The following is a 72,089-nucleotide window of genomic DNA, read 5'->3' on the forward strand; positions in this document are numbered from 1 at the left end:
AAGTTTGCCAAACTAATGCAGTCAAGATATCAGATGAGTATGATGGGGGAACTTAGCTATTTTCTGGGCCTTCAAGTCAAGCAGAATGAGGAAGGCACTTTTATTTATCAAACCAAGTACACCAGAAACTTGCTAAAGAAATTTGGAATACAAGATTATTCAAGTGCATCCACTCCAATGGCCACTGCAACAAAACTGGATAAGGATACCGGTAAATCAGTAGATATTACTGACTACAGAGGTATGATTGGCTCTCTACTCTATCTAACTGCTAGTAGACCTGATAGCATGTATGCTACCTGTCTTTGTGCAAGATTTCAAGCAGAACCAAGAGAACCTCACTTAACAGCTGTAAAAAGAATCTTTAAGTATCTTAAAGGAACAGCTGCTCTGGGATTATGGTATCCTAGAGAATCAGATTTTAAACTAATAGGTTACTCAGATGCAGATTTTGCAGGTTGTAAAATTGACAGGAAAAGCACAAGTGGAAGCTGCCAATTTCTTGGAGGCAGATTGGTTTCTTGGTACAGCAAGAAACAAAAGTCAATTTCCACATCAACTGCAGAAGCAGAGTATATTACTGCAGGAAGTTGTTGTGCACAGATTCTTTGGATGAAGAATCAGTTACTGGATTATGGGTTAACATATTTCAAAATCCCTATTTACTGTGATAATCAAAGTGCTATTGCTATGACAGGTAATCCAGTTCAACACTCAATGACAAAGCACATCAGCATCAGGTACCACTTCATCAGGGAACATGTGGATGAAGGTACAGTGGAATTGCATTTTGTTCCCACAGATCAACAATTAGCAGATATCTTCACAAAACCATTATGTGAAGCTACTTTTACAAGATTGGTAAATGAACTTGGAATGGTTTCAGGTTCTTTCTCTAAATCTGCTTAGACTTGTTCTATGTTATCAGACTTTATGCTCAGTATTTACAGAATTAATCTCATTGTATATTCTGTGCTTAATTGATAAATGTCTTTAAGTACTGACTGTTGTCTGATATATGTTTCTAAACTCTGATAAGTGAAATGTTTGTTCTAGTACCTATTCAATCCTATGAGGATAACTGTGCTAGATAACTGACCTAGTAGTCTTCAATATACAAATGCTTCCATGTAAGAAGTAATTATTTCCGTGGAAATCTTATGACACTAGCAAATTCTGATAATTGAGCTTAGTTAAGTTTACTTTGTATATCTTATTACTAAGTCACAAATTAGAATAATGCTACTCATCTGTTCAGTTCTGATACTAGTAAAACTGCTGAATGTACTAAGTGCTGATGAATCTCTCTTATCAAAAGAAAAAGCAAAAAGATCAAAGAATAAAATCAGGTACTCCTTTGAGATCTAGAGTAAAAATGTGGAAGGGACGACCCAAGTGCATTGCTGGTATTAAGTAAATATGCATTAGAAAAGCAAAATATTTTCTTGGTGACTTTTCACACTCTATGATTACTGGAGAAATACTCTGAAAATAGCATAAATTCTGATAAACAGTCGTGACTCTCTTACACTGAGAAGCCACTGTAAAATAGAATTGCAAAAGATGCATAAAATTAGCACAAAATAGTTGAGATGGACTCAAGCATGAACTCATTCATCAGTAGGTTTCCGGACAATGACAGATCTTTAGCAAAATTTTAGTTATGCCTTATTTCTAAGATGTACTGAAGTGAATCAGACTTTACTCTTTGTCTGTTTTTAGCTTAATGCACACACTAATCACTCCATCTGAATGATGAAAATTTCTGTGGTGGTCTATGTTATTTTAGATAAACAGTTATAGTGTCATTATTGCACAAATTCTGAGGATATGTTCTAAGTTACACGTTTGGATGATTAAGTTCTGACGTCCATAACTCAGAACTTGTATGAGTATTTACTAAGATGGGCATTCCTTTTTCGAGTTAAGAAATTATGTTCTGATGACTGTTAAGTTCTGGTATAGGTCTAAGTTCTGATTTCTCAGTCTAATCCTTTACTTGGCTTATCTGTGAATAAAACTTGGTAACAGTCTCAGTTCGAACTAGAATATGTTGAAGTGGAAGATTAATAGTCACTATGATTAGGATTAATGGTATTTGTACTTGAACAGTCCGCTATTTTTTGTGTCTTATGCGGTCTAGACCATGATTCCTCCTTCCAATGACTGTTATTCTTTTTCAAAGTCTAGGGAGACGAGGTAGAATTAATTCTACCTGTCAGCATTAAATATCTTTGCGTCTCTTAGCATTCTCTTGCCTATATAAGCAACCACTTCACATCAGTCTTTCCATCACATTCTTCTCACACACTTATCCTCCTTCTTCTGTCAAAAACACAATGGTTCGATATAACATGTTTTTGAACAACCAAACCTTCACTATGGAGCTAAGTTGTGCCGAGTGGCAGCAGGAGTGGCATGTAACAGCCATTCCTGAGGAGATCTGGGATTCTGTCCCACAGGAGGTGCTGACTCACCTTCTATTCTTCTATATGGATTACCATCGCCATCTGGAGCGATTGGAGGAGGAAAGGCGGGAAGCTATCCGTCAGCAAGAGCGAATCATACGACTCGCCATCTTGTTCGTCGAAGATAGGAAGAGGAAGATGACTTAATCTTGTCTTCTTCCTGTTCTTCTTCATCCTCAGCTTTGTCAGGCTTCTTACCTAGGACTAAAGCTGTTGATGTTAGGATTAGGAGCTTCGGGAAAATCTTGTATAAGTATTGATGTAATTTCCATTTCATAAATGTATTGTCTTGATATATTAATGAAAATTGTTTTTACTTCAAGATTTTGTCTCTGAGTTATTTTATCTTGTGTTGATAAATCCTGATTGATATATAGATGACCATATAACTTTTGTTTTATATTAAGTTCTGATTCATTTTCAGCACTTATATATCTAATTTATCTTGGTCATTTTCATGTGATGTATTTTTAGAATCTCAATGATGCAGTGAAAAATAATTCAATCAGTGCTGACGGTTTAAATTTTGAATTAAAATTGTTTCTCTTGATAAATGGAACGGTTTTTCCTTGAAACTAGGCAACTGGGTAAGTAATGATTCCTGTTTTCTCGAGCCCAGTAACCGTCTGTTATTACTGCATGTCTGACAGGTGTCCAACGGTAACATTTTTGTTCAGAGTATAAGTACAACAGAGAGAAGATTTCTTTAATCTTTTATTTTCTTTATACTTTATCTATCTCCTTACTTTTACTCTCCTTCTTTTCTTTCTCACGTTGGTTTTTAATACAGACATTATCTCAAACACCTAACAGGCATACTTGAATTTCAATATTTTTTTTCACATGGCACCAAAGGATTTAATCATTGATGGAGCAAAGTTTGTTCCAAACAACTATGCTTGAATTCTTGATCATGCTGAAGCTCCATCTGAATTGCACTTTATGCAAGATCTTCTTGCACATAGTGAAGTTGGGTACGCCTTAACTCAGCCTGAATTATTTTCAAGTCAACAAGTTCTGAGGTTCTGGAGGACTGGAGTTTTTGATGATGGTGGTAACCGTGGAACTCCCAGTATTATCTTCCAAGTGGGTGATTCATCCTTTGTAGTCACTCCTGGTACAGTTCACAGGGCTTTACATCTTCCAGAAGATTGTACTTTCTCAATTCCAGAGGACTCAGCCCTTCGGGAGTTAATGGCTGAATTGGGATATGAAAAGAGTCTGACGAAACTTGGACAGTTGAAACGGGCTAATATCAGAAGAGAATGGAGTTTCTTCTTTGATTGCATCACCAAAGCTTTTGGGAAAAAATGTTCAAATTTTGATGCTATCCCAATTCTGAGTCAGCACATAGGGTATGCTATTATCCATCAAACTCATTTTGATTTTGCAACTGGAATAATTGGTTTTATTGGGGATAGGATGACAGAGGATCGAGATGTTGTTTATTTTGCTAGATTCTGTCAACTTATTTACACTTACTGTACTGATGAACCTCATTTAGTCAGCACTCAAACCCCACCTTTTAAGGTTGCAAAACGATACTTTAATGACCTGGTAAATGCTGATACTAAGAAGAAAGTGGTTAGACCATTACAGATTCCTAAGTCTATAAAACAGATCCTGGTAAATGCTGATCCTGATACTTATAGATCTGTTTACTCTGATGTCCAACCACCTCCAACCACCCAAAATCCATCAACCTCAGTACCTACCTCTCATTCTACTCAACCTACCCTCAGAACTTATCTCAAATCCTATCTCTCCACTTCACAGACTGCTCAACCTTCTTCTTCAGCACCTACTGTGAAGCCTGCATCCTCTAAGCCAAAGAGAACAAAGATTGTTCCTCAAACACCTCAAAAGAGGAGGAGAATTACTTTGAGAGATGAATCAGATTCTGAGGAACAGATTCCTTCTTCAGAACCTGTGGTGAATGAAGCTGAGAAAGCAACTTCTCAGAAGGATTCTGAAATTGGGGGTTCTAGGCTTCTCAAGAGGCTTAGACGTATGATAGTTCCTGAAACTCCCAAGGAATCCAAATCAACAAGGAAGTACAAGAAACAGAGGGCACAAAGGCCAGTTTCAGATGATGAGGAGGAAGCAGCTAAGGAAGGGGATCAGGAATCTCTGATCTCACAAGACAGGGAATTTGCTCCAGTCACTTCTTCTCCATCAACTCCATCTATGGAAGCTGTATCTGACAAGGCTAACTCACCATCTGTGTCTCTTGTTGCTCCAGGCACAAGTGCTGAAATTGATATTCAGAACCTGGTTATGCCTGAAATACTTTTCTTAGAAGCTCCAACAGCGAATAATCCTTCCACAACACCTGTTACTGATGCTGTTCAAACTCCAGAGTTATCAACAACACCTTCTCTGCATCAAGATGCTGATGATCAGATTTTAGGTGAGCATCAGGATATGGCTGTTGATCAGAACTTAGTATCAGATCAGCAATTAGAGGATGTTGAAGCCTCCATTGCTACTCACACTGTTGTCTTATCAGAAGATACTGATTCTTTAAGTTCTGATGCTACAAATGTTGGAGATACTGGTGAAGCTGCTACAACTGTAGATGCTGATGAAGCAGGTCCTTCAGGACATACTCCTCCACTGACTCTTCCTAAGTCTGAACTGGTAAAGGAGTTTGTTATCAGGGATGCACCAGTGCCTTGGAGTGAAACTCCTGCAGGTCAGGAGTGGACTAAGGAATGGAACTCAGTTTCATGTGTTCCAAATGCTTTACATCTTGCTGAGCACTTGACTAAAGCTGATGAAATGTTAAATTCTGATGATTTTAAAACCCAGCTTAGAGTCACTGCATTGAGTACTAAACATCTATAAGGTCTTCATTCCAATACTCATGCAGAGCTACACAAGATTCAGGAGAACTTTATCAAACAGGAACAAGTTTGGAAAATTGATAAGAAAAAGTTCTTTCAACCTACCATTGACAGGATTGCTTATATTGAGAAAACTCAAGAGAAACAACAAGCTCAGATTGATCAAATTCTGACAAATCAAGCTTCTCAGCAATCGCAACTTACTGAAATCCAGACCTCAGTGGAACTACTTATCTCTCTTTTATTACCTGCTGATGCCAAAAAGGGGGAGAATGTAATTAAGTCCAAATGCAAAACAAACAAGACACTGCAAGGAAAGGATGATGGAAAAGATGACCAAGGAAACTCTGGAATGGGTAGTGGTCATAGTCAAGGTAAAAGGTTTACATCAAGACAAGCTAGTCACAGAACAAGTTCTGATACTGGGAAAAGAATAAGTTCTGCTGCTGGTAAAAGGATAAGTTCTGATGAACTTCTAGATCTTGATGAGGAAATGTCAAGACAGTTATTTCTTCAAGAAAATCCAGGGATGGACTTGGAAAGTTTAAAGGAAGAAGAAGCCAGACTTAAATCAGAGAAAGTCACATCTAAATCTGAAGCTTCTGGTAAAAAGTTACTTCCAAAACTTAAAGGCATTGTGATCAAAGAAAGGACACATACTGAAACAACATTGGCTAGATCACAACCACAGATAGATCCAAGATCCAAGGGTAAAGAAAAGGTTGGTGAACCTATCAAGGCTTATGTACCTCCTGAGGAAGAAGAAATTACTGATGGAAAAGATGATCTTGCTCTGACTTCAAGAAAAGTTCTTAAAACAACCTCTGACATGGCTCAAGTTGTTCAGAGTCAAGAAATTGTAAGTTCTGATATTCAGAAGAAGCAAGTAACCTCTGACAGAGCTCAAGTTAACTTGATATCAGAAAATAGATCAAAGACACTCCTACCAGGATTCACTAAAGCAAAACAGACTCAATCTTTGAAGACTACTGCAAGTGGTTTTGAAGCAAGAGTAGTTACTGGAAAGGAAGCTAGAGATAAAACTGGATTGGGAAGTGCTGATGAAAGAAGAGTATACAACACTACCAATGATCCAACTTTCTTGAGTGAACCAGGTATTGGAGCAACTCCTGAGAGATTGAATCAACTGGAATCTGTACAGATGGTTTACCATACCTACTTGAAAGAATACATCATGTTATATTTCATGACAGATGGTAGGGTTTATCATATAAGACAAAATGCCATTCCTTTGAAGTATTTTGAAGAATTGGAGCATGTACTTTTCTTACTTCAAGTGGATGACAGAATAACAGAGACTGTTGCAAACTACTTAAAAGAACAGATTCAGAGACAGAAAAGGCTTTATTCTGTTAAGTCTGACAGCATATATGTTCCAAAGTACAGAGATCACAATGGTGATATTGTTGATATGAAGCCTAATACTGCACAGATCAGAACGTATCTTGGTATTAAGGGACTTGAATTCAATCTTGAGTCTGACAAAGCTTATGTCATAAGACTAGATCAGGAGTTGAGAAAAGCAAAGATTAATGATCTCAGAGCTGCAATCTTTCAAACTGGTGAAGATACTGCAGAGCTTAAAGGTGTTAAAAGGAGAATGATTGATGAACTAAGATATGCTGAGAAATTTTTGTTGAAGAACTATCTCAAAACAACTCCTGACATCAGAGAGATCAGAAAATGAAAAAGCCAAGTCGAAGATCTACAACTGCTTAAATTCTGATATTTATACAGATTGAAGTTATTATCAGAAGTTGAAATTGGTAAAAACTTTAAGGACTGTAAGTTGTAGTTATCTAGTCTATTTCTCATGCATTTGTACTTAATGTTTTTGACATCATCAAATATCTGTTAAACTTGTATATTTTGTTAATTTACAAGTTGGGGGAGATTGTTAGATATATTTGATAATGTCATGGCTAATATGTTTTATGTTTAGCTTTCAGATCTTACGTGAACAGGATAAATCAGTACTTAACTATTGATCAGTACTTATACTGAAAGTCAGGACTTAAGGATATCAGTGCTTATATTATCAGGAGATAATCATCAGAAGATAGATATCAGAACTTAAGTGTTGAAGGACAATCAGATAAGGACAGTAGCTGATTAAAGGAAAGAAGAACGAGATAAACATAAGAAGAGATATGCATGAAGAAGGAATTCCGTGAAGAATGGAATACTTGGAAGAAAAGATATCTGATTGATATATTTTAGGAAGCAGAATTATATTCCATATCAATTAGCGATTATCTTGTAACTGTGTAGTATATAAACACAGACATAGGGTTTACACTATAAGTGTTATCATTATTAGAAAAGATTATTCATTGTAACCCTAGCAGCTCTCGTGATATTTGTTCATCACTGAGAGGTAACAGTTCCATACTGTAACAGAGTTTATTATTTCAATAAAGTTTGTTTTCTGTTACTTAAGTTCTTAAAGTTCGATTTAAGTGTACTATACACTGTATTCACCCCCTCTACAGTGTGTGTGTGACCTAACAATCCTTCTTGAAACCTTTGAACTAGTTTTTCTTCAGTGTCAACCTATTCTGGAATAAACCTAGCCAACTCAGTAAATTTGGCTTCATATTCTGCCACGGACATATTTCCCTGCTTCAGTTCTAGAAACTTAATTTGCATATGATTCTTCACATAGCGAGGAAAATGCTTTTCTAAAAACAACTCTTTAAACCTATCCCATGCAATAATTTCTTTACCCTCTAAGGCCTTTTTAGATTCCCACCAATAATTCGCCTCTCCTTTCAACAAGTAACTAGCAAAATCAGTCTTCTGGTCCTCACCTACCTTCACTAGTGCGAACGTTTTCTCTACTTCTTTTAACCAGGTGGTAGCTTTAATAGGATCAGTAGTCCCTTCAAACTCTGGAGGTTTAACTGACTGAAACTGCTTAAAAGTAACAACAGGTAATACTGGTGGTAATTAAAGCTCAGGACGAGGTGGCTGTTGTAACATTTGTTGCTGCATCTGCTGTTGCTGCATCTGCTGCTGCATCATTACCATCTATTGTTGCATCATATGGAACATTTGGTTCATGGTCTCATTAGTCTGATTTTCAGAATTGCTGTTAGAGGTCTCAGCCCTAGTCTTTCTTTTTGGTGCCATCTTCTTCTGATAATAAAACAGGTGATATTTATTTAATAGTTTAATAAACAATCGACAATATGTATGGAAAATAATTTATCCTGTATTCATAACATGGTTTATTTAAAGAAAACAGTTGCTGAGTGTACAGACTGGAAATGTAAACAGTTAAATAAACTAATTGTTTTTTTTTCAACAGGAATTATAATATGAAAAACTGTAAAGTGAAAGTAAATGCTATAAAACTGTAAAGACTGAAATTTAAATAAAAGAATTTGAAAAAGTTCATCTTATATATATGTGACACCAGCTTCAGGTGTAAATGCTTGATACAAAAAGTCTCGGGCTACTGGTCATCACTACGGCTACAAGTCACACTATCGCTACAAGTTAAACTATTACTACAAGTTAAACTACTGATACACACATACACACTACTCACTAGGTTATACTATGCTGCCTCTATATACACATGCACTCTGGAATCACCGTCTCAAACCCTCTCAGAACCCAGGCGGAATACGCCTAAGCTCCTCTCTAAGTGCCTGGACCAAAGTCTGTGCCAAGCGAAAAACCCTGTAGAACTCTGCAAAAGAAGGAGGTCCATCATGAGTCAAATCATCCAGCTCCCAAGTAGCACTCATCAATACTGACTGTAATCGCTGTCTCATATAATAATCCGGCTGTAGGGCCGCTAACGGTCCTCTGTCCCACTGATCAAACAGATGCATAATCTCCCGACACTGTGCCCGCCAATACTCCACATCATCCCTCATAACTCTATACTCATGGTATGGTACCATATGCGGCTGAGCAACCTGACCTACTGACTCCTGAGAAGGAACCCTCGGAATACCTGCACCCTTCTGGGGTAAACCTAACTGTAGATCCACATCATGCTCTCCCATCCCCTCTACTGGAATCATCTGAACTATGTCCGGCTCTGGGGCATGCACTGGTATAGGAGGTAACAATGGTGGTGGTGGTAACTCCTGCTCAATACCTAGTATAAACTGGTGCTCAATAGGTAAAGGAACCATCGGCTCGAAGAACTCAAATGGATCAAACATCTCTATGGGGTCATGCACTATCCCCTGTACTGGTGGTACCGGCTCCTGTGGCAATGGTGGTGGAGGTGGTAGAGGAGGAAACATATGCTCAGATACTGGAGGTATGGCTGGTGCTACTGGCCCAGTGACTGTCCTCTCGGAAGATGTAGAATAACCAGAAGATGCCATCTGATAATATACCAAAGAAAAGAAAAGGTCATTAACAATCCTAAGATTATTTCCCTATTTTAATCTGACCTAAATCCTAACACTATTCATCCTAATTTGACTATCCCTATCTTATGTGATCTCCTTATCCTATCTTAATCCTAATATTCTTGTTTTCAGGGACCAAACCTACAGCTCTGATGCCAAACCTGTAACGCCCTCCAGACCCGGGGTATAAGTCTGGGGGTTACTAGCTAATCACCAAACCTGTACAATTTGATTAACAATTAATAAAGAAATGAAATTAAACCCCTTTAACACTAACCAGGATCTTTTTAGGTTGAAGTATGAAAACAAGAACCACTAACTACTTTTATTACAAACCAACATTCAAAGTCTCACAAACTCTCTTTATTACAAACCATTGTCTAATTCATTTTAAGCTAAGTTCAACTTTTATTCAAACACACACACCTACTATCTATCAACACTCCACCTGCTCGGGCAACTCAAAGCTTTCTTCCTGGATTGGGATCAACACCTTGGGTATAAGAGGATCCCGAGGCTTGACTCGCTTCTTTACCACTCGAGTCCTGATTAGTTTCATATTCCTTCTTAACTGAAAACAATAAGGTGAATAACAACAAAAGGGGTGAGCCAAAAGTTGCTCAACAAGTCCACAAACATGTAAACAGTGTTAAAGCATTTTAAATGAATCCGCCATCCCATGTATATCTTCCAAGATATAACCTCACGAGAATAGAAAGAAGGTCATTACTGGCGAGTACAAATAAACTAAACTGGACACAAGTTCGCATCTATATTCTGCTGATCAGTCAGAATATAATGCAGATCCATATCTCAGTATATAGATCCAGTCGGGTACCCAGGCACTACGGCCCACGTCGAGGCACCAGTCATCCCGGTCCTCAGGATTAAGACACACTCAATCCCAAAATATCCTTATCCAGTCCATCGCTTAGCAACCGGGACAATCGGTATGCTTTGATATATTCCAAACACTAGAATATATCAATTTCCATGTGTTACCAACAGAATATGAATCAAGAATCCAAAGAAACGGAGAAATCAAGAATTGAAATGAAATATGAACAAAGGAATAGGGATTGTATATTAGTGATCAAGAACAATAATCAAGAGAATGTAAATGTGATAAATATTTGAATCAATATCACTATTCCGAAAGTAGAATAGAGGAAAAACTTGCCTTCTGCGCGACTTACTGCAATTGAATCACTTATGTCTATCACCTTGGACTATTACCGACTCAACTGGCCTGGCTGGCTTAGCTTCTGTTGGCAAAACAGACTGGTTAAGTCACGTCGTACTTCATTTGCATCTTGAATCGACTTCAAACTGATCCTAACATCTACCCATGCGCTTATGACTGACTCATGTATTACATATAAGCAAGTAAGACTCGATTAACCACGTAATACACATAAGCACATAAGCACATAATCATTTTTATGGTTAAAATAATTTTTAAAACCAAAATTGACTCGCTGATCGCTCAACTGATCGTTATCTGACTCGTTTCCCATTTTTCCGGAATTTTTCGGACTCATCTCGGCACGTAACTTGACTGATAATCAAATAAGTCACAAAATCAACTAACTTCTAAAAAAAAATTAAGCTTTGATATTATTTTTAATGAAAAGGATTCATTTTTCTGAGTTAACAGGCTTTCGTTTCATGTAAAACGGACTAACGGTTGAATTATTATTAATTAAATACTGATAATTCCATTTATTAATCATTATAAATAATTATTACTAATTTTTAAAACCCAAAAAAAATTTAAATCATTATTCAAGAAAATCATAATTAAAAATAATTTTTCTATAAATTTTGAAATTAAAATGAATTTATTATGATTTATTGAAAATTATTTGATTAATTATCAAAATAATTAATCACTTTTAAGTAATTAATAAGTAATAAATAAATAATAAATAATTAAGAAAATAATTCAATCTGATTTTTAGAAAATAATTCAGAATTATTTATAATATAAATGAATTAATTAATTAATTAATCAATTTACAAAATAAATAAAACTGATTTTTAAAATTAATAAAAATAAAAAGTAAAAATAATTTCCAGAAACATATGTCAGAAAACAGACATCTGACAAGGTGGATCAAAACCGGGTTCTGGAAACGGGTCAACCGGGTTGGATTCCGGGTCTGTGAAGAACACCACCGGAATCTGGGTTTAAACCCAGAATCCGGCGACTTCACCGGACTCCGGCGAGTCCAATTCCTGGCCAAACGGACACCGTTTGGTTCCGTTTTTGATCCCAAAACATCCCAAACTACTTCCCCAATCTGTTTCAGGCCAAAATCGACCAGAAACATCCCTGGATATCATTCTCCGATCAAAATCATCAAGAACTCCGGCCAAAAATCCAAATCACTCATTTGTACATAACATCAAATGTTATATAGTGCAAAATGAAGCTAAGAACATATACAATCAAAGCCCTAACATTACAAGAACCAAATATTCACAGAAATCATCGAGTTGTGTTTTGAAAATTCGACCTAAACCCTAGAAATCGTGAATCATTATCCAAGCATCGTTTGTTCAATTAAACACCATGAATCGACTGTAAATCATCTAACAAAGCTATATCAATCATCAAAACATCACAATAACCCCAGAATCAAAAAGCCCTAATTTGAACATAAACCCTAGAAATCAAAAATCAAAAACGATGCAATAAAACGTGAAATTGATGCAAGAAACAGAAAGAACGGATCAAAACCTTCGATTTGAGTACTTCAATCACACGATTTGATGCTGTAATCAGTGAGAAATCACGACTTGATTCTTCGACCCGAACCTGTTCTTCCCGACCCGATTTCAGAGAATTTTTGGTAATTTTGCAGATTTTAATGATTAATTATAATTAAATAAATAAAAATTAGGCTATTTATAGTAGTAAAAATAATACTCCTAATTAAAATTAAGGGGCTAATTATACATTAAATAAAAATATTGGGCCCTAATTTTTATAATTTTTGAGTATTAAAATTTAATTTATAAATATTTTATATATGCAATATATATGCCAAAAATTCCCAAAAATTGTGAATAATGCAAAAATGCAAAGAAATAATATAAATGAAAGTCCTATAATTTTATAAAAATAAAAATGTGATTTTTGTGGGGTTTTTGACACCCAATGGGGCCCGGAAAAATCATTTTTCGCAAAACGAGAAAATTTATAAATTATCTAGATGTTCAGAACAAGGCGATTGTAAAAGCCATTTGATGAAAAATAAGGCCCATTATTTTATTTAAAATACTGGCTTTAAAATCATCGTTTGGGTCATAAAACGTTTGAAATAAAACCTATAAATGCATAATAAAATATCTGAAAAATACCTTAAAATACAGAAATGACATGGAATACACGTATCACGTAACAATTAGGGTTTATCAGATAATCACACATAAATGACACATTAATTCACATATTTTATTATAATCATGATATAATATAAACGTAAAGTTCCCAGTCGTTACATCCTTTGTCATTTGAGTTGTAACTTTGAAACCATTCACTGAAGCAGAATTGTCATACACATGTTGATTAACATGAAAAAGCATGTTATGTGCAAACATGTTATTCCAGTAAGGCATGCTAAATGACATTTGAGGCATACTAAATGCAGCATAATAAGGATTAGGTGCATATGGCATATTAGCATACTGTGTATTCAAATTGTTTGTAGGCATAACATTTACAGGCATTGTAGGCATGCTGGGAAATGAAGATGGTGCAGACATGGGAGAAGGCATAGCAAGTTTGTAATTAACAGACAAATGATTAATACTACCACACTTAACACAGATCTTTCTTGGTGCATATTTATCAGGTGTGTAGTTGTCATGTTTGTTAATCCCTACTTTCCCATTTCTATTATTTTTCCTTTTTGACTCTGCTTTCACTTCGATTTTCTCTAACATGTCATTCAATTGCTTGATAGACAGATGACCTACATTGAATTTTTTGTTCTTTTTAACTTAATTTGTTTCTCCTGGAACAAAGTTCTTATAGACTGATCCATATTTTTCATTTGACTTGGCTAACTTAGCTTTGCTAACTGGTTTACTTGCACTCAACGGATGTGGCTCATTGTCTTTCAACAGATAATCTTTTTGATTATTCGACGGATAATTTTTATGATCCGTCGAATCCACATCCGTTGAAAGTCCTTCAACCAGATTGGAATCAACCTTCTCCTTGTTCTTTTTCCAGACTACATCACATAAAGATTCTATACATTGAACTTAAGTAATATGAGCATGGATATCTCTAGATGATTTCCATGCCTTAAATACTTCTTGTTCTCGTTCAAGTTGCTTTCTTAAAATCTCCTCTTTCTTTAAGGATTCAGTTAGTTCATCCTTAGCAATCTTGCATTATATTTTCAATTTGAAAAATCAACAAATTGAGTCTCTAACACATTATTTCTTTCACTTAAAAACACATTGTTCTCTTTAATTTTATTGTTTTCTTTAGTGAGAGACTTGAGTGTAACACGCAGGTGATATAACTCAGTAGACATGTCATTTATGGTATCATTACACTCAGCTTTAGATAAATGAGCTAGGTTGGTAGTGATTACCTGATTGCTTGATGAACTTGTCTATGTTTCATCTAATTTGGCCATAAGTGCTAAATTGACATAGCTTGTATCTTCATCCTCTTCCAATCCATCTGTAGCCCAGTATTTTCTTGTGTAATGAAAGCCCTTTCCTTTTGCTTGAGAAACTCAAAGTATTTCTGCTTATAATCAACAGCCTCAAACTTCTTTTTACTAGAATCAGGCTCTCTACACTCACTAGAAAAATGACCTTCCAAGCCACACTTGAAACATTTGAATTTAGACTTATCAACCATATTTCTGTTTGACTTGGTTGCTCCAAAATTCTTCTTGAATTTGAGCTTGTAAAATCTCTTGGATAGAAAAGCAAGATGCTCATCTATGTTATCCATGTCATCTTGACTAAGCTGGTCTTTATGTTCAGCTACTAGTCCCTTTCCTTTGCCTTCACAAACGCTTAAGTTTGGTGTAGATTCAACAGCTTCATCCTTTATCTCCTTCTCCTTTTCTTGCTTAGCAACTAATGCAATGGACCTTACCTTCTTTCTTCCTTTCTACATCTTCTCATCTTGGTCTATTTCAAGCTCATAGGTTTTTAGGATACCATACAATCTATCTAAGGTGAACTCCTTGTAATCTTGAGAATTTCTCAATGAGACGGTCATAGGCTTCCATTCCTTTGGCAGAGATCTAAGAAATTTGAGGTTTGAGTCTTTTGTTTGATAGACCCTTCCATGCAGTTTTAGAGCATTCAGTAGTTTTTAGAATCTAATGAAAATGTCAATGAGTGACTCACCTTCTTCACTATATAAATGCTCATATTATTGAATCAAGAGTTGCATCTTGTTCTTCCTTACTTGCTCAGTTCCATCACATATAACTTGAATTGTATCCCAGGAATCCTTAGCAGTCTTGCAGTTTATGATGTTGTCAAACATGTCACTGTCAACACCATTAAACAGAATGTTCATGGCCTTTTTATCCTTTTGAACTTGTTCTTTATCTGGATCTGACCATTATGCTTGTGGCTTTGGGACTAGTGCTTCATTTCTTGTAGTATCTCTCATAGGGACATGTGGACCTTTCTCAATGCAGTCCACATATGCTTCATCTTGGGATAGGAGATGCAAGTGCATCTTCACCTTCCAATGGTGATAGTTGTCCAGAAATGGAATCTTTACTCCAAAATATTTTATATTCATATTGTTGATTGTGGTGATCTTTACACTCTTTGTACTTCAAGGGCTTGCTCTTCTACCAATTGTTATTCCCAAACAATGCAACAAGAATTACGGAAGGGGGGGTTGAATGTAATTCTGGTTTCTTTTTTTGATTTTAAAACTGTTCTTACTTAATAATATAACTGTGCAGATTTTTCTATGTTGCAGAATGATAATAAAAATCAAACAAAAAAAATAAAACACAAGGCTTTAAAACTTTCTGGTGGATTTAAAATTGTCCACCAGAGATATATATATTAAGATGAGAACTCTGTGATGATTGAATAGCACACAGCTGCTCACAAGTGAATCTTACAGAATTACAAAGAGATGCTTAACAGATACAGCCTTTTCTATCTCTCTGAAAATAATGCTTACTTCCTTGGTTATTTGTTCTACTTGCTACACTTGGTTTATATACTACCAAGTTACATGATAAAAAGACAAATAAGTAAAACAAAATTTATTTCTAGTCTAATTTCATGCTGCTTCATTACACTATCCAGCATCTTTGAATATCTTCATAATTGCATGGAAATGGTAATGCTTCTTTGTTCTCTAAATCCTGCAATTAAGCTGCAACATTCCATTTGCAAACACCCGACGCATGTAACTGTGTTGTCAATGTCAACTGCTCTTTTGAATATGATCACCTGTCAGGACTATGTTGGTCATCCGTCAGATTCCTTGTATATCATCTATCGGGAGCCTTTGTTGATCATCTGTCGGGAGCCTTTCTGCCACTTGACTCTATTTCATTTATACAGAATTACAAGACATCTTATATTTACAATTAGCCACCCTATTCTACATATCAATCTAGTAGTCTATATGACTTAAAGAATCATACAACATCTACTCAACTAATATATTATTGTTTGCAGACATGTGCTATAAGACTTATTATTAGATAACCTACACTCTCGATGGATGTTCAATGGTCATCCGTCGGGACTATAAAATTCATCCATCAGGACTATTGTAGAACATCTGTCGAGAGCTACAAAAATACTAAGTTAAATCTACTAAGGTATTGTGTTCAACTTATCATCAAGTTCACAACATATTCCTAACACTTAATAATATTACTTCTCAACAGGATAAGAAGGGAGGCACTCTGTATCCTAACAACCTAATCAATGGCTTTAATGATTGTCTGCATGACACAGGCCTATGTGATATGGACATTTTGGGTCACCAGTATGCTTGGGAAAGGGGAAGGAACACAGATCATTGGATTGAAATAAGGTTAGACAGAGTTCTAGCCAATGCACAATGGTTAGAGCTATTTCCAACAGCGAAAGTCTATAACCTTAAGAGGTCACCATCTGATTATAGTCCCTTGTTATTAGTTCCAGAATCACAGCATAAAGGGGTAAAAAACAAATTTCATTTCGAGAATTCGTGGCTCCTGGAACCTGCATGTTTTCAAATTGTTAAGGACTGTTGGGAAGACCAAGTTACTCATAATGTTATGCATAAGCTGAGTAATTATGCTAAAAGTCTACAGGTATGGGGTCTTGAAATTACAGGGTGTTTTCAGAAGCGCATCAAGGATTGCAAAGGCAAGCTTAAAGTGTTGAGAAATAAGAGAGATACTCAATCTTTAGAAGAGTATGAGGCTACAAAAAGCAGTTATTCTTAGTGCTAGATCAAAAAGAGGTTTTTTGGAGACAGAGATCGAAACAATTGTGGTTACAAGCAAGGGAGAAAAATACCAAGCACTTTCATACATCTTGTAACAGGAGAGGGTGAGCAAATCATATCCAGAGGCTAAAAAACGATAATGGAGAATGGATTAGCTGGGATGGAGGGTTACAAGAATTAATTAAAGATTACTATCAACAACTATTTACGGAAGGTCTGAATCAAGGAGATTAAGTGGTAAATTTTGTATCGACCAACATCACAACAGTGCATAATACTATTCTTTTAGAACCAGTGACTGATGATGAAGTCAAGCAAGCTATTTTTAGCATACACCCGAACAAAGCACCGGGGCCTGATGGCATGACCCTGGCCTTTTTTCAAAAACACTGGTCAGTGATGAGAAATGAAGTGATTCAATTAGTGCGTGATTTCTTTTCAACTGGTGAAATAATAGAGAAAATGAACGCAACTGACATTGTTCTTATTCCTAAAAAGAAGAACACAACCTTGCTGACAGAGTTGAGGCCTATTGCATTGTATAACGTGGTGATGAAAATAATCACAAAGGTTCTTGCCAATCGATTGAAGAAAGTGTTGGAGGTGGTAATCTCAGATTCCCAAAGTGCATTCTTGCCGGGCCGTCTTATCTGTGATAATATAATGGTCTTCTTTGAGATCATGAATTATTTGAAACGTAAAAAGCTTGGAAAAAATGATTTTATGTCTTTAAATTTGGATATATCCAAAGCTTATGACCGTATTTAGTGCAAATTCTTACAAAAAATCATGCTGAAAATGGGATTTAGTAGTTGGTGGACATATTTGATTATGCAATGCGTATCTTCAGTAGAATATACTATCAATCATGGTATTTACGAGATAGGTCATATTAAGCCTAGTCGGGGGTTGAGACAAGAAGATCCATTGTCTCCTTATCTCTTATTATTCGTGCTAAAGGGCTATCATCATTGATTAGGTAGTATAAAATGAAGAATTGGTTACAAGGAGTAAAAATCTGCAGGAGAGCACCTACGATTAGCCATATGTTATTCGCAAACGATAGCTACTTATTTTGCAAGGCTGAGGTTTACCAGGATTTTAAAGTTATGGAGTTACTAGCTAGTTATGAGAATGCCTCGAGTCAGAGAATCAACAAGAATAAATCCTCTGTTTTCTTCAGTGCCAACGTCATTGACTATAACAGGGACTTGATTTTGCAGGAGTTACAAGTTTAACAAGCAGATGAGTTCACCAAGTACTTGGGTCTGCCATATATTTTGGGAAGAAATAAATATGTGGTTCTGGGGTACCAAAAGGAGAAAGTGAAAGCTAACATTAAGAGTTGGAACGAGAAAAATATCTTCAAACCTTCAAAAGAGCTGCTAATCAAAACGGTGGCACAATCACTGCCAACTTTTGTAATGGTTGTTTTCTTGCTTCTTCTTGAGTTGATCAGAGAAGTAGAACGGAAATTGTCGAAGTTTTTTTGGAGATCCTCTAACAAGAACAAATCTTGTATAGGATGGATATCTTGGGATAATATGTCCAAACACAAACATGTAGGAGGCTTGGGCTTTAAAAATTTACAAGACTTTAATATGGTTATGCTGGGCAAACAATGTTGGAGATTGATCACAAACCTGAATAGTCTGGTTGCTCGTGTGTACAAATCCAAATACTATGCACATGAAGATTTTATGAATGCAAAGTTGGGGGTAGTTCAAGTTTTATTTGAAGAAGCATCCTCGAGGAAAAATATTTAATTTCTGCTGGTTCTTGTTGGCGAATAGGAACAGGGAAGGATATCAATATTATGAATCAGTCATGGCTCAGGGACTTGGATAATCCCTGCATTACTACTGAATCTCTGTCAATTGAGAACGAAAATGTGAATTCGCTATTGCAAACAGACACTAAAGAATGGGACCTGGAGGTTATAAGGGATATCTTTAATGACAGAGATCAATATTACATCATCAACACTAGAATTGAGCAAGATTTAGAAAAGGACACTCTCTACTGGAAGCTAGAGCAGTTGGGCAACTATTCAGTTAGAAGTGCATACAAGCTTCTACAGTCTCAAAAAGGAGAATGGAATAATAATGCCAATACTAAATTCTGGAAAACTATTTGGAGTATCAAAACCCCTCCAAAGGTGCTCAATTTAATCTGGAGAGCTGCAATAGCTTGCCTTCCGACTAAATCTCAACTTAGACTGAAACATGTTCAAATTGATAGTTCTTGCCCAGTTTGTGATAATGGGGTGGAATCAATTTACCAAGCTTTAGTCTAGTGTAAAGTGGCAGCTGGTTGTTGGAACATTTTCAGTCCAAACAATGACAAACAAACGAGCATGGGCTTTGCTCATTGGATGGAGAGTTATGTGGCTGGTCAGTCGATTACAAAGAAATCTAAGATTATCACATTGTGTTGGTCGATATGGCGTGCCAGGAATGATCTTGTATGTAATAGAAAGAGATGGACACCAGTGAGAATCGTTGTTAAAGTTTGGGAGTTTCTATCACAGTGGAAAGAGGCTCAGAATAGGAATTTCAAGGTACCAATCCAGCCTATGCTAACAGGGGATGGTGCTATGTACTGGGCAAGACCTCGACAAGATGTTGTGAAGATCACAATGGATGCAACATTTTTTACTGAACAGGGTGCTAATGGAATTGGTATTATTGCCCGAGATCATGCAGGTGGTATGCTGGGGGCTAGAACGCGATGTTTTGCAGAAGTGATGAACCCTTCTATGGTGGAGGCTATTGCTGTCAAGGAGTCGTTGGGTTGGATTAAGGAGACGACGTGGAACTCCATCATCATTGAATCAGACTGTCTTCTGGTAGTGTAGATGATTCGAAGCTTGACACCTATGCGATCAAGGTTTTGAAAAATAATCGAAGACTGCAGGAGTATGATTAGTGAGTTAAATAGCTTAGAGTTATATTTTATAAAGCGATCTGCGAATATGCCGGCACATGAACTTGCTCAAGTGTCCCATATGTATCCTGATCGTGATTTTGACCGGAGATCTGTTCCGGTTAAGGTCAAGAAGTTTATTTTGGATGATTCAGTCGAGGTGAATTTGCATTTCGTCAAAAAAAAGGGTCATCTCAGTTGGCTGGCGCACACAATTTTATAATATGCAAAATAATAATATTGCAAAATATTTAAGCGTTTAAATTTATTATATCGAATTTACCATGCAACCTAATATCTTAACAAACTGGATATATTGTATTCAAAGAATAATTTATTTCACCTAGTTTTGTAGTAAGTATTATAACTATTAATTAATGGCAATGTGACATGGTGATTGGTTATTGCTTGCGCGGAGTTTATTTTATTTTTAGAAAATTTCTTTTTGATATCAAAAAATGCATATAAAAATCTTTCAATATATTGGGCTACTGTTTGTATCCAATATCATGTAGGCTCAAATTATTGTAACTTTTTAATACTGGACCTTGGTTGAGTTTTGTGATCCAATCTCTTCTACTCGATCTATATTTTATAGACTTGTGTTCTGATGATTACTCATTAGTCGAGAGTATGGTTTTATTTAGGTATAAAATGACGATGCTTGGCTAATCTATAATTTAATATTTCACAATTAAGGTTTTATCTCCAGAAAAATGGAAAATAAAATTTGGGAAACAATAATTTTAATGTCTTCGTGTCGATAGCTAAGACCTAAGATTCGAAAACATGGTCTGGTTCATGTCTTGACAGGAGAATGAGCGTGAGTCAAATGTACCGCGGTAAATCACGTTGACTTGAGGTAAGTGCTAAGTGGATATCAGGAGTTTCATTCAAATTACCCAATATGTTTGAACTGTTAATTTGATTTTAATGTTGATTTTTTAACTTTAATATGACAGTCAACAAACTTTTTGATCTTATATTTACATAATGTTCCCATCAGTACTGGTCCTAGTTTATATGTGAATTGGTTTTGGTTGTTCCTTTAAATATTTACACTTTTCATGATCACGCTGTTTCTATTTGCAGTTCATTATATTAGTCTGTGTTGAATAAGGCGTATTAGCAGTACTCCAGCATTAGATTAAGTTCTTATCATATTTTTCAATAGAGACAGACACCTAGTGGATCAGCTTATTTAAGTCTGTCACCATTAGTGATGTTGCAAATTAACTTGCAAATAGTAATTTACATAAGTAGATTGTAACATTCGACAATATTTTAGTAGCTGATGTGATGAACTAGATTAAAAAGTGCTAGTTACCTGCAGGCTGCGTCGCTGTGGCTATTTTATCAAATCGTTTTCTAATTTTACTAATCGTGATAGCTAAGTTGGCAGGGATACATCACTTAAATGGTCTGAGGTAGTTATCTGGTTCCAATTCTATAGTAATTATGATTTTCAGTAATGCAAATGAAGTATGGTTATTGTCCCTACCCGCGTTTTCTTCATAGGTGATCGAATGATTTTCTAACTTTAGTCTTAACACAATGACAAAATTATAGAGTCGATGTTTTCAACAAAAAAATAGCAACCTAAGCTACTAGCCAATAGCAATATATTTGTGTTCCTGCTAACTTAGAAAGCGAAGGTCTGATGTTGAAGGTCGTTCTTGAGGCGATTATCAAGTTTGCATCTACTTGTTGTCCGCTAGGTCAGGAGTTTGAATCAACCTCTTTTAGATGAAAAGTGGGGATGCATGAGTTGTTTGCAGTCGGTGGATAGAATATACAGCCTCTTGGTCTTTAGGGACTAACTATACACTTTAAAGAAGTGAAAAAATGATGTTACCAACTAAAATTTGGTAACCTGAAGTCTGAACTATTAGCAATACATTTGTCTCCTGCTAACTTAAAAATGAACTTATGATGTTGAAGGTCGTTTTTGTAGTGTTTATCAAGTGTTTGTCTGCTTGTTGTCCGTTAGTTCACGAGTTCAAATTAACCTTTTTAACGGAATTAAGTTTAAGGTGATGCATGAATCTTTTGCAGTCTGTTGATAGAATATACAGCCTCTTGGTCTTTAAGAGTTAGTATACACTTAAAAGAAGTGAAAGAAAAGGATGGAAGAGGATCAAAGTGCAGTCTACAGAGACCCTAATCCCCATCTCACCTTTTATTATACAGATTACATTATGTACTTTTGTCATCAATTCACATTGTACTGGAGAGTGGAGACTAACAAGCAATCGAATAATTGAGAAAATATATGATATATCTATCAAATTTCAATGCAACCAAGGCAGAAGGCTAGTGTCTTCTCATTCTCTCCAACATCTACGGCCGTTGCGCTCTCTTTAAAATAAGAAGACAGTCCGTTGAGAACTAACATTTTTATTAGGTCTTTGTCATGAAATTGGAAAAAAATGCAATTTTTATAAATATGAATATATATATATATATATATATGAAACCCTTATCGAGGATGATCAAAAATGACGGAAACTTATCTAAAACAATAGACTTTTTCATTTCCATCATCATGACAGTGGACTACACCCAATATTTTCAAATTCTAATCTTTGGATGCCTGATAATCAAGGAGAAGTCTATTCAAACCCTCTGAAATTTATTAATCAAAGACGTCATTGAAAAACTGATCATAAGTGAGTGAGTTTTTACCAAATTTGTGTAGACTTTGAAGATACAATCTTTATCAAACACTAAAACAAATATATAAAACACTTGTCATTGAAGAACAAAAAGTAACATTTCATTAATCATGCAGTTCCTGTGCAAAAACCTTAAGAAACTATACAAAAGGAACCCATATTTGCCAGACCTTAACATCACAATCCAAACTGCCACTGTAGATCAAGTAAGGGGTACCGATCGGCGATATATTATTGTCAGCGTTAGAATTATCTATAGCTGCAGTTAAACACTTAACTGGTCCTCTGTGGCCTTCCAGCACTGCCAAACAAGAGTAGCTTTGATCATTTCCTCTCCTCCAAATTCTAACTGTTTTATCAGCTGATCCACTGCACACTAAATCCGAAACAACCGCCAGGCACAAAATCGCCTTGGTGTGGCCTCTAAGTGCCCCGGCCACAGCCATATGTCCACTGCCAACTGTTTTCTCCCACACAATTATAGACCGATCACATGCGCCAGAATATAAAACAGTGCCATCACTGCTAAGAGCTAAAGCATTCACTGCTGACTTATGTTCCTCCAAGGTGTCAACTAAAGTGTGTTTATTATCTCCTTCTTTCTTGCCCCACACTTTGATTTTTCTGTCAGCGGAACAAGTGTATATAAATCCATCGCTAGACGCTACAATAGCATTGATAGCATCGTCGTGAGCATTCCAAACAGACTCTAAACACTTGAAATCTGATGTTCTCCATATTTTAAATGTTCGGTCCCATGAAGCGGAGTATAAAAATGACCCATCCTTCGATAAGGCCAGAGCTGATACGGTGTCAACATGATGCACCCAAGTGCACTTCTTGTGCCTCCGCACTTCAACGTAATTCTTTGCTAAAAAGAGTCTTGTGACACGGTCATTAAGTGTAGGTAATGTAGATATGCATTTATAAGGCTGGCTTTGTGTTGTGCTTCCGATTTTCCACACTCGAATTTTGTGATCTTGGTGAGCACTAAATAGTTTATCACCCAACACAACTATGCACTTAACTGCACTCTTGCACGAGGACACTATGTTTTCATTAGAATTATAGTGATCTGATGGCGTTCGGCTCCATACCCGTAATTCGCTATCGGAAGAGCCACTATACAGGTGTTTTCCAGCAAGACTAAGAGAAAAAACATATGAAGAGTGACCCTTTAAGGTGGATATGCAGAGGTGGTGGATGTTTAATTGTTCTTGGGAAAGTTGTTTGTTTAGAGATGGGACTAAAGGTAAACTTGGTTGAGATGAAATAGATGAGTTCATTGATAAATCTGAGCTAAGATCATTAGAGTCTTGATCATAAGCATGAGATGGCAAAGGAAAAGGATGAATGCCCATTTGAAGAGTAGAGAATTTTTTCAAAAGTGTTTGATGAGGTTGCAGATTATGTGGTTTGTGCTTGTATATATATAGGAGAGTAGTATGGGAAGGAACTAGAAAGTCATCATCTTAGCTGGAAAAGAAATAAAAGTTTTAGAAAATAAAGGGTGAGCCATTTGATTTCTTTAATCAAATGATTATTAATAAAAACATGAAAACGTAGACCGTTGAATTTGAGAAATGGAATTTAGGTGGAAAAAGAGGGGGCTTGCAACTTGTATCTGTTCCCGGGATTACCCTCAAAAAAAGGAACCCAAATGAATGGTATTACAATGAAGAGTTGTCATTATGAGTTACACCGCTGTATAGTTACTAGGTTGAGTTCGGAAATAAAGTTCAAGTGGTGTAGATTTGATAATTGGATGGCGGAAAAGAAACAAAGGATAATTGGATGGCGGAAAAGAAACAAAGGATAAGATTTATTTATCACAGCCTGACATCCACTGTACTTCTGTGTACCCTTTTTTTTGAACCTTAGTTTTTGGAAGTTATTGTTTTTAACCAGATTCGGTGCATGCAACTGCAAGTAGTATACATTAGGTTGTTGCCCATCAATGGGTCTCCCCTCCGGTACAATGACAATCACCATGTGTAATCTGGTAGGTTCCGAAACTTACACTCAAATCTACTATTACTTAATAAGATTTTAGTGCGATTAAATACTTAATATGATATTAAATTTGATTTATTGAAAGACTCAGTTCAAATTCTTCCACTTTCATTATAATTTTAATGTAACTAATTACTTACATGATACTAGAACTCGTTTTAGTAAGAGATTTGGAGCTCACATCCTTTTACCCTCATTCATTTAGAAACTTATCATAAGATTGAGAAGGAATGTTAATATTATAAGATTGTAAGAAGATATTAACTTTAACGTAGTATGAATTATTTTGACTGCTATTGCATCATATTGGAAAGAGATCTTTTGATGTAACTTTAGTTCGATTAGTATTGCCGGACTTACTTGATTGTTTGACAAAAATTGTTACCCATTAATGTGAATGGTAATGTGATATTATGAAATGATATTATTACTGATATTATTTTGACATGATACTTTAGAATATATTTTTACTATCATCTACCAATTTTCTAGCATTGCCTGCCACAGATGTGGACTGCAATTGTATCAAAATGTACTAATCATATTAATGTAGTTTGTGAATCTTACTTTAACAAAAAATCTCGAAACGACTTGGAAGTTATCGAAGAGTATGAAGTTAAAAGAATTTAAGAAGCTGGAGAAATACGTAAAGGCACCCCCCACGATCAGGATATTGAGGATAAACTTGACAAAATATCATGTTAAGATATGTTTTTATATTACTTTAAAATTTTGGATTTGGTAGCCAAGTTGAAGGGTGCAACTGGGTGGGGGTGTCGATAAGATGTAAAACAGAATAAAAGATGATGCAATGGTCCCATTTATCTTCAAAACCAGCTGTGAAACAAAAAGAAAAAGCTGAAAATGATATATTATTATGTTAAATATTTGTGTTGCTCTTGAGTGAAGCTTCCATGGAGGAGGAAGGAGGCTCCCAGTTTCCAACCTCCTCACATTTCACAATGATAACCAGTTGGTGTCAAAGAATTCTTGAGCATTTAACTTTGACACCCCGGACTCCAGGAGCATGCCAGGTAGTTGACTAGCTTGTTGCTAAACGCAGTACAAGTTTAATTTAACAATTTGTTTTTTTATTAATTTCTTATAGCTGATCCAGTTCTTTTCAAAGTTCATCAATGCAATGAACATATTATCATTAACATCTATATTGGTAACAACACTCGTGACCAAACAAACTAAGCCCTAAAATCAGGGGCGGATCTAAAATTTAATTTATAGGGAACATATAAATTAGTGTAAAAAATATTCAGCTCAAAAACTTATTATAATGACAAGCAATTATAAAAAAGAAGTAGAAATTCAACAAAATAGATTCAAAATATATATAGCTTTAGCATCACAAGATTACAAATACAGAGACTATGTTAATAACCTTTAACAAAAGTTATAGAGAGTCAAAACCTGAACCATCTACAGAGAGATCCTCCTGGGTTTTATTTTTTGAAATTGTTCGACTATATCTTCTATTGGTATAGTCTCAAACAATTCCTTTTCAATATAGTTAATTAGACAATCATTCATCCATTCATCTCCCATCTGGTTGCGAAGTTTACTTTTAATTATCTTCATGGCAGAAAATACTCTTTCAACTGTGGCAGTTGCAACAGGAAGAACCAATGATAGTTTTAACAAATAATATACCAAGGGGTATACAACATCTTTCTTCGTCTCAACCATTCTTTCAAGATCACTAATACCTTTCATTTCAGAAAATTCCGAATGGCCATTCACATCCGTAATATAGTTTTCAAGTTGATTATCAAGTAGCAAAAGTTGATGCGCTGAAAAGTCAGAAGGATAAAAATCTGCCAACCGAGTTAACTTTTTCTTATCAAATGAAGCAAAAGAATTTACCGGATTAAGGCATGCCATACACAAAAGCAACTATGTGTTAACCTCATTAAATCTATTATTTAGCTCCCCCATTTGATCGTAACCATTTTGAAAATAGTGAAGGTTTGTTAATTCCTATGCTCCACACCTGGATCTTCCTGGAACTACAAACACATCTTCCATTTTTGAGATGATAATTGAATTCTTAACACAAAAATCACATGTTTGCTCAAGTAAGGACCCCAACCATTATCTCTCTATTGAAATCTTTATTTACATGAATTAACGAGATCCATAGAATTTACCAGATCTTGATCTTTTCTCCGCAATGCTTGCGATAACTCGTTAGTAATTCCTGATACATTCCTAATGAGATGCAATAAGAAGACAAATTCAAAACGCTGAATAATAACTAAAAGGTCGCTTGCTTTAGCCCTTTGATCCGATAATCTACCTTCATTTTCAATAATTTCTAGTACTTTAACCACTGAAGTAAATACGACAAGTAGATTTAATACAACTCCGTAATGCGAGCCCCAGCGTGTGTCGCCGACTCTTGGTAATGTTATTTCCTGATTCAGCCCCCGTCCAGTAGCAACTTCATTATTTTGAATATGTTCAATGACCTTTTTAAATCGTTTCTCTCTCAACATATCGTTGCGCTTGCACGAGCCTCCAACAACATTAGTCAAAGTAGCAATATTTATGAAAAGTGAAGCAATTTTCTTATGAGTTCTAGCAACACTTACAAGTGTCAACTGAAGTTGATGAGAAAAACAGTGCACAAAATGAGCTAATGTATTTTCTGCCAGATATAGCAGTTGTGTCACTGACATGAACAAGCCCAATTAATCGCTCAACTACACATCCTTGTTTATTAACATAACGCAAAACAACTGCCATTTGTTCTTTACATGACACATCACGGTCCTCGTCAACTAAAATATCAAAAGGTTCTTTCTCAAGTTCTGAAACAATGACTCTTGACTTCAAAATGCTACAAGCATTTGTGATGTCTTTCTGAATTGATGGTGCCGTGAGTATATTATTATCAACAGCATTTTTGAAAACTGATTCTATGATAGCATTATGACAAGTGAGAGAATTCAAAAGTTGCAGAAAATTTCCTCTGGTCTTTGATTCCTTTGACTCGTCATGCCCCCGGAAAGCTAATCCTTGAAGTAAAAGAAACCTTATACAATCAATTGCAACAATTAGTTGAACATGATAATCATTCTTGACTTTGTCAGATTGGTGCGAAAGAGCAATGTTAATGTGTTGCTTACAGTTCATCAACAAATCACAAGCTCTTTGACAATTTTGATGAATGCTATTATGTTCTCCAATATATCTAGCAAATCTTCCTGGTTTCTTCCAATTTTTGTACCCGTCAATAACAAATGAGTCATTATTTTATGAACCACACTTATCTTTAAATAGATAACAAGACAAACCAGAAAATAACATCCTTTTTAATACTATACTCTAACCAAGTAGGATGGTCTTCAAACCATGAAACATTAAATCTCCTATTTTTGTTACCAAACGGTGTCAAGGGAAAGTCATGATTTTTTGGTTGAAACGGCCCTTTTAGCAAAAATGCTCTTCGAATTCTATCTCGTTCTTTATTATTAAGAGCAACAATGTTAATATTTTTCCGCACACCAGGATCTGCTTCAAGTTCATCTACTTCACTTTCAGCATTTAAATTAATCTGAGAAAATTGAGGGATTGTTTCAATTGGTTCAGGCTCGTTTATTATTGGCTAAGATATTGTAGATGGAGGAGATACAATAAGTTTTTTGAAATATCGATACATACTTGTTCAACAAAAGAAATTATGGAGGATAATATGAGATGCTTTCCCCCCATTTTCTTTACCTTCTTCACTGTGTCAACAATCTAAATCATGTACCGATACAAGTATTAATGATATGGATATACAGTAAGTTAATAATATAAATCAAAACAAAGGTTAGAGAAACTCAATTACCTAATATTTAAGCACATAGTCAGAGAAGTAGATCAGAAAAATTTAACTCTTCAGACCACATATAACCTAGAAAGATGTAATTTGTATGTTTGTATCTGATAGTCAACACCTGCGCGCTGTATCTTCTTGATTTTATAAATATCTGATGACAATTTACAAATCACCATCTTATATTTGCAAAAACAAAATTATAAGATATCTAAACTTATGATTTTTATAATCACACCCCCTGTATTTTCAAAATTTGAAGGGGACAGTTACATTTTTTCAAGAAAATTGATGCGGTAATTTTTTAGTATTATTATTATGAGGGGGAGTGTCCCCGATACCCCATCCTCAATCTCCTTGCCTAGAATTAATTAACTACATTCAGGATAAAAGTCATAACCAGTGTATCTAATTCTAGGGGCATATTTTAGGTGGCGTTTGGTTTACGCGTTAAAACATCTCTGTCCATCTCCCTAAAACTTGACCATGGAGTATGGACCATGGTCCTGTTTTCTGATACAAACAAAACAATTAGATGGGAGTAGTACATTCATTAGGGTACACTTATATAAAGTTTGATTGCTGAAAGCAGTTCAAGTTGGCTAGTTGCCACCCGGCAGGTCCCCTGGACCATGACTTTAGTAATGACTAGTTTTATATTTATTTGTATCTATATTTTTGCCAACGCCGCCGCACACCTGGGCTTCCAAAGTAGTTGAAACCCTTTTTTAAAGCCCACTTTTAAGCCCATCTCTTGCTAAATTACATCACATCATCTAAACATTTCTCTAACAGGCAAAAATAAAATCCCTAAAATTCAAATTTCATGCACACCATACATAATCTCAGTTAAAATTCAAAATCCCTGAGATTCATAGATAATTTTAATATTTTTTTTAAATAAAAGATGTTTTGAAATGATATAAACCAAACCGAGAGATTGAAAAACTAAAATCAAAATAATAATGATTCGGTTACGATTGCAATTACATTTTTTAATTTTAAAATCCGAAACACACATTTTCTGTTCCATTTTTTATTCAAAAACTGAATGCTTTCTCGTGCACGCGGTGGGTTAATTTATTAGTATTATTAATTTTGACAATTTTAAATTCCAGGTTCAACATTTGCTGACTTTTGTTCATTGGGGGGGATACAGAGAAATGTTGTGTCGGCTATGCTTTGCTTTTGCGGAGGCCTTATAAAAGAAATTACTACTCTCATGCCAATTGGCCTTTAAAAACTTCTTTAAGAGCATATTTGACTTCTGCTCTCTGTTATGCACATAATTATCTGTCTTCAAATAATGCCGAATATACTTCATTTATACAAAATTAAGATAATAAAAATGTATAAAATAAAAATCAATATGGAATAGTGTGATGATAATCAATTTACAAAACAAATAATACAACTGCAAAGCCCAACCCTAACCATCTCATCAAAAATGGCCTATCGACCATGCCCTTATTAGTGTCCCTCTCCTGTAGGGTCGGATTTGGTGACCCGTTATAATCCGGACCCGATCCATATAACGCCTGAATCCCTTCTATATCATCGCCGGCGAGTTCAACTCGCCGGATCCCCGACGATATTGACGGAAACATAATCGCATTTTCAACTGAAGAATGACCTAACCCTAACAAATGTCCAATCTCATGCACAACCACAGACTCAAGATCCACAGCATCTTCTGCCGCCGACCGGAGAATCTCGCCGTTAATCACCCAATTCTCGTCGCCGTCCAAATGCAAATGCCCACTCGGCGGAGAAAACGCGTGCCCTAATGTACCTAAAATGCCGTCAAATGGCTCTCCATCACCATGATCACGGCTAAAGAAACCTATCTTAATATCAGCTTTATTAAATGACGGTGTTTCAATAAATGTTAACGGCGTTACTTCTGACCAACGATCAAATGCAGTAGCAAACACGGCCTTAACTGAATTATCGAGCTGATTTTGCGGTAAAAATGCGTAGGTTAGCTCATTATTTTTCGATGCCCAGCGAGGTGATCCGGGGAAAAACGAGTAATGCGCAACGACGCCTAAGTGAATTTTAGTTGTTACATGAGATTTTCCCGGAGAAGGTGCCGGAGAGTTGGCCTGAGGCTTACCGGAGTTCATCGTAGTAGTACCATTAACTATATCAGCTACACCGCATCTAGGTTGGAGAATTTGTTTCAATGTAAAGTCGTCGAGTTCGCCAGTGGAGTTGAGATTAAAGTTAAGTTGGTAGGTTTTCAGAGCGGATTCAAGTGCATTATCGAAATCATCAGTAATATCAGATTTATTTAAGTATCCGAAATTTTGAAAATATTGTTTGAGTTTGGCCAGACCGGGTTTTTTGTCGCCGGAATGACATCCGGCGAGCTTCTGGAAGGAATCCCATGCAGCTGTAATGTTGGAATGCGGAATGGAGGAAATGTTTGGGAAGAAATGAGGTAAAGATGGGAGATCTGGAAGTGCAAAAAATGAGGGTAATGATAGTATGAGCATGAAAAGTAATTTAGGAATGTTGTTGTTAGTCATGATACAAGTTGTAATGAAGTTGTGATGATAGTTGGAACTTGTTGTACTACATAACAGGCTAGCAAACACAGAAAGATTGATGCACGTTCCTGGTAGGAGCTGCAAGGAGTCAACTCTACGACCAAGACCAAGTTGCTTACATACACTTGATTAAAACTTTGTGTATGAAATTTTCTTGGAATCTTACTTTCGAATGAGTTATTGTAATTTTATTTGTTAAAATACCTACAAGCTATAAATTGATAGAGAACTGATGATAGAATGATAGTATTGAAAAATGATAATTTTAGATGGCCGGTTACGAGGCATTGAGATGCTACTAGTATTTACCAAATGTCAAAGCTTCTTGTTATGAACACAGCTGTTTTTGGACGAAGCCTATCTGTTTTTGGATGATTGTCATTTGTCATGTAGACGAATCGTGTACATTAAAATTTTCTATATGTTTTCCTTTTTATTAACTTTTTTCTATAAATGTATTGAAGATGTCAAGGAGGCACGGACCATTTTTTCTGTGCTGGTGGCCTATTATTTTGCTGGGTAAAATAAATCAACACTCTTCTCCGGTATCTGAGACTGAGACTTGATAATTGGTAAAAGGAATGGACTTTCTACGAACCAAATCCCCAATTACTGCCTTTATTCTTGGCATCTGTCGTTTTTCCACCATAGAATTGATCCTAGTAATTAGTTTAAGGAAATTGGTAAGTAACGCCAATTAATATCCAAAATCTCTCTCAAATTATATGTAACCTAAAATCTGAATAAATGATAATACTGCTTATAACTAAATAAGACCTCACGTGCGTGTCTATATATATATACGGGGGAATGATCAAATAGAAACTCAAATTAAAATAAAAACTAGAAACCAATCCTAGCTGTTCAATCCTTATTTCAGCTTTTAATCTGAGCCATCCAATTAATTTAATTAAAAAAAATATAAAAAGACAAAGATTACGTGAATTTAATATCATAACTATTTTTACTTTCTCTCTCATCGACAGTTATCTCTCCTCTGATCTCTCTCTCTTCAATCGTTCTCCCTCTTCAATCATTCTCGTCTCTCTCGATCGATCTCATCTGTTTTCCGATTGAATATTGAATATTGATCTCATATGTTCATATGTGTTGATACTTCTCTCTGATTGATTGTTCTATTTTAGTATTTTCAGGTTATCGTTGATTTTTGTTACTTGATTAGTGCTCGAAGATGATTATAACTGAGTTGAATAAAATTAGAGACAATCAAGGTAAATAATCTCGTTTTCAGCTTAAATTTGCTCTTGATATTATGTTTTAGTTGTTCATTTGTTGACCTTTATCCTGATGAACATTTTATATAGGATTATTGTTGTAGATTTGTTTTTTGTTTTGTTTTACATCCGGTTTATGTGTTTTAGTAGATTTTTGTATATGAATTTGTGAAATTTATATATTTTAATAGAGTGTTCAAATTTTTCGTTTGTTTGTGTTTACATTATTTGAATTATAGTTTAATTTCTGGTTTAGATTTTGTTCTAATTTTGTATTAGAGATTAGTCTTAAATTTTGTCTAATTTTGTATTTTTTGTGTTTATTTTAGTGACCGTCTTTTTAAATATTAGTGGTTTTATTTGATATTGTAATGTTACTTATCTTTTATTTGTTTATTTTAATAATATTTTTATTATTAGTTAGTGAGAATTATTAAAAATTACATTCTTTATATGTTTATCTTTTATAAATATGTTTGTTTTTAGGTTCTACTTGTGGTGATTCGTCTCGGATTAGCAGTGATATTGGTACTGAAGTTGTTAATGAAGTGACTTCAATTGAAAGTGAAAGTAGTGTAAGCATAACTTCCGGTGGTAGTTTGAATTACATATCTTGTTCTGTTGGTGATACTAGTATACCCTTTACCAATCAAATTTTTGATTCTCTGGATAAAGGTTACAAGTTTTACAAGAATTATGGTCGATTAGGTGGTTTTACTGTACGTAAGACAACTGAGAAGACAGATGATGAAGGACGTGTTCTGCTGAAGCATTTTGTTTGTAGTTTTGAAGGTTTTAATGATCTTAAGGATAATGCAAATCCAGCAATTAAGAAAAGGAGGACAATTTCTAGGAAATGTGGATGCAAAGCGAAGATGATTTTGAAGTATATGTGGATGCAAAGCGAAAAAATCTTTGTTATAATGGTGCAAAAGTTAATATTGGTTCCAGCAAGATGTACTTTAGCTTTGCTAAAGAAATGTATGGCGGATATGCAAATGTAGGTGCGAACTTGCGAGATTTTTGAAATTTCAGTAGGCATCTGAAATTATTCATTGGAGATAATGATGCGCAAATGATTATTGATAAATTCAAACGTATTCAGTAGACTTCTGAAGGCTTCTATTTTGCTTTTGATGTTAATTCTTCTGGTCACCTAAACAAGTTATTTTGGTCTGATGTTATTGGTCGGAGGAACTTTGAGTTGTATGGCGATACAGTGTCATTTGATGCAACCTTTGATACTAATAGGTAATTTTACTATTTTAATATATGTAGTATTTTATGCAATGATTGATAATGTTTACTATTCAACTTCCAAGTATTTAAGATTCTTGATGTTTCATTTAGTGCTTAATATACTGATGGTTTTGTAGATTATTTTTTTGCACGTCTGTTTTTTGTACATTCAAGTTTCTAATACTCTGATTTTTATTGTATTATTTGTTGTGATAATTTTTTTAAAAACATGTATAATATGATTTTTGCGCCTTTCACTGGTGTGGATAAGCATAATAGATGTGTGACTTTTGTGGCTTGTCTTTTATCACATGAGAGTATTGTTGATTATAGTTGGGCTTTTGATCATTTAGTGAAGGCAATGGGATGAAATCCGGTTGTCATTGTTACAGATCAATGCCCGGCTATGAAAGTAGCTGTTCGTGATGTTTTTTCTGAAGTGAATGGTTTAGTTGCTACTAAACACCGTTTATGCATGTGGCATATTATGGAAAAATTTCCAGTAAAGGTATGATTTTTTTAACAGCCTAATATTAATACATTATATTATGTACTTATTTTATTTGTTATGTAACCTTTGCAGCTTGGTAATCGATTATGCAAAGAAACAGATTTTATGGAAAAGATGAAAATGTACATATGGTCACCTGTTATAGAAATTGAGGAGTTTGAGAGAGGATGGGAAACAGTTCTCAAGGAATTTAACTTAGAAAGTAATAAGTGACTGGAAGATTTGTATGCTTTACGGGCATCATGGATTCCATCTTTTTTTAGAAATGAAGCAATGTTTGGGTTAATGAGGACTACATCAAGATCTGAAAGTGAAAATTCTTTTTTTGCTCAATTTCACAAACAAGGAGATACATTATCTGAGTTTTGGTTATGATTTGAGAGTGTTATGGATAGACAAAGAAATGAGGCTGCTAGATTGGATGAGGAATCAAAGTTAAGTGTGCTTACTATATTTTCCACATGGTTTATTGAAGATGATGTTGCTCGTTTATTCATACGTACTATTTTTTTACCAAGTTCAGGAGGAAATTTTTGCATCTTGTGTGGATATGCAGATTAAGCGTATGAGCAATGAAGTTGATGGTGTTACTTGTTTTGATATCAAGGATGTGAAAGTCAATGACAAACTTTTTAAGGTACTATTTTTAAATATTATTGCTTTTATTCCCCCTGCCTACTATTTAAAACAATTTTGCAAGCACTTTTGATATATTATTCAAATGATCAATTCCATAATTTTTTCATATTATGTAATTGCAAAGAATATAATTGTATGTCTTTATGAATTTTTACTTCAGTTGTATTGCTTTATGATTTATTAAGTAGTTATTTGTTTTTTTACACGTATTCTTTTAGTGATTGGTAGATGATTTTTTTATGATTTGTCCTACATATATTTGTGATTTTTATTCTGTATTTTTGTAATTTTTTCCCCAGGTCTCTGTGAGTATGAACCATGCTGTGTGTTCTTGCAAGAAATTTGTTATGTGTGGTATTGTATGTAGACCTTAATTTTGTGGGTTGAAACAAATTGGAGTAACAAAGTTCCCTAAAAGTCTTGTTCTTAATCGTTGGATGATAAATGCTGAGAGTGGAACTTCATCAAATTTAGATTTGGTAACCAGTGCTTGTTTTAAGTTGGAGCAGGTATCTTTGAAACTAACAATTATCTGGTTTGATTTTCGTCAAGCTGTTGACAAGGCTGGAGTTAATATGGACAAGTTGGATCATGTACACTCAACTATAAAGCAATTGAATACTGATTTTGATGATCAAGATGAATCTGCTATTACTTTTACCAAAAAGATCACATGGCTGCTACGGTTGGTCAGCAACCTTCAGAAGAAGTTACTATTCTTGCCCCTAATATTTTCAAGAATAAAGCAATTATTTAGAATTTAAATTTTTACAAGCCATGATTTTTTATTATTTTCATAGGTTTGAATCCTATTTTTATTTATATTTTAAAATAAATAAGTTTATAAATTGGCTCTAAGTAGGTTTCGAGAAATATAAAACAAGACCAAGTAAATAGGCCATGTGTTTAAATTGGAAATTTTTAATTTAGAATTTTTTTAATTTGTTGGTCGAATTTCATTTTAATAAATTGGTATGAATATTATAAAAACTGTATTTTGGTTTCACCAGTAGAAAATAATAAAATTGTTCAAACTGTAATATGATTACAATTCTATTTTCGTAGAAATCTAAATTATTTCTTGACAGGGTACTTGGTTTCATCTTAGTACGGTTACACCGTATTTTGGTTTCACCCCTATATTTCTCTTTCATGTAGAGTTCTATGTTGTTTTTTTAACAAAATATAGATTGGAATTATATTATAATTACGATTTTTCTATTTTTCATACAATTCTTTTTATTTTTTATTTAAATAATAAAATGGAACCTTTTAAACAATGTTATTATAATTAATAAGGAAACCATCTTTTAAGGGATACTTTGGTTTCACCCATTTTCGGTTTTACGAACTTTTGGTTTTACCCCTTTTTAAATCTTACTATAGTTATAAATATACCATTTTTATTCTTTTTTTATTCATATATGACTTATTATTCTATATGTAATATTTTATCCATTTTTTGATTCTTATATACCACATATCTATATTGTTTTTATATAAACAGAATCGTATATAGATTGTAATTTCTAGATTCATACAGAATTCTATTTTAGCACGCAAATTTATACATACATAATAAATATTTTATTAGAAAAAATTATGCAATAAAAACCTATATAAAAACACAAATTGAGTTGACAATAAAAAATTTAATATACAATTACTTAGTAATGTTAATTTAATTTTTTATTAAATTATCCATCAATCGTGTTGCGACTAAAGTTTCGATGTAAAATATTAGTTGTGTCTTTTTGAACAACAAATACATAATAACATTGAGTTTGTTGTTCTAATAAAATATGAGTTAATGAAAACTACATATAGTTTAAAAAGAAAAATTGTAATAATCGTATAAATTTATTATTATATATTTTAATAAAAAGTTAAAATAAATTTTATAATCATTATTTAATATTGATATTTTGATCTCGGCCCGTACTTGGCACGGGTTATCTACTAATATAATATAATAACAAGATTGGGCTATAAAATAATCAGATTTTGGGCCTGTGTGGTTCGGGTAAATATAAAAGTCGAAGATAGTGAGATACCAGCACAACCGAGGTTAGGGTTTGTTTGGAGAGGAGGTTGGGGAGGGATGGGTTGAGATGAGATGGGTTCAAATTTGTCAACCCCTGTTCGGGAAATTTTTTTGATGGAAGGGTTGGGTTATGAGAGGATCGGCAAGGTGTTGAAGAGGGTTGTAGTCTAATACAAAAGAAAGAGAATTTGAACACCCCAAATCGGGGTGTTGGGAATGCTGAGCTGAGCGCCTTCTTGTTACTTACTTTACTCGCGTACATTAATCGTAAGGTACACTGCCTGCCTTTAATTTTTTTTATATCCACCCATTGTTCAGTTTTTTAATTTACACATATTATGTAATTATTTGATTAATTAATTAATCACGTTTAAAAATTTTATGTGAGCCTAATTTGCTTAATATACTATTTTATAAAAAATAATTCTTCTTTTCTAGTTTAAATATAAATACTTGAAAATTTTATGATGTAACTTATAAATATTAGTAAATAATTTTAGAGTTTAGAGTTTTTCCGAATTTCAAATTTTAAAATTCCCTTTTAAAAAATTGTCTTTATATTTGAATGTTTTAAATTTTGATTTCTAATATTTTAAATTAAAAATCTTATTTCATTTTTAAAGTTAAACCTTTTTTTATCTTGATAGACAACCTTGAAGCCAACCATTGCACCCAATTTTGTATCCAAATGAGGTAAGGGTTGAACCCTTCTCAATCCAATCCTCACATGCAAATAGGGTAGGAGTTCATCCTAAGCCAACCCAACCCATCCCAACTTCGCCTAACCCATCCCAACCTAGCCCTTCCCCTCTCAACCTCCCATCCAAATAGGCCCTAAGTGTGTATGAGATTTGTTGTAACTATTTTCGAAACTAGCTCGCTTGTTTGCCTGGTTTGGCTTGTAATAATTGTATCATTGTTTTTTGTTGCTGATTTACTATAATTGTCTTTGCTAATTCTTGTTAGGATGATGTTTATTATTTGAAATATTGAAATTGTCAAGTATGATTGGAATTTGTGTTTGTGAATCTTGTTTGATGTTGTGTTCCAGAATTTAATTAATTGCGCCTTTGAATACTTATATTTAGTAGGAGTATGGCAGAAGATTTTTATAGGATGTAGTATAATATGCATACAAGTTCTGTTAAGAATTGATGCTGAGAAACCGATGTAGTGACAAGTTCTGGTCTCTATAGGATTATATGACAGGATCGTTAGTGAAAGATGAATGATACGATCTTTATCTGATTTGTAGTAGGTGACAAGTTTATCTAGTCTATAGTGAAAGTAGATTAATTGAACACAAGATCTATTTAGAAAGATGAGATTCTTTTTAGCAACTGGATTTGATTAATCCCGGATTTAATTGATAGTTAAGGTATAAAGTGTCATGTAACAACGCATAAGCCCCAACTATTGTTCTTCTTTTTGACAAACAGGACTGGAATGAAAAGGAATATTGACCGTGTTTGATAATTCCCAAGTCTAGAAGTTTTGGTACAATATCGTCTTTTTCAACCCGCTGTAAATAAGGGCACTTGTGTAGGTTGAGATGTAGGTTGAGATGAACAGGTGGAATCCATTCCATGATCGGTATAAGACGGTCATGTGAATTGTTCCCTGTACAGGTGTTGATTCTTCTAATTATCCTGTTATAACAGTTAATTCTGGGCATTCATGTACTTAACCACTTGTCCTCCAAATTAACCTTGAAATCCGATTTTATACTTACTGTTGTTGCGAGAGTATCACCTTCGAGCATGCCCAGTTAATTGAAATGATCTGCTGACTGAAATCAAAGCTCACAGGATCGGACTTACCTGAGCCAGCCATTGAACTCCCAATAATATAGCATTGCAACCGCATAGAGGAATGCTACAAAAATCAGATTTGAACATATTGTCCGCCATCTTCCACTGTAACCCATCAACCTTTTTTGAACATTGAGAAGTTGATCCATCAGCTAACTGTGCCTTTAATGTTTGGCAGGTCCTGGTTGCAATTTATGAGTCTTATCAATATTTTGTGAAATGAAGTTATGTGTAGGCCCGGTGTCAAATAGCATCTGAATTGTTCGTTCTTTTAGCATTCTTCGACTTTTGGTGTATAATTTCCTTGGGTTCCGTTGCAGCATGAACGGAGCCCCAAAACATTATTGTCAAAAGATGATAATAACTCGATTACTCCTTCCATCTGAGCCCCGTGCTAGTGACTTCAATTTCTTCACACTCTTCATCAAATACAATTGAGGTCGTGCACATTTATGTCCGGGTGTATAGGTCTCAACATAATTGTAGCGGAGACCTTACTGTTCCATTTCGCCATTTCAGCTGGAGAGATCCTCTATTAGAAGTTAGAACTGGTTTGTTAGCTGTGTGGAATGGCTTGGTTGGCCCTTTTTCCACATATCATGTCCCCAACTTAGAGAATCTTGCATCAATATACTGTTTGGTTGTTGAGGATGAGCTGTTAGTTGTCTTGGAGCTTCCCTTCAACATCTTTTGTCGCTCAATAATTCCAACAAAGATTTCTTGCTCCTTGGCCTATCAGTGGCATCTTGTAAAGAGTTTGGTTTATAGATATATAAATCTTGCAGAGGATAGGGCTGAAGATATACCCATCACGTTTGTTGGTTCATGAAACTGTGCCTGGAGTTGAGCTTTGTTGATGAAAGAGTTACGAACTTGGAAAATAAAACTAAAATACGTATTCACCAAGGAGCTTCTCCAGGAACAACGAGTTCCTTGCACTTGTCTCACAAGCAGAAACAACTTCTGGCCTTGTGTTTTGGACATGCGATTTCCTCATCATTATGTTATGAGGAAATTCGAAGCATAGGACCAAGGTTATGTAGCTTTGTGCTACATTTTCCCCGAACAATTTGACTAGGCTTCAAACTTTTATTTTTTATTTTTATTATAAATAACCTGCGGCCACTATCCTTTAGGTGTGCACTGAGACAACTCTTGCGGACACTAGACTCCAACTTATTCAAACGTAAAAAAAGAGAGCACTAAATTAAAATTATCATTTAATATTTACACAGACCACTAAAAAATAATTACATGTTGTATAACTATCAATTTTAAATTTCAATAGACAAATTTAAAATCTTTGTATATTCGGTGTTTAAGAGCAAAGTTTTATGCATCTTTGTTTTTGTTGGAGTTACGAGTTAATACATGTTCTGCAATAAACTATTACTAAATATATAATTTTTTGAATTGTTTTATACAAATATCCCTCTTTTAATTAGAATCTTACAAATTTAATACATTTTACAACAAGACCCGAGCAGCCAGCTTCAGGCAGAAACATACCTCCTTATCGTTTTGAAGCCCACTATTAAAAAAATTCATATTATTCATCACCTACTATTAGGCAATTTTAGCATCTTTCATTCCATTCATTTGTACTGATGTGAACCATAGACATTTATAAACCTGATATTCATATTCATGTACATCCTCAACAAACTATAAAAGATAACACGTATCTTAAATATGCAGAAAGTACAGAAACTGAAAAAAAAAGCAAAGAATAAATGGTTTTTCGTATAATTTAGTAATTTTACGGGCGCAAGTTCCGGGCGCAAGTTCCATCGCTGGCCTGTAGTGGGAGCTATATACTTGTTTACACACACTCAAATAAGATATTTTTTTGTTAATAGAAATGCGATTCAGGTGGATCATAAACTTTGATTCGTGCGCACTTCTCAGAACAGGGGCATATATTTTATTTCTAGAGAGGTTACAAAATTCGCATTGTTCCCCTTTCCCAATCCTGATTGTTATTTTTCTAGCTGTATTCAACCACAAAACTAAATTTTTAACAGATGTGGTCATGAATAATGATAGGGTACAAATACCCTGGCTAAAATTCAACCAAACTCTAATATTAGTAGGGTACAGTTGGAGAGTCAGGACTCCCTAACTCGGAACAAACTAATGAAATGAGCCGGGCTCAATTGGATAGCTGGCCCCAAACTCAACATAAAAGCATGATCACCTCTCAGATAAAGTCCAACCCTAGTCTCAGGTGAACCGGGCTCAGGGAGGTTCCAGGCCCATCCCAGCTTAGAACAAGCCTACCCCACATCCCACCAGGGAGGCACATGTGACAATGAAAACTATCAACCACCAACAAATGAGACAAACTTGACACGCGACAACACACATTTGGAGCATCCTAAAGGTGGTCCTTACCTGGACACGTGTATGAAATCCATCTGAGTTAGGTGTTTTCTGCCTCCAGCAACGAACAGTCCTGATCTAAAGGTACCAACCCCTACACCCTATCTATGGGCTAAATATATCCCAATGGGAATGAATTCAGGGGTTACGTTCTCTTACACACTCATATACACACACATCCAACTTGCTTTCCTATCTATCTTCATCTTCCCAAATTGAATTCTAACTTTCACATCGGAGGAGGCGCAGGGCTCAAACCTCCCTCCAGTGTTGTTTTGCATAAACCCCACAACAGCCACAACGCAATATTGAATGTGGTCCAGGCGCGGCGTCGGTAGGAGCAGCCCCATACACCGAAATTATCATGGCGCTAGAAGGAAGGGTACTCCGTCCTTGGGTTTCGGTACCCCTGGACTCACCTTCATCAACAAACTCTTAAAAGAGTCCATTCTTTTAATTTATAAGAACCCAAACAACCTAGCTCTGTCATAACTATAAATGCTTTTTATTTAAGCCATGTTTGTGCGTCCTCGTCATTTTAGGCCACGTTTGTGTGAGCCTTGTTTCGTTTATTTAAGCCACGTTTGTGTGTGCTATAGATAGTTTTGATTATTTTAGAACCCAGATCTGCTTCATTTTATATACTATCTTTGTTATAGTCATTCTGCAATATTGTTAACCAAACCCAGCAAGCTTGTTTGTTATTGTGCTGGGTGATTTTCGCTATCATTAAAAACCAATCTTAGATCTACATTGTTAGCTTAAAATCTTGGTCAGTTATTGTTTATACACTTTAGACAATGGTAGAGCAGGAAAGAATACCGTTGGGAGACCTTCTTCCAGTACCCAGGTTCAGGACCAAGACCATTCAAAGGCACAGGACCCGGGGGCTAACCGAGACACCCTCCAAGAGCAACCATTAACGCATACCCCGATCATAGAAAGGGTAGTACCACCCCGGGATGCTACAAATTTGATCGAGCTGAACCAACACAAGTACACCAATGTTCCAGTGATGGAGGAACATGTGACCAACCTAACTAGTGAAGAATTGGCTGAAGCAATCCGGCTCTACAGGGAACAGCAGGCCCGGGCTCAGGAAGAAGCTGAATATGATGATGATCTGGAAGAGTCCGGGGACTCTCAACCATCCAGGCCCTCCGTCTTTGACCAAATTGGGGCCAAAGAAAAGAAGAATCAAAAAGCCCAAAGTAACAAAAAAGAGACAGAAGCAACCAGGCAGCAGAGATTGGAGGAAGTGAGAAAACATATCAGACGAGAGGAGGAGAAAAAGCTTGAGCTCAAAATTTAGAAAAGAGTGCAGCTAGAAGAAGAGAAGCTACTAGCCAAGTCCAGGACCAAGTGGACCCGGAGGGACCCCACCCCCGAGGTCATTCTAATGATGACGAGGAGGAGCAAAAGAACCTCAAAGATATGATTTATGAACTTCAAAGAAAGATGGAGAAGGACTCTGAAATGGAGGTTGGGGAAACCCTAACACCCTTCAGCTATTCCTTAGAGGCCATTCCTCGGCAAAGAGGACTCAAGCATTATAACTTCGATTCATTTGACGGACTGGGAGATCCGGAAGAGCACTTGAATTATTTCAAGCAGATTGCCCAGAATTACTATTATAATAACTTGACCAAGTCCAGATTTAGGGGGCTCATAGGTGGTTTAATTTAGTGTTTTTTATTGTTCTTGATAACCTGGATAGGTTATACGTGTTCTTAACTCTGTTTCAATCATATTTTCCCCTAATTATGAAACTAAAAGCCGTTTCTAGGATTTTCTTTTTTTTTAAAAAATTCTATTTTAAATTCTAAAAATTCATTTTAATTCCCAAAATTCATTATTTATTATTCTGAAAATTATTTTCAATTCAAAAATAAATCTAAATTATTTAGTTAATTAATTTTAGTTAATAATTAATTATTTAGTTGACCAATTAATTTAAATATTAATTGATTAATTAATTTAATTAGTTATTAATTAATTTTAATTGATTACTTAATTATATTTAATTATTTATTTGGATTTAAAAATTCTGAAAAATAGTGTCGAGTTTTAAAATATTATTTTAAATTATTTCAAGACTCGATAATTATTATTAAATTGTTTCAAAGTCAGATTCGGATATTCGAACTCTGTTATTTAATTAGGAAAAGATTTAGAGACCCGTTTTAATTCCGAAAAATGTTCAAAAATTCATATTAAATACCTGGAAAATCATTTTTACCCCGAATCTTCTTTGAATAATTATTTTAATTGAATATCTTACGTGCTACGTGTTATATGTGATTCGATTTATATATAATATGTTTGTATGTGCATTGTTTGACGGTTTTTATCATAACTTTCAATCCGTACGCCAGATTTGGGTGGAAATGAAGGGTAGATGAAAGCTTATGACGTTTATGTGCCGATTAGACTGATATGGGATTGAGTATTGATAGATACTTGTGATTCAGAGCAGAGTAAGCGAGGCATAGAAAAAGAAAATCAGTGATCCGTAAATAGAACTGAATCGTAAAGAGAAGGCAAGTGATTGATGAATAGAAGTAAGGCATAGAAGGAGAAGGAAAATGAATGTCCAATTCTAATAATTGATTATCCAGAAACTTGATTCTTCTGAATCATTTCAATTGGTCATTGTTTAACCTCAGTTATTGCTATTATGACTTTTTGAGCTAGTTAGCTCACTGTTGCAAACCTTTTTATGTTTTCAACAGCTAAAAAGGAAATTGTTGGTAACGAGGATTCCTAGTCTAGTGTGCGAGCTAGGATTCAAGGTTAAGTTGGATCGAGCTAGCAGGAGCTTTATATTGTAGATGTGTTATGCAAGATTGTAAGAATGATATCATTTTTATTTGTAAGTTGAACTAGTTGGGATTTGGTACGATGTAATAAAAGTTAAGGTTATGACTTGTTTTCATACTTTAACCTGTTGCGATTCGTGGTTGTGTAAAGAAGGGTCAATGCATATAAAATTTTATATACAGGTGTATATATTGGGTGTGTGTTGTGAACCCCAAACTTCTGACCCGGGTTTGGAGGCGTCACAGCTTCATCCTTTGGATCTCATCTTCATGAGCCCTGATCCTCTCCTGTACTTCTTGGGTATTCTCCCCTCGTGTGGTTCTGTGGCGTTGATTAGCATCAGGCATTGGTTCTTTGCCAGCACGCCTCCTCCTTGGAGCCACATCATCATCCGAAGATTCGGAATCTCTTTCGGTCTAAGGTTCAGAGAATTCTTGGTCCTCCGGAATAGGAGCCAAACCACGTATGGAGTGAGTGTCTGCCCTTGAGCTTCACTCTGATTAGCATGTCCACTTCTTCCAACCACGGGGTATAAGGGCATCCCGTAAGAGGGGTTAGTGGTCACAATAGTTGAGTACTCATACCCAACGGGTTTAGAGTTCACAGGTTAATGTACCTGTTGAAATTAGGGATTCGTCCCTTGAGGAGTCGGGGAATTCGTCCCTTGTGGCTGAGGCTCAGTTTCCCCTATCAGGGTTCCTTCTTGGGTGGAGGCGTAGGATGAGTGTGGGGGTATCTCTACCATTGATGAAATTGTTTGAGTCGTTCCAGCTGGTGTTCCTTCAGGGGCACTATTTCCATTCCGTGTTCTCTCCATGGTTGTTGTTATGCATTCCCACAGACAGCGCCAAATGTTATGGATAAAAAAATTAGGTAGTATTTATTACTAGGATTCGGGAGTTCAAGGCCTTTAATGGCTGCTCTCGTGTTTTGTAGCTTAACTCTGCCTTTACAAGATGCCTACGTATCTCTGTGAATTAGAGAATCAAACCAAAAAATATAGTTCTGATAAGGGTGAGACCCCTTATATAAATGTTGGGAGTACTTGAATTGGACTAGGGTTATGAGACTTGGGGGACAAGTCTCAGAATTTAGATAGACTTTGGAGTCCTATAATAAAGGAATCAGAGTCCTTGTTGGTTTAGGTGCCCTCTAGGCTATCTTCCATAGAGTTATATTATTGATTAGACTCATTTAATGAGCTGTTAATCCTCCCTATTTATTAATTATGAAATTAATAAATATTTAGGGCTATTGGGCCTTCTTTGTTCCATCAGGCCTAATCAATATGTTAACCTTCTTGGACCTGATCAATGTGTTAACCTTCTTGGTCTGAATGTCATACATATGGCATTATTTAATGGGCCTTGCAGTATTAAACATAATTAATGCAATATTAATGACGTAATTTAGGTTTATTTTATCCCCTATCAATCTCATACTAATTTGTAACAATTTCCTCATTTATATTTTTACTTGATTATCATTTCATTGTCGACTTTGCTTGCTCATAGATTTATTATACTAATTTTTAATATCAATATAAGGAACATGACATTTAAAATTTATTATTATACATAATTTTATATAAAAAAAAATTAGAATTATATGTTCAGTGACAAATTAGTGATTGTCAAAGTTTAAATAATTTAAAAGAATAATATAAATTATAAATGATTTGATAATAATTACATCTATGCATATATGATATACATATAATTTAAAAATAAAATTTAATTCAAATAATTCAAATATTTCAGATAATCCAGAAATTTAAATAAAAAAATCTGAAATTTCAAAGTTTGAAATTTTTCTCAAAATATGGAATCATATTTTCTAAATTCAATGAACCGACACAAGATTGATCAATAATTTGGGAAAGAAAAATCGTGTTTATCACAAAAATTACAATCTGCTAGCCCCCTACAAAAGTTGATTCATCTGTGTACCGATTATTTTCATAATACCGGTTGCGCACGCACGTATATCTTTCCTGTATTTCAATCTCTCTTCTCACGGCTAACCTTCAGTTACACTGGTAATTTAATCTCAATTCTTTTGAGGATTTATCAATGCCTGCAATTCCTGATTGTTTTATAATTTGTTTCAAAGTGTTCTCAGCGAAAGGAGTAGCTTACATATTTTCCTCAAGTGGAAGCCAAGTTTTTTGTAGATGTTATGGCATTGGTGAAAGCCACTTAAAGGATCTCGTATGATTTAATACTAAGAAAAATTACAGACATCCTTAGTAATCTTAAGCTTATCAATTTGTTCTTTAAATCAACAATTTATCAATTGACAATGAGAAGCACCAGATCACGCCTTCAACTAATTGCTTCTGCCCGTTGCTCCTTTTGGACTTTTGAGGAACTATCAGAGAACACATTTGCATCCCCCCCTGCTCCTTTTGGACTTTGAGGAACTGGAGTTCCCGAGTGCTAGATCGAGAGTTGTTTGTTCTCCTAGTCACACCAGGAAATACAAGACAAATTGTTGGATCTCACATTTTACTCTACAAGATGAACAATTCAATAAACACCATTTACCAAAAACAGTTAATCTTTACTTTAGAGGCCGGTCTATAGTGATGGAATGCGCTACAGTTTTTAGACCATACCTTCGTCAAAGCGTACGGTGGCCTCAATCAGGATGTATTCGTTTATTAAAATATGGTGGCATAATGGCTTCCTGGAAAAGGATAACAGCCTGTGTAGTTTAATTTACACTTTCCTGCCTAGTGATGTTTTCACGAGCTTCTGCATTATAAGTCCTCCCTCATGGAGCACTTTCTTCAAATTTGTAATCCGTCGTTCAAGTTAGAACATGAGAACTGAAACCACTAGCAAAGATAAAGAGTTTGTTACAGGTACTAAACATTCATAGACAACTAATAACACAAAAGCATAAGACTGTTTTTATTATTATTTTCCTTTCTTACAGCATCGGATTATACTTTGTTTTCCATATATTCACCTTTTTGTCCTGTCATTCAGGTTCCCAAATGTAGATCTATACCATGGCATGGTAGGACAATTATACATGGTCCTGATTAAGAATGTAATTGTCATTGGAATATGTAGCTACTCATAGCTTACACGTATGACAATTGGTATATTTCTATGTCCATTATCTTTTAGTTAATTGTCAAGACTGAACAGCCTTATATGAATGTGACTATACCTGGTGTATGTGTGGTTTAAAACTTTACTTTGATATTTATCTTAGGGTTTCGTTGTTTCAAGTAAGGTTGACAATGGAACCAACTTGATCTTCTTGTTGCATTTGTTACACAGGAATGTGGACTAGAAGAGAAAAAAGGAGGGATCATCGTAGCTCAAGATTTAAGAAAATGTATGTTGGACCTACGAAGATGGGCCCAAGAAGACATAGAAAAATAGTAATGTAATTCTTCATTAATAGGCCCAAGAAGCCCATATTGTAAAAAAAAGTCCCATTTGGGACTATCTATAAATATAAGGGTTCAAACCCATTTGAAGGGGTTGTCTAATTGATTAAAGAAAGTTCCTCCTAAAATGATTAGTCTAATGTGTTAAACAATATTCGAGACTTATCATTTTGGCGCTAGAAGGAGGGCCCTTTTTTCTAAGAATCCAATCAAGAAATGATTGTAGAAGAGATTGATCCAGAAAATGCGGGACCAACTCAGGTGAAGGAGCAAACGGCAGGGATCGCCACCGACCTTAAAGATCGCGGTGACCAAGAGCAGCCCAAACAATCGACTTTGAAGCTGAAATGTTTGTTTCCTCCCCCAGAAGTAGCTTCACAAGATCATCCGTTAAACTTAATGAACTCAGATCGCCAGGATAAGAAGAGAAAATTCAAATCTGACCAGCGATTGAGAATTAAAACAGCCAGGGCAAAAAGGTGCTTTAAAGCGACATGCGTCTCCATCTCGACAAGGTCGAAAGATTGAAAGCCCAAAATGATGAAGGTCCAGAAGATTTATCTCCTTCTGATGAAGAGTTTGAGCTTCTCGAGCGCGAGATTGCAATGCTCCAAGCTAAACTCGTACGACAGAATGAAATCCATCGCCTTCGTCGGGAACTTCACCAAGCGTCGATTAGAAATCAAGAGCAAGATGATGAACTCTATGATGAAAATGATGATGTCGAATATGAATATGAGCCATCAGCAGAATCGACGTACTCGCAGCCGCGCGAACGTCGACAGCGCACGGTATCGACAACCGATGTTCCCCAGCGAACTGAGTCCATATAGTCTATTTCCCATGAAGAGTTCGCCAAAATGCAGGAGGAAATCGCCCAGATGCACACCATAATGAGAAATCAGTCAGGATTTGAAACTGTCTCCGAGAGCCCCCTGTCGTTGGTCCTCGAGAAAGCACGCATCTACAGGACGTTGAAAACTCCTGCCCTCGATCATTTCGACGGATCTTCGGACCCGTTAGCATTTCTCAACACCTTCGACGGGCGCATGGCCTTCTTCGGCCACTCAGAAATTGCCCGGTGTCAGTTTTTCTCCACTTGCCTCCAAGGTACAGCCCTTCGATGGTACAACAATCTGCCCCCTCAATCAATCGACTCATGGACAACCCTAAAAAGCAAGTTCCAAGCTCGATTCTCCAGTAACTACAAAAGAATAAAGGTCACATCTTCCCTAATGACAATGCACCAGCGTTCAGGAGAAAGTCTCTGAAGCTTCCTAACCCGATTCAGAGAAGAAATAACAGAGATTCCAGATCTAATTGAACAAATGGCAATTAACTTCCTGACAGCAGGTATTGATAAATCCCTCCATGGATTGCTCCTAGAAGAAATCTTTGAGAAAAGACCAAAAACCTTGCATGCAGCATTTTAAATCATAGAACATCGCATGATGCTCCAAGAGGCGGTGAGCTGCATCCAATCTCCTAAGCGCTCCTCTAGATATGAACGACACCGCAGCTACAGTCCGCGATCTCCCGCGCGTGACAAATGTCAAGAGCGTCGTCGATCGCCACCAAGTCGTATGGTCGACCGCCCCCAAAGAGATAGGAGAAAAAGAGATTGGCAACCCCGCAATCGACCAGAGAAAGAATTCATCGAGCTTAACACTGAAAAAATGACCATTTTAGGCGGTCCTGAAAACAGAGTCGGACTATCATCCACCGAGACCCATGAAACCGGGTCATCCTCCGAGCTCTAGATACTGTGATTACCACGAAGATATAGGCCACACGACTGAACAATGTTTTCAAATCAGTAACCTCATCGAAGGAAAGATTCACCGAGGGCAGCTTGTGCATTATGTACAACAAGAAGATTCTCCTAGACGTCACAGATGAGATGAAGAAGATCGGGTAATTGAAGTTATCTTTGGTGGCATAGCTGCTGGAGGGCTTTCTCACAACTCCCGAAAAATCTATGCCCGAGAAGTTTTTAATGTCAATCCATCAACAGCTAAACGCCCTTGAGCAAACCCTTCTCCTGTCATTTCCTTCTCAGACGACGATTATCGCCCCGGTCTCATCGAGGGCCTTCAGGATGCCCTTGCCATCACTACTCAAGTAGGAAACAACACAGTTAAAAAAATGATGGTCGATAACGGCAGCTCCGTTGACGTATTATATCACCATGCCTTTTCTCGAATGGACCTCGGCGATCGACGCCTTGAGAATTCTCGAACCCCATTATATGGGTTCACTGGGAACGAAGTACACGTGGTAGGAACTATCGACATGCAGTTTCTTTTCGGTTCTCCCCCGTGCCAAATTTGGAAGATGGTCAAATTTCATGTGATCTGCGCATCCTCTAGTTTCAATGCCATATTGGGTCGAACGAAGATCACCGCCTTACGGGCTATAACTTCCATCTCCCATTTGAAAATGAAGTTCCCTACAGACTTTGGTATAGGAGAAATGGCGGGTGATCAAGCAACAGCTAGAGAATGCTATTTAACCACTGTCTCTCCAAGGAAAAAGACAGACGAGGATCTATAGGTCAACCAAGTGCTTGATATCGACCCAAGGGAACTAGTCGATACACCCACGAGCAGTTCATGCTCTCCTGTCGAAGAAACTGAGGATATAGAAGTATTCAAAGGAAATCCAGATAAAATTACAAGAATTGGCAAAAATCTTCCTGAAGTACTCAAGATAGAAATCAGGAATCTCATCCGAGAGTTCTCTGACATTTTCGCTTGGAACCCAAGAGATATGCCCGGAATACCAGAGGTCGTGGCACAACATTCACTCCATATCTGTAAAAGCATCAGACCCGTATGATAAAAGCACCGAATTTTCTCTACTGAGAAAAGAGCCACCACGAACAAGAGGTCGACAGGCTCCTCGAAGCCGGTTTCATTGAACCAGTGCAATGTCCCACATGGATATCGAACGTGGTCCTGGTCAAGAAAAGCAACGAAAAGTGGAGAATGTGCATTGATTACTCTGATGTCAATAGGGCGTGCCCCAAGGACTTTTACCCTTTATCGAATATCGACCAACTCATTAATGCTACTGCGGGAAATGAACTCCTTTCTTTTATGGACGCCTTTTTAGGATATAATCAAATTAAGATGGACTCCCAAGATTGGCAACAAACTGCGTTCATCACACACCGGGGAGTCTTTGGGTACAGGGTAATGCATTTTGGCTTAATCAATGCGGGTGCCATAACAGATGATGGATAAAATATTCTCCTCACAAATAGGAAGGAAAATGTTGATATATGCCAAGTGTTCGTTCGGTCTTATGGCGGGTAAATTCCTAGGATTCCTGGTCACCCAGAAAGGCATTGAGGCAGACCCAGCTCAGACAAAAGCAATTTTGGAAATGGAAAACCCAAGATCTGTCAAGGATCTACAAAAATTTACCGGATGTATAGCTGCGCTCCGAAGGTTCATTCCTCAATCCTCAAAAAGATGCCTCCCCTTTTTCTCTGCAATGAAGAAAGCTTCCAAATCCCCGTATTTCGAGTGGAACGATGATTGTGAAAAGAATTTCGCAGAGTTAAAAACATTCTTGACGAATCCTCCAGTACTCACCCGGCCCTTAGCTGGCGAGCCATTACGAGTATATATCTCTGCCTCCGATGAAACGGTTGCGGCCGTATTGATCCGTGTCGATGAAGAAAAAGATGTCCTTGTATAATATATTAGTCATTCACTTCGGGACGCAGAAACAAGGTATCCACAAGTCGAAAAGCTTGTATATCCTCTTGTGGTTGTGAGTCAAAAGCTGCGATACTACTTTCAAGCGAGGGAAATCCATGTTCTCACTAATCAACCTCTAAAAAGAATCTTACACAAGCCCGACATAACGGGCAGACTTGCAGCTTGGACAATCGAGTTAAGCCAATTTTATATCGAATACAAACCTCGAACAACGATCAAGGCCCAGGTTCTCTCAGATTTTGTCGCCGAGTCTAGTTTAAGTCCAGGGCACAAAAGCCGGATGACGATCAGTCGCTCCCGTGGCTGTTATTCATAGATGGATCCTTGACATCCAACTCCGGAGGAGCAGAGATAATATTAAACAGTCCGGAGAGATTCAAAATCCAACAAGCACTCAAATTCGGGTTCTCCGCCACAAACAACGTAGCCGAATACGAGGCACTCATCGCAGGACTAAAGCTCGCGGTCGGACTTGAGGCGGAAGTCATCGACATATTCGGAGATTCTCAGTTGGTCTCTAAGAAAATAAGTGGAGACCTCTAGACACATAATGAAAGGATGGCCCAATACCGGACACGAACACAATAGCTACTTAAGAAATTCTCTTCATGACGAGTGTCGAATGTCGACAGAGAGGAAAACCAATGGGCTGACTCCCTGGCCAAGCTGGCGTCATCCAGTCTACCCATTAACCCCGGTCTGATATATGTCGATATCTTAGAGGCTCCCTCTATCGACGAAACATCTGTCAATCAGATCCAGATTAACCTCGACTAGCGCCAACCTCTCCTCGACTATATCATCGACAATAAACTTCCTGAGCATAAAACTGAGGCTCGCACACTCATATTCAAAGCCATAAACTATTGCGTTGTGGGCTCGTCATTATATCGATGCGCCCTATCTGATCCACTACTCCGTTGCTTATCTCCAGAGGAAGCCCTCCAAGCAATTGTCGAGGTGCACAGCGGCATATGTGGCGAGCATCTTGGGGGGAAGAACTTAGCCCTTAAAGTGATCAAACAAGGACTATACTGGCCCACAGTTCGAAATGATTGTGAGGATTATGTCAAAAATTTCCAAGCATGTCAATTCCACGGGAGTGTAAGTCGTCGGCCCACGACCGAGCTAAACTCGATAATTTGTCCGTGTCCCTTTTTCCAGTGGGGAATAGATATTGTGGGTCCCTTCCCAAAGTCCAGAAATCAATGTCAATATATTGTGGTCGCTGTTTACTATACAACTATATGGGTCGAGGCAAAGCCCCTCTCCAAGATTCGAGAAAAGGAAATGATAGAATTTTTTATGGAACATATCGTCTTTCGCTTCAGGGTTCCCAGAATCCTAGTTTCTGATAATGGCACACAATATATGGGTGCACAGTTCGAGAAGGCTCTACATGACCTAAAAATTCAACATGTCAAGGCATATGTAGCATATCCTCAAACTAATGGGCTCGCAGAGGTAAAAAAATAGAACCATTCTGCAAGGTCTGAAGAAAAAAATTGAAGAGATACCCCGTTGTTGGGTCGATGAACTCCCAAATGTGTTATGATCATATAGAACAACTCCTCGAAGCACAATATGCGAAACTCCCTTCCGCCTCGCATACGGCGTTGACGCTGTCCTACCCGTTGAGATAAGTTTAATCTCCCCACGGGTCGAGGTATTCGATCCCATTCTCTCGCTCGAGGGTTTGCGCCTTCACAACGACCTACTTGAAGAAATAAGGGAAGAAGCCCGAATTCAGATAATCGCACAGCAAGAAAAAACCGCAAGGTACTTCAATAAAAAGGTCAAGCCCAAGTGCCTTAAAGTCGATGACCTTGTCCTCAGGGACTCCGCGGTGTCACAACCCACCATTTCAGGAAAATTTAAACCAACATGGGAGGGTCCCTATCGGGTCTCGAAGGTGGTAAGTGTGGGGACCTATGAACTTTCTCATCTCGACGACCGGCCTATCAAAAATGCCTGGAATGGGATTCATCTCAAAAAGTTCTATCAGTAGTTTACTTTTGTCTGTAGTTCGATATCCTGAGGCAGTTTATGCCATACCAAAGACAAACCCTCGATGTAATGAGGGTCATTATGAGACTCCCATCGAGGGGTGATTAAATTATGATAATGAATGCTATTAACTTATATCGAAAAGCAAAGAGTACCCACATCCAGTTACTTTATCTCCTACAGAAACGGTAAAAGCAGAAGTTACTCCAAATCGATTTAAGTCAAAATAAGTAAGGAAAAACCATTTCATTTATATAATACAAAAAAAGGGGGAAGGTGGGGGAAGAAATTCTTCGCAAACACAAAAAGGATATACAACATCTCATGATATTCTAGTTTGATGTACAACATGTTTAAACACTTAACAAGTTGGATAAATCAAATCAAAGACTTTTGTTTCATACAAAAAGCAAAGACTGTAGTAGAAGATCCAATCGAAAATAGTCTTAATTCATAGCAGTCTTAGAGACTGCATTAATTAAATTTTAAGCAATCTTAAAGCATAATTCAAACCCATCATCCAGAGAAATCAACAGAATACTTAAGTTCACAGAAACTGAGAACAAAATAAAAATATTTAGTCTATTACAAAAGCCAATGGGGCATTCCCCGCCTTCATGAATCACCAACCTTTGAGGCAGCAAGGTCTCGCAGGTAGTCTTCAAAGGCGTGCCCCTCGACACTAAAACCAGCCTCCTCCATCCTACGTACGCATCTGCCATAACCGTCACCCAAAGCATCGGCAATCTCTTCCACGCCCTTCTGTACCTCAAGCTTCAAGTTCTCATTCTCCTCCACTATCAGCTTATAAGAGCTGTTCAACCCATCGACCTGTCGGTCCAGACCCTGACGCTTAGTCTTCTCCTCATCACGCTCCTTTTTAACTTCCCGAAGTCGACCCACGAGCTCCTGAACCCTGTTGCTAAGTGTCTACTAAACAAATCCCATCTCCCCAAATTTCTTCGATAGCGCAGTGTTGGCATTAGCCAGATCACTCGCTCTCTTCTCAAGCTCTGAGAAACTAACTTCGGCCTTCTTCTTTTCCCCCTTAAGAGCCGTAATCTCAGCCTCCAACTTCGCACGAACTTCTCCATCGACGTCAGCTCTATAGTCCTCCATAATGTGCATTAAATCGGAAAGAAACTGCAGAAAAATGTCAAGTGGTGCATAACATGCAGTTAACAAAAACAACGTCAATAAAAAAAGGGGGAAGAAGTAAGCAAAATACGCATACCCGTCCAACTCGACTCTTGCATCGATCAGCGAGATCCTCGCGGCTTCGACCCTCATACGCCACCGCATCCTGAGGTAGATTAAAAATCTTAAGTGCCCTCAAGGGCACAGTGGATCCTCCTGTCCATCGTTCGGTGGGCTGAATCTCGACCTTAACTGCTTCTTTCTTAGATCGGGGGTCGACTGTGTTCCCCATCAAAACCCTATTACCAACGACTGTCAATATTTTGTTTACACCCTCAACAACAGCCTCTCGATCACCAACGGGACCCTCATCTTCCTCCCATCAAAGACGCTTATGAGGGTTAGCCTCAACAGGAACAACATCTGACATAACCTTGTCATGATCCTCGACCACCTTATTTCCATGGTCATCGAGCAACTCTATAGAAACAGAATGATTGGCACCAGACGGACTAGGTCTAGCTGCATCAGTAGACTTCCATGTAGCACGTTGTAGCAAAAGCAACATATCTTTGTCCATCTCTTTTCGAACCCCGCTGTCTAAAACTTTCTTCAAAGAAGCTCCTGCTACTGAAACACAGAATAAGAAAAAGAGGATCAGATACGCTGTATATATACAGTAAAAAAACAAAAAACGATAAAAAAGGGGGGAGGGGAAGGATAACAGAAACAAAACAAATAAGATAAAGGCAACAACAAACAGACATCCCCCTTACAGTCGTGCATTTCCAAAAAGCTAGAATCTTTCAAATCTAAGTGAGTATATAACAATCTTGACCCATGAAATTCATCGAGATACGCGGTGTCGTGCTTCTCCAAGTTATTTAGGTCATCTATCGTATCCTGACTAACCTTCCCACTTGGTTTCACAAACTCCAAGTCAGGACCCCCAACATACAACCACTTGGCATGATAACCAGAGTTCGAAGACCTAACACTAACAATCTTAATCCTCTTATATCGAGAGTCGAAGTACACCTGCCCGTCGTGGAAACGAACACCATATATAGAGAAAAATAATTTTAGAGTTGGCAGTCAACCCTTATCACAACATAATGCAACGAACCCGCTAAGCTGAGCAATAGAGTTCGGCGTTAACTGTCCAAGGCCGCACCCGATGGCCTCATACATCATCAGGAAGAAAGGATGCATCGGCAACCGAAGTCCAAACTGAAACATAATCATCGTTATGCCATGCATCCCGAACTCTGGCATCATCCAGACTCTTTCATCAGCTGTCAACACCCGGTACCGATAACCATTTGAAAAGTCAGTGTAACTTTTCAACTGACTCGCAGGAGGGTCTTTGGTGATATAATAGCTAAGATAATTCAAACTGGACTTACCCTCGAACTCGACCCTACCCAATTGAAGGCTCTCCTCGAATACCCTATTCCTAAAGTCTAGGGTGCGAGGGCTTAGGGGAGGAGAGGGAAGAGGACCATCGAGGATACCTTTTAAAAAATCATCACCCGCCAGAAAACCAAAAGACCCGCACTGACCTAAATCCAGAATTTCCAAGTTACCCAAATTCAAAACAGACTCTTCATCGCCCTCTTCTAATGGCCTCTTCCCAGGGTCTCGATTAGAAGCACTACTCGCAGACGACGACGAAGAAAAATCGGCCATCTCAAATTTTTAAACTACGGATAAGACGACAGACACACACGGGTAGAAAGGAAAAAGAGAAAGAAATGATGCTACGCGAAGAGAAAGAGGATGACTTACAGGGAGGTTGTGAACGGAGAGCGTGCAACAGCGGTTAATTCCTTTTTTGATGGCCTTGGAGGAAGCCGAAGAGTCCAGTCCGCCAATCTGCAAAGAAACTCAAAAAAATAAATTTTAAAAAATATATAAGGGTTCAACCCCATTTGAAGGGGTTGGCTAATTGATTAAAGAAAGTTCCTACGAAGATGGGACCAAGAATGTCAATAATAAAAGTATATACAAGATGGACGAGATAGAGTTAAAGTTCGGATCAGATTTTTGAATGTCCTTATTGCATGATCAAAGACTGCAACCTTAAGCAGGGCAAGACAATTGGGATTGGAAAGGTACTTAAAGAGAAGCTTGGATGAAACAGATAAACTTCGTGATCAATAAATGAGCGTTATGATAATGATAGTACTCAAAAACAGAGTTCCCTCCCTTTTTTACCTATTGAACCTGCGGATAAAAATATAATAGTTACATGCAGGACAGAGCATTATGAAACTGATAATGGTCAGAAACAGATTGTTGTCCTTATTCTCCCAATTAAATATGTGGATAATTACTTTGTTGCACGCAGGGAGTCAGAAAAAAATATATGGTGGACTTCCGAAATATAATCCACTATCCCATATCCATAATGGAGGTAACATATGAAACCTGAAGCTGAAAAACCTATTGTTATCAATGGATGGTCATAATTTCCAACATACATATAGTGTTGAAAGATGCTGGTCTATATATGGAGGCAGTGGTCGTAAATCAAAAGATGAATGGACAATGCAGGGGTATCAACCCACTAAGTTTCATCCTTTGTGAAACTATAAGAGTCAAATATGTTTTGTTATAGTAGAATTTAACAAAGATTGGACTGGTTTTGGTTATGCAAAGGAAGTTTGCTAAAAGGTTTAAAATGGATTTTCATGGAATCTGAGGCCGGAAAAAGGCAAGAGATAAAGGAGACAAGCTATATGCTTGGATTGCAAGAGAATTGGAATAAGATAAAATGATAAAATGGGGAATATTTGAAGAAGAAGGCATATCTTAATAGTAATTTAAAAAATTGTAAAAAAAGAAAAAGATAAAAGAGGCAACGTTATCCGGAAACCTAATTAATTCTCTGAAATGAAGGAGAAACATTTTGAAGGATTGAGAAGACTATAACCAAAACTAAAGCTACCTTAGTGAATGTATTAAGGCAGAGGAAGATATAGTTAAAGCTTATATGAACCCTGAAGGTATGAACCTCGGTTGCAAGATACTTTGGTTCTAGGTTATGGCTATAGTTTCTTATCACTGACTATTCTTATATTTTTGTTGGCTCTGCTTAAATTCTTCATTATATAACTTTGAAGTTTCATTAATTGCATAAGGTTATGCATTTGTGGCTCTGAAGAAATACATAGCCATTGTTTACATTCAAGCTAATTAACAAATCACAAACATTATCTCTCAAGAATGCATCTATCAACCTTAGTTTAATACAGCTGAATGGTGATGATTATATAGAATCTAACTAACAGAAATGTAACTAACTCTCTATAAAAGACTATTTTATACTTGGCACTATATGTAGAATTACACTAATAACCCCTTGACTTAATCTGTTGACTTCAGTCTGTTGACTTCGGTATTACTCCCCCCCCAAGCTTGCTGTGTTGCTGAAGAAGAATCAGCCACATCAAGCTTGTTAGAACCAGAAGCTACACCAAGCTTGTTCATTAAATAAGCATGTTATTTTGCAGACAACTTCTTAGTGAACATTTCTGCAACCTGAGCATAAGAAGGAACATGCCTAGTAACAATTTCTTCAAAAGCCACCTTATATCTGATATAGTGACAGTCAACTTCCACATGCTTTGTCCGTTCATGAAGAACTGGATTAGCTGCAATTGCCAATGCAGCTTGATTATCACAGTTAAGGACAATAGGAGGTAATTCTGTCAACCCCATGTCATGCAACAAAGCTGATAACCAAGTCACCTCACAACTAGCCAATGCCATAGACATGTATTCAACCTCTGCACTTGATCTGGCCACCACACTTTGCTTCTTCATTTTCCAAGAAATTGGAGATGCTCCCAGCAAAATACAAAATCCCGATGTTGACTTTCTAGAAAATGCACAACTGGCCCAATCTGAATCACAGTATACAGTTAAATGTGCAGCTGACTTGCTTTCAAACAAAATTCCTTGACCAGGATTACCAGCTAAATACCTCAACAACCTTTTTGCTGCTTGCATATGATCTGTTATTGGTTGCTGCATATACTATATATGAATATGAACAACATACACTATATCAGGTCTGGTTACAGTAAGATATATGAGTTTGCCTAAAAGTTTCTGATAAGGTTGTGGATCAGATAACTTCTCCCCTTTATCAAGTGTGAGCTTAAGATGAGTTTCCATTGGAATAGTGCTAGGCTTTACTCCAGACATATGAAATTCTTTCAACAGATCCAAAACATACTTCTTTTGTGATACAAAGAAACCATCAATGGATCTATGTATCTCCAAACCAAGAAAATACTTGACTTCACCCAAATCTTTCATATAAAAATGTTCAGAGAGCATAGATTTCAGCCAAGTAATTACAGAGATTGAATTTCCCACTATCAGAAGATTATCAACATATACCAAAGTAATTATTATAGTATCCTCATTAGCTTTGATGAACAAACTATAATCTGATTTAGATTGCTTTAATCCATTATCTAGAAGAGTAGTAGAAAGTTTACTAAACCAGCACCTAGGTGCCTGTTTAAGCCCATACAGACTCTTGATTAGTTTACAAACTAACCTTGCACCACTAAGAATCTTTGTACCAACACTTGTATTTATAATTCTTGATCCCCATCCAGTACAACCTTGAGGAAAGTTCATGTAAACTTCTTCCATAAGATCTCCATGGAGAAAAGCATTTGTCACATCCATCTGCAGAGTATGCCAATTTTGTATAGCTGTTACAGCCAGTAATTTCCTCACAATTTCCATTTTTGCAACAGGAGCAAACGTCTCCCCATAATCAATTCCATACTGCTGATTGCAGCGAAGAATAACCAATCTGCTTTTAAATCTATCAATTGCACCATTGGCCTTAAACTTTATTTTATACAACCATTTGGAATTGATGGCATGTTTACCAGGAGGCAACTCTATGATTTTCCAAGTGCCATTGTTTTCAAGAGCTTCTAGCTCAACATTCATAGCCTCAATCCAATGCCGATGTTGAACTGTTTGCTTGAAATTTACTGGATCAACCTGTGTAGTAACTGAGGTGAGAAAACAAGCAAAATTTGATTCAATAGGTTGATCAATCACTGCTGACGCACTTTGCATTGGTGATTCATCCAAGTTTGATACATAAGAATCCATCCATACTGGTTGTTTTCTAACCCTTGAAGATCTCCAAGATGTGACATCAGGAGTATGGTTCTCCTATGAATCTGTATCTGCATCACCTTGACTTTGTGAATTATCTTGATTTTGTGTGGGCTCTTGGTTAAAATCAAGGAAGTCATCATATGACACCACTGGTTGAGTAGAAGGCATTGTGACAGGTAAAGGCTGCAAATATGTATCACTGCCAGAAGTTTTGTTGAATGGAAAAATATCTTCTTTAAAACTCACATCTCTGGATATGAACACAGTCTTGGTCAATATGTTGAGAAGCTTGAAGCCTTTCTGAGTTGACGGATATCCCAAAAATATACAAGGCACTCCTCTGGCTTCAAACTTGTCTATATGTACTCCAGGGTTTGCAGCAAATGCCAGATAACCAAATGACTTCAAATCCTCATATGGTGGCTTTTTATGATAAATCACTTCATATGGAGATTTGTTATTCAACACAGAAGAAGGAAACATATTCATAATATGAACAGAGGTTAAAACACACTCACCCCAATACTCTATACCTAAACCAGATTGAAATTTCAATGCTATGGCCATTTCAAGTATATATCTATGCCTCCTCTCTATCCTTGCATTCTGCTGTGGTTTATAAGGAATTGAAGTTTGATGCACAATACCTTTCTCAGCATAGAATTGACAACAATATGAATCTTTAAACTCCAGAGCATTATCAGTTCTCAAAGTATGAATACTCAGACTAAAATATTTCTCAGGATAAGCATAAAAAGCCTTAAAGCTGACCAGAAAATCAGAATTGTTTTGCAAAAGATATACCCATACCATTCTTGAACAGTCATCTACCAGAGTCAAAAAATAACTATATTTAACTCTAGTTTTGACTCTATATGGTCCCCAAATGTCAGCATGTATCAACTGAAATGGTACTTTTGAATGAGACTCACTTAATGCAAATGGCTTCTTTGTAAACCTAGCCATTGGACAAGTTACACAAACATGAGAATGTACTGTTGATACCTGTTTCTGAATACAAGGAATAGACATGATTTTAACTTGAGGAGCATGACCAAGCCTGTTATGCCATACTGCATAGTCTTTAACTTTTGACATATCTGACTGTAAATGATTGCATTCCTTATTATTTTCAGACAAATAGTACAATCCATTCTTCAGTTGTCCTATGCCTTTCACCTTTTTTGTGATGAATGCACAATTAGACACTTCTTTGGATAAAACATGACTTGACAACTATTATCTTAAGCCAACTTATGTATAGATAAAAGATTATGATTAAATGCTGGAACACACAACACTCCTTTCAGCTTCAAACCATTGTCCATATGAACATCCCCAATGTGAGATATAACAACAGTATCTCTTGTAGGCAGTTTAATAGTATAGGGAGAAGGAGCCACTTTCATATTGGACAATAAATCAAGCGTAGCTGTCATATGATCTGTGGCTCCAGATTCCATTATCCAGTTTTCTGAAACTTCTGTATGAATTTTTGCCATTCCAGAGAAAGGACTATCTACTTCTTCTTCATCCCTTTTTACTGGCAACATTCTCAGCAATTGTTCCAGTTGTTTACTGGTTATCATAACATTCTCATCAGCCACGTTCTCATCATCTTAAACAGATGTAGAGTTTTCCATCCTTCGGTTGTTACTTCTCCCTGATTGCCATCTACCAGAAACATTTCCAATCTTTGATGTAAAATTCTTCCTGTATGTGTTGTGCCATTTTGGATAACCAATAATGGTCCAATAATTGTCTTTACTATGTCCTCTACCTCCACACTCAATACACCTTTCTGAACTACCGGATCCATTACTGTTTCCATGATTACCTCCTTTGCTATACATTACAGCTATTTCACTACTCTGACCCACAGTCATTTTTAATGTTTCTCTCTGTGTCTCTTCTTGTTGAATCACAGAACAAGCCATTTCCACACTTGGAAATGGATCCATCATTAACAATTGACTCCTATGAGCCCCATACTCATCATCTAAACCATTCAAAAACTGAAACAACTTTGCTTCTTGTTTCCGTACATCTAAAGTCTTCATTAATACTCTAATTTCATCTGTTAGAGTGGTAATTACAGGCAAGGCATTCATATCTTCCAATTCTGACCAGATGATACTCATAGCAGTATAATATTCAAGAAGTGATACTCCATTTTGTTTCAGATTAAACAAATCTCTACACAGTTTATACTTCCTAGATCCATTCACAACTTGAAATCGTTTTTCCAGTATTTTCCACGCATCACTAGCATTATTAACAAACAATATCGAGTTCTTAATAGAATCTGAGACATTATTATAAATCCAAGCAATTACCATGTTATTACACGTATCTCATTGAACGCCATCAGTTCCACCTGTAGAACTTCGCAGCTCGCTTCCAGTAACGATCCCTAGCTTTCGCTTTGATGACAATTGAATTTCCATGGATCTTTTCCAGGTTCTGTAATCACTTGCTCCTTGTAATTTAATCACATTGATAGATGTAGGTCCATCACTCGGATGCATAAATAATATCCACAAATGAAAATCTACTACTTGACGCCATTGTTACGCTTTTCAAGCTCAAAATCAATAGATTGTTGACGAAAACTTTAACTTCTTCAAGATCTAATGTATGTACGAACTAAATCAGCTCTAATTGAACAACAACAGCTCTGATACCATGAAGAAATGCATAGCCATTGTTTATATTCAAGCTAATTAACAAATCACAAACATTATCTCTCAAGAATGCATCTATCAACCTTAGTTTATTACATCACAATGATGATAATTATATAGAATCCAACTAACAGAAATGTAACGAACTCTCTATAAAAGACTATTTTATACTTGGCACTATATGTATAATTACACTAATAACCCCTTGACTTCATCTGTTGACTTCAATCTGTTGACTTCTGTATCATTCCTATTATAATTTGGTTGATTTATCATTGTGTTCAAAAAGCTTTATACGGGATGCTTGAGCTACATATAACACTGTTACTTTAGGTCTTTTAGTTGAGTTTTTTTATTAGTACTGGATATCCATTAGCAACTACATACCAACTTGTTATTTATTTCCGCGTTACACATCGGGCTCGGGGCATGGGTAACATAGAGAATTAGAGATACGACCTATGTATAAATTCAGAATTCCAAGAACTATACATTGATCACTTAAATTAGCGACCCTCTGACTAGAAATCGGAACACAAGCTGAGGTGAGTGGGAGTACTAATTTCGGTTTACATTAAGAATAATTTACATTATTTTAATCCATGTGAGCCAGGACTTTCTGACTGTTTGCTAATTTCGTTTTGAGATGATTACAGTATTTTAAGTTGTTTGATTTCAAAAATTTTAGGCATCCTACCTATTTACTTAATGTGCCAATATTTTACATAGTACTTGTCAGGTCACAGATTGTACAAAAGTTATCTATCATATGCGGTGTTAGCTAGTTAGATAAGAAAGGTTTAGCAAGTCCAGTGCAATGCTAAAGTTGGTCCCATTTTAATAATTTGTAACCAAATGTCGAGAAGCTCAACACCAAAGGGTTTCATATTTAGATGCAAATATAATCAGAAGTGTACTTGGTTCAAAATTTAAAAACCAAAGATGCATATATCCATCTAACTACATCATCAAATAACCATATATTGAATTCATATTGGCATGCTTTAATCAAATTCCGGAGAGAGAGGGGGGGGGCGAGGGTGAGCGGGAGAGGGAGTGAGGGGGGGAGAGAGGGGGAGGGGCGGATTATTTATGAAATCATTTAGTTGCAAATTGCAACTAGCATTAGAGTTGAAGTTATATATTTTCTTTTGGTGCCAAATTATAGCGGTGGCTATAGTCATTTTGAATCTAGCATAGGACTTACTCTAAATAACCAAGAAAGCTAAAAAAAACTATAACAAAAGGTTTAATTTTAGGGCTAATCCATATTCAGCAATGCAAAAAGCTTGATTACAAGAGTGAGTGCTTGATTATCACAATGTGTAGATCCGATGATTATCATAGTGAAGCAGCACAGGTTTCCGTTTAGATAAACCAAGTTCATCCAGCAAACGGACAAGCCATGTGACCTCAGCAACTGCAGAAGCCATTGCACGATATTCGGCTTCTGCAGAAGATTTAGAAATTATGTGTTTTTTCTTAGATTTCCACGAAATATGTGAATCTCCTAACAACATAACATAACTTATGATAGAACGACGAGAATCCAGACAAGAACCCCAATCAGCATCGGAAAAAGCCTGCAACTTGAGCTAGTCTGAGGCTTTCAGCATGATTCCTTGATGGACAGTACCAGCTAAATAATGTAAAGTGTGATGAAGAGCAGCCAAATGAGTGTCACGAGGAGTATGCATGTATTGACTAAATATTTAAACGGTATATGAAAGATCTGTCCGAGTATTAGTTAGATAGTTGAGCTTACCAACAAGAGATCTGTACAACTCAGGATTTAAAAATAAAATCCCTTCAACACTGGATAATTTGAGATGGACTGGTAATGGGGTACAAACAGGATGAGTAACATCAAATACAGCTTCAGCTAATAATTTAGTAGCAAACTTTCTTTGACACAAAACAATACCATCAGGTGAATGAGTTACCTCAATCCCCAAGAAATAATGCAGCTGACCAAGATCTTTAATTCCAAACAGGGCATCTAAATAAGATTTAAGATGAGAAATGGCATGAACATCATCCTCAGTTAATATTACATCGTCAACATAGACGACAACAATACAAATAAGACCAAGTTGTTTCTTAATAAACAAACTATAGTCATTACGAGATTGAGTAAAACCTTGACAAAGTAACTCTTCCACAGATTGTACAAAAGTTATCTATCATATGCGGTGTTAGCTAGTTAGATAAGAAAGGTTTAGCAAGTCCAGTGCAATGCTAAAGTTGGTCCCATTTTAATAATTTGTAACCAAATATCGAGAAGCTCAACACCAAAGGGTTTCATATTTAGATGCAACCACAAAACTAAATTTTTAACAGATGTGGTCATGAATAATGATAGGGTACAAATACCCTGGCTAAAATTCAACCCAACTCTAATATTAGTAGGCTACAGTTGGAGAGTCAGGACTCCCTAACTCGGAACAAACTAATGAAATGAGCCGGGCTCAATTGGATAGCTGGCCCCAAACTCAACATAAAAGCATGATCACCTCTCAGATAAAGTCCAACCCTAGTGTCAGGTGAACCGGGCTCAGGGAGGTTCCAGGCCCATCCCAGCTTAGAACAAGCCTACCCTACATCCCACCAGGGAGGCACATGTGACAATGAAAACTATCAACCACCAACAAATGAGACAAACTTGACACGCGACAACACACATTTGGAGCATCCTAAAGGTGGTCCTTACCTGGACACGTGTATGAAATCCATCCGAGTTAGGTGTTTTCTGCCTCCAGCAACGAACAGTCCTGATCTAAAGGTACCAACCCCTACACCCTATCTATGGGCTAAATATATCCCAATGGGAAAGAATTCAGGGGTTACATTGTAATATACGGAAAAATTATGTGAATATTATATGTTAAATAAATAAATATTGTGTGTTTTATAAATTTAGAGTAATTGTTGCTATGATATGAGATATTATAACTGTTATGTATGTTTCTGTACGGGCCAGAAAATTTTTCGGTTGATTAAAATATGTTTAAATTGCAATTATAAGAACTTATCTGCAATCGGGACGCGTAATTATCAGCATCTTTATTAGGATACCTGTTTTATTTGATTTTATACGTGTTTGATTGTATTTTAAGTGTTTTCGAGGTTTCTTTTAAATTTAGAAATATTTTGGATTCATAAATTTTATGGACCAGGACCCGACCGGGACGAAAAAGCCCACAAAATCTGTACATTTATTTTTATAAAATCGGGGACTTTGTGAATAGCCGTATTTTGTATTTTTAAAGTGTACCTGATTTCGGGAAAATTTTGATATTAAGAGTGTAAGTATATATAAAATATATTTTAAAAAAAACATTTCCCTGTAAAGTAGTATTTTGGACTTGTAATTTTTAATTACGTAATAAAAACCGTATCGATTTATGATTTATCGGGATAAAATACAGCATATAAAAAGCCTCAATGTTTATCTGTATCATTTTATATAAAAAAAAATCAGAAACCAAGCAGATAAACACAGTTTCTTTTTATTTCATAAACCTCAATCACCGACTCACAGACCCAGCCTGTTCTTTTCTTTTCTTCAACCAGCACCATCATCTTCCTTCGTCTACTGGTGTTTTGATTTTGTTTGAAGCCAAAAGAGAGAAATCAAAGCTGTGTTGTTCTTCTGTTTATCAGGTTATCCTCAAATGATCTCTCCGATTTATTTTGAATTCAGTAATTCATCGGTTTGAAAGGATTGTTTGATTTTGATTAATCGCTTGATTATCTTGAGATTATAATCGATTGAATCGTTTGATTCGAGCTATTCTCTGCTATGTTGCTACTGGTCTTCGCTGTTGGGTTCGTCGGAGTTCGACGGCGGCACCGCCATCGGTTTCCGGCCACCTTTTTGATGATTTATTGTTATAATTAGCTTGTAGAAGTTGTTCTTGTTGTGTTAATACTTATAAATTTTATAAGTTTGTGGCTGTTAATGCTGAAATCGAATTTATCACTGTTCTATTTTTTTTATAAATTCGTTCTTTTGTCCTTGTTATGATTAGTTGCTATTAAGATTGCTAGTAGTAGATCGTAATTGCTGTTGTTTCGTTTTAACATACACATCACGGTGTTCGTTGCGATTTGGGATGAGTTGGTTGCTTTTGGTTGAAATCGGCGGAGTTTAATGTTTTCGCCGGGGCTGGAGTTATTTTTTGCCGGAAATTCCGCGTTGTTTGATCGGTTTCTGGGTTGTGGTGGTGACATATGATTGTTTGAATCGTTATTGCTTTGCTGTGTTGATTGTAATTGAATTCAGGACTGCTTTGGACTGTAACTGTCGTGAAATCGAGTCCGTTTCTCAGAAATTAAAGTTGCCGGATTATTTTCCGTCAACCGGAATCTGGTAATCCCCAAAAACCGGTGAGGATTCCGGCCGTGTTTCTTATGAACCGTTAGGGTTCTTGCTGACCCGGCTATGACCCAGTCTCTTGACCCGTTTTCGATCTGATTTTCCCCAAATGCAAAATCAATAATCTGTTTCTGATTAATTTCTTTTACTTTTATTTCAAAATTCATTTTCTTATTTTAAAAATCATTTAATTTGTTTTCAGAAATCATTTAATAATTATTTTAAATACCAAAAATTGTTTTCTGAATTATTTTAAATTCCTAAAATTATTTTCTTTTATTATTTTCAAAAATCTAATTTGATTTAATTATTTATAATTTATTTTAGTTAATTACTTTTATGAATTCAATTAATTGATTAAAAATCATTTAATCAGTTAATTTTATTTATAAATAGTTAAATAAATGTAAATTATTTATAATTAATTCCAATAAATTCTAAAAATTATTTTTAGGTTTTAAAAATTATATTTTGGTATTTAAAAATCAATTAATATTATTATTAATTGATTTAAATCTATTTATTTCTTATTTTATTCATAATAATTAAAACCGTTCGTCCGTTTAATACGAAACGAACGCGTACAGACTCAGAAAAATATTGCGCTTCCCAATAAAATACTTTTGAGACCTAATTTCTTTTGTATTGCAATGTCATTTGATTTGTATCAGTTTGAGTCGGTATTTGATCGATAAATGTTAAAATTGAATTGATTTTCATTCTGAACGCACTGAGACGTATCTCTTAATGATCTGACTTATGTATTATATGAAATATGTGAGTACGTGCTAAACGAATACCATGATTACGTGATACGTGATATACATGCTATCTGTTACAGTTTTAAAATGCCATGCTAATTATAAACGATCCGGTAGATGTCAAGACGTATAGTTACGTCGATTGAGTTTAGTTATGTCAATTAAGATAGTCCTTTTATTTATAGAATCAAGTAGCAAGGAGTGCGATCAAGTGTTAGACGAAGATAGTAGCCATCAGTTAGAAGCAGAGTTAAAGTAAGAGGTTATTGAGCATACCAGGCAAGTACCCCTAACTTCACTTATTGTTCAAGTGACGTTTATTTTGAATTATATTATGCAAGTACCTCTATCTTCATTTATCATTCAATTGATATTGACTCTGAACTTTATTCTTTCGATTTCCATACTATTCTAAGTTCAGAATAGTTTAAACGTTTTATATATTTCGCTATAAATCACTCTATACAGTGGAACATTGAATTGAGATTAGCGAATAGCTAATTATTCTAGTTATTTCGCCATCGATTGATGAGATAACTCTGGACCATGAGAAATGGGGGAGTATATGGTTAAGGATGTCCTTTGATTCGGCTCCTTTGATCAAAATGTTTTATGGATTGGATGAATGCGTAAGTGACCGGGACGGACGGTCCAGCGGAGGGCTATTTCTATGTGTTGTATGAAATACTATGACACCATTTTGCCACAGGCAGGTATATTGCCTTTTTAATTGAGTACTCGTATTTTGGGGACATGTTTCTATGAATCATGACCTTGTGCTATCACACGGGCTGATCAGCATGTGATAGTACGTCCGTCGGAGTTAGATTCCAATCTAAAAGTTATCGTTTATTGTTGATACTTTGTGAAGCTTTTATTAATGATCAACTATTACTGCTTTTATTCTTTGTTCAGTTATTATTGGAATGTGGTTTATCATTTCAAGTACATTTTATATTGCTTGCTGAGCATTTCTTTCGCTCATACTTGTTTATCAATCTAATCTTTCAGCTAAGCCAGAGCAAGCTGAGATCCAGGTTTGGTCAGAAGTCGAGTGCTTATAAATAGTGGTGTGTATTCCAGGTAGACTGTTTTGGGACGCTTGGATAGTCTAGAGGTTTGTAATAAAATTTGAATAATCTGTAAAACTAATTAGACTTATGGTTTGTAATAACACTTGATTTGTAGTAGTGCCTGTTCCATACTATAACCTGTGATCGATCCAGTGCAGGTAATGGGGTCGTATTTATTATATTATTCCGCTGTGATTATTTATTATAATTTAGTGGCAAGTGACCCCCAAATCTAGACCCCGGGTTTGGAGGGCGTCACAGGTTGGTATCAGAGCTACAGGTTATGGTCACTGAAACAGGCGTAGGATTGTCATAAATGAGTCATAGGAAGATCACATAAGATAGGCGCGTATATTTAGCTTTTATAGGATTAAATTTAGGATATTGGGCTGGGTTATAGTTAAGTTGTTTAGGTTTCCTGTTTTGCGGTTAGCTTTAGGCCTTGTGTCATTGCCCTGCTATTTTGTTGGTTTAGTTAAGATTTCGAGCAAGGATTTAAAAAGTTTGGATAATTCGGAGTAAATTTTCTTTATGTTATTATTCTCGAGATAATAAGCAGGATTATGTGATAATCATGTCGCTTGTGTTAATATGGTAGCAAGTTTATGATATTTTGAGAAGAGATAGTGTTTGCGAACTTTAATATGCTAAGGAATTGCTACATATTTCACACAATGCTTGACAGATTATTATATATATTGCTTGTTTCTTACCAGAATAATGGCACCAAAGAGAAGAAATAATTTAGGAGAGGATCGTACCGAGAGCCGTACAGATCCAGCGATTATCCAGATGTTGGGACTGATGCAGCAGCAGATGTTACATCTTACGCAGCAGCAACAACAACAGCAACAGCAACAGCAGCAGCAAGCAGTAGCACCATCTGCAGTGACTTTTAAGCAGTTTCAAGCAGTGAAGCCACCTGAGTTCAAGGGAAGTGCTGATCCTGTGGAAGCCAATGCATGGCTTAAGGAAATGGAAAAGGCTTTTGAATTAGTCGGAGCAGGAACTGAGCAGAAGACCAAGTTTGCAAGCTACTTTTTGAAGGGCGAGGCGAACTATTGGTGGGAATCCGCGCGAGCATTGGAAGGAGGTGAGTTTATAACTTGGGAGAGATTCACGGAGTTGTTCCTGGAGAAGTATTTCCCGAGGTATATGAAGAATCAAATGGAGATTAAGTTCTTGAATCTGACCCAGGGTGATCTACCGTGGCTGAGTACGAGGCTAAGTTTACTGAGTTAGCAAGGTTCGTGCCAGACCAGGTTGATACGGATGAAAAGAAAGCAAGAAGGTTTGAACAGGGATTGAAATTTTGGATTCAGAACAGAGTGGCCATGTTTGAGTTGACTTCATATGTGGCAGTGGTTCAGAAGGCAATGGTGATTGAGAGTAGGAGTGATATGTCACAGAAAGGAAAGGATGGGAAGAAAAGGAAAATGGAAACCTCAGAGGGAGGTCAGCAGTCAAGTAATTTTCCAGGGCCGTTTCAACAGAAGGCCAGAGTTTCAGGGTAATAGGAATATGGGATTCAGAAGACCACAATCAGGAAATGGAGGACAAGGCAACCGTTTTCAGAATTCAAATCAGCAGAGGCCCAATCGTCCACCAATACCAGATTGTCAGTTTTGTGGTAGGAAGCACTTTGGGAATTGTAATGCTAATGTGACGTGTTTCAAGTGCGGTAGGAAGGGACACTTTGCTAATGTGTGTCAGAATCCGACTCAAGGTCAGAATGTGGGAACTGGATGTTATAAGTGTGGAAAGCCAGGGCATATTTCCAGGAATTGCCCAACTCAGGGTACGACGAGCAACACCCCAAGGCTTACAGGTGTTCCATCTCAGAATGTGCCAAGAATTGAAGGACACACCAGCAAAGGACCAACCAAAAGCCAGGACATTTAACATGACTATGAAGGATGCTGATTCAGAGTTCAGACGTGGTTGCAGGTACGCTTCCAGTCAACTCCGTAGATGCTAAAGTTTTATTTGATTCTGGAGCTACGAGGTTCATTTATTTCTCAAAATTTTGTCGATAAACTGCATTGCGAAGTTAAGCTGTTAGAACAAGCATTAATAATAGAGTTAGCTAATAAGATCAAGTTTCCGTCGACCGAGTGTGCCCGAGGTGTGATGTTGAGGTAGGAGGACATCATTTCTATGCTACACTTGATACCTTTTAAGTTGGGAGAATTTGATGTTATTTTAGGAATGGATTGGTTGTCAGAAAATAACGCCCCAGATTGATTGTAAGAATAGGAAAGTGAGACTTCAGACCTTGGATAATAAGAAGAAGGTGATATTCCGAGGAGGAAATAAGCAAGAGAAGAAGTTCTTAACGATCGCTCAAGTGAAGAAGTTATTGCGTCAGAATTGCGAAGCATATTTGGCCCATGTGATAGGACACCAGTAAAGAAGTTCCAACACTAGAAGCGATTCCAATTGTCAACGAATTTTCAGATGTCTTTCCAGACGATCTACCAGGATACCTCCCGACAGAGAAATTGAGTTTGCAATTGATCTAGCCCACCCGGAACAGAACCAGTTTCTAAAGCCCCATACCGGATGGCACCAGTGGAAATGAAAGAATTGCATCTCAGCTGCAAGATCTTTGGAAAAAAGAGGTTATAAGACCCAGTGTATCCCCATGGGGCGCACCAGTACTGTTTGTCAAGAAGAAGGACGGGAGTATGCGGTTGTGTATCGACTATCGAGAAACTGAATAAGCTAACCATTAAGAACAAGTATCCGGTTACCAAGGATCGATGATTTGTTGACCAATTGAGAGGCGCTGTATGGTTTTCTAAGGATTGATTTAAGATCCGGATATCATCAACTAAAGATCAAGCCTGAAGACATTCCGAAGACCGCATTTAGAACCAGATATGGGCATTATGAGTTTCTAGTGATGGCATTTGGATTAACCAACGCACCAGCAGCTTTCATGGATCTGATGATCGAGTATTTAAAAAGTATTTGGATAAATTTCATGATCGTGTTTATAGATGACATCTTGATCTATTCCAAACAGAAGAGGAGCATGTAGAACATTTGAGGATAGTTCTGGAGATACTGCGGACAGGAGAAAGTTATACGCAATGTTTCCAAGTGTGAATTTTGGTTAAAGAAGTACGATTTCTTGGGCATGTGATTAGCAATAAAGGGTGGAAGTGGATCCAGCAAAGATTGAAGCCATAATCAACTGGGAGAGGCCAAAACACCAACGAAATAAGAAGTTTCATGTGATTGGCAGGTTACTATAGAAGATTCGTGGCAAGATTTTGCGAAGATAGCTACCCATTGACAAAGCTCACCAGGAAGAACCAGAAAATTTGAATGGGATGAGAAGTGCGAAGAAGTTTCCAGGATAGTAAAGAATAGATTAGTATCTTCTCCAGTGCTAGTCTTGCCAGATGATCAAGGAAATTTTGTAATTTTATTAGTGACGCATCGTACAAAGGACTGGGATGTGTTTTGATGCAGCATGACAAGGTTATAGCCTACGCTTCAAGACAATGAAACCAACACGAAGAGAAGTATCCAACGCATGATCTGGAATTGGCAGCTATAGTATTTGCATTGAAGATTTGGAGGCATTATCTTTATGGGGAAAAGTGCGAGATCTACACGGACCACAAGAGTTTGAAGTATATCTTTACCCAGAAGGAATTGAACATGAGGCAGAGGAGATGGCTAGAACTAATCAAGGATTACGACTGTACTATTAACTATCATCCAGGCAAAGCAAATGTGGTGGCCGACGCGCTGAGCAGAAAAGAAAGGTTAACATGATAACTTCATCAGGAATTAATCAGGGAATTTGAGAAGCTGGAAATAGAGGTTAGTATTCCAAGTATGTCTACAGAGGTTGTGTGCAATGTCTTTTCAACCAGAATTATTAGAGAAAATA

At 36.5% G+C, this 72,089-nt stretch overlaps 6 protein-coding genes across 6 annotated transcripts; 2 read left to right on the forward strand and 4 right to left on the reverse strand.

The window, feature by feature from the left end:
• The first annotated feature begins 16,703 nt into the window (after positions 1 to 16,703).
• Positions 16,704 to 17,168, forward strand: LOC141702724 (uncharacterized). The gene has a single exon (XM_074506351.1). The coding sequence runs from the start codon at positions 16,704 to 16,706 to the stop codon at positions 17,166 to 17,168; it is 465 nt and encodes a 154-aa protein (XP_074362452.1).
• A 5,681-nt stretch (positions 17,169 to 22,849) lies between these two features.
• Positions 22,850 to 24,187, reverse strand: LOC141702722 (protein JINGUBANG-like). The gene has a single exon (XM_074506350.1). It carries the CDS (start codon positions 24,129 to 24,131, stop codon positions 22,911 to 22,913), a length of 1,221 nt encoding a protein of 406 aa, XP_074362451.1. The 5' UTR covers positions 24,132 to 24,187; the 3' UTR covers positions 22,850 to 22,910.
• Positions 24,188 to 25,740: 1,553 nt separating this feature from the next.
• Positions 25,741 to 28,509, reverse strand: LOC141702716 (uncharacterized). The gene is made up of 6 exons (XM_074506344.1): positions 28,459 to 28,509; positions 28,092 to 28,351; positions 27,472 to 27,829; positions 26,915 to 27,395; positions 26,446 to 26,585; positions 25,741 to 25,836 (listed from the first exon to the last, which is right to left on the reverse strand). The coding sequence occupies exons 1-6, from the start codon at positions 28,507 to 28,509 to the stop codon at positions 25,741 to 25,743; spliced, it is 1,386 nt and encodes a 461-aa protein (XP_074362445.1).
• A 1,443-nt stretch (positions 28,510 to 29,952) lies between these two features.
• LOC141702725 (metalloendoproteinase 5-MMP-like) lies at positions 29,953 to 31,289 on the reverse strand. The gene has a single exon (XM_074506352.1). The coding sequence runs from the start codon at positions 31,147 to 31,149 to the stop codon at positions 30,013 to 30,015; it is 1,137 nt and encodes a 378-aa protein (XP_074362453.1). The 5' UTR covers positions 31,150 to 31,289; the 3' UTR covers positions 29,953 to 30,012.
• Positions 31,290 to 49,402: 18,113 nt separating this feature from the next.
• On the forward strand, positions 49,403 to 49,810 carry LOC141702717 (uncharacterized). The gene has a single exon (XM_074506345.1). The coding sequence runs from the start codon at positions 49,403 to 49,405 to the stop codon at positions 49,808 to 49,810; it is 408 nt and encodes a 135-aa protein (XP_074362446.1).
• An 11,095-nt stretch (positions 49,811 to 60,905) lies between these two features.
• On the reverse strand, positions 60,906 to 61,625 carry LOC141702718 (uncharacterized). The gene has a single exon (XM_074506346.1). It carries the CDS (start codon positions 61,623 to 61,625, stop codon positions 60,906 to 60,908), a length of 720 nt encoding a protein of 239 aa, XP_074362447.1.
• Positions 61,626 to 72,089: the final 10,464 nt, after the last annotated feature.

The sequence above is a fragment of the Apium graveolens genome, unplaced genomic scaffold (genome assembly GCF_009905375.1).
Source record: "Apium graveolens cultivar Ventura unplaced genomic scaffold, ASM990537v1 ctg558, whole genome shotgun sequence".
Classification (NCBI taxonomy): domain Eukaryota; kingdom Viridiplantae; phylum Streptophyta; class Magnoliopsida; order Apiales; family Apiaceae; genus Apium; species Apium graveolens.

Excerpts from the sequence above, each read along its gene's own strand:
- LOC141702724 (XM_074506351.1), top strand. The coding sequence starts at position 16,704 with ATGGACATTTTGGGTCACCAGTATGCTTGGGAAAGGGGAAGGAACACA.
- LOC141702722 (XM_074506350.1), bottom strand. The coding sequence starts at position 24,131 with ATGGGCATTCATCCTTTTCCTTTGCCATCTCATGCTTATGATCAAGAC.
- LOC141702716 (XM_074506344.1), bottom strand. The coding sequence starts at position 28,509 with ATGGGGGGAAAGCATCTCATATTATCCTCCATAATTTCTTTTGTTGAA. Across the intron at positions 27,830-28,091 it reads AAAAAGGATGTTATTTTCTG|GTTTCTTTTACTTCAAGGAT; the intron begins GTTTGTCTTGTT and ends TGATTGTATAAG. Across the intron at positions 27,396-27,471 it reads GATTAATTGGGCTTGTTCAT|TTGACACTTGTAAGTGTTGC; the intron begins GTCAGTGACACA and ends CATCAACTTCAG.
- LOC141702725 (XM_074506352.1), bottom strand. The coding sequence starts at position 31,149 with ATGACTAACAACAACATTCCTAAATTACTTTTCATGCTCATACTATCA.
- LOC141702717 (XM_074506345.1), top strand. The coding sequence starts at position 49,403 with ATGATGGTCGATAACGGCAGCTCCGTTGACGTATTATATCACCATGCC.
- LOC141702718 (XM_074506346.1), bottom strand. The coding sequence starts at position 61,625 with ATGGTAATTGCTTGGATTTATAATAATGTCTCAGATTCTATTAAGAAC.